At 43.1% G+C, this 71,871-nt stretch overlaps 1 protein-coding gene and 1 long non-coding RNA gene across 4 annotated transcripts; both read left to right on the forward strand.

The window, feature by feature from the left end:
* Nucleotides 1–3,831: 3,831 nt before the first annotated feature.
* Nucleotides 3,832–25,601, forward strand: LOC137676699 (protein fem-1 homolog C). 3 transcript variants are annotated; one of them, XM_068423684.1, is made up of 3 exons: nucleotides 3,832–3,921; nucleotides 4,542–5,271; nucleotides 19,905–25,601. In XM_068423684.1, the coding sequence occupies exons 2-3, from the start codon at nucleotides 4,728–4,730 to the stop codon at nucleotides 21,212–21,214; spliced, it is 1,854 nt and encodes a 617-aa protein (XP_068279785.1). In that variant the 5' UTR covers nucleotides 3,832–3,921; nucleotides 4,542–4,727; the 3' UTR covers nucleotides 21,215–25,601. The 3 variants fall into 3 exon arrangements, with proteins under 3 accessions (XP_068279785.1, XP_068279784.1, XP_068279786.1); XM_068423683.1 differs by having other exon boundaries at nucleotides 3,840–3,956; XM_068423685.1 differs by having other exon boundaries at nucleotides 3,855–3,911.
* A 16,300-nt stretch (nucleotides 25,602–41,901) lies between these two features.
* LOC137676741 (uncharacterized) lies at nucleotides 41,902–49,115 on the forward strand. The gene is made up of 3 exons (XR_011050127.1): nucleotides 41,902–41,952; nucleotides 44,198–44,383; nucleotides 47,972–49,115. It is a non-coding gene; the product is annotated as an uncharacterized lncRNA (long non-coding RNA).
* Nucleotides 49,116–71,871: the final 22,756 nt, after the last annotated feature.

Raw genomic sequence — 71,871 nt, forward strand, 5'->3', positions numbered from 1 at the left:
GAGAGAGAGAGGGATGTTTTGCGACGCAGCACGAGCAGACGTTGCTCAGGCTTAGGTAGGGTGAAGAGGTGCTGCGGGTGCCTTGAGCCCTCGCCTCAGCCTTGGGCGCAGGTTGCATCCCCTGGCTGGCTCACGTGGTGCAGGGGTCTCCCACTGCTGCAGAGGGTGTCGCAGTCCCTGGGTGCAGATGTTTCCAGGGCGGATGTCTCTGTCAGTCCTCGCGAAGCTCTTCTGCTTTGTATGAAAATATTCATGGATAGGAATGAGTGACAGCGACTGCATGTAGCACCACTGCTAGCATCTGTGCCACCACTGGGGCTGCCAGAGGTGTGGGCACCAGCAGCCAGGAAGGAGGCTTTACCAAGGTAAATTTGGCAGCAGGTGACAGGAGTTTGCCATCACCACCTCCTCAGCTGGTGGTCAGGGTGCCTCAGGGAAAACAGAGGATCCAGGCTGTGCTTCAACAGGTATTTCAGTTTATTGAATAATTTGGTCTCAGCTCAAATGCTGGCATTTGCTCACAGATGCCTTAGGCACCTCTAAGCTCAGCTCATCATCTGCTCCGGCTCCCCTTCCTGATCCTATACCCTATATTCCCTTCCTGACCTAACTCTCAGCCAGCTCTGCATCAGGGACTGAGTGCCAGCTTAGGTAAGACATGAGCTACGTACACCACATGGAGTAGATGGAGTGCATGTCCATCTTGCAAAATTCAACACATAGTTTTCTGAGTTAGCTCAGAGCCTAACAGAAGTATGGTCATGCTGGGGATACCACCTGGTGCATGATGAAAAGCAGGATAAAAAATTTGAGGAAATCACCATGTTAATGTAGATATATTGCTTCTAGTGCCAAAGCTAACAACTGAGATGTGGATGAGGTTTCTCTTTGCTATGTCGCTCTATATGGCCTGCCTCAAGGAGAAAGCAAGCTCTACACCATTCTCTTCTGTCCTTTGGGACATAGGGATAAAAAACTGAAGGGATGAAACTAAACAATACAGCACTTCACAACGAGATCTCTTGCTGAAAACAGAATTTGGCTCTCAAAATGCTATCAATGGCAGTCCTGAAAACCCTTCCACTGCTTCAGGTGAAGCACTCCATCAAGCATTGTCTGGTGATCTGTGAGTTTTTCCTTACAGTATTACCATTTGTAGACAAAATAAAGATCGCATCTTCAGTCTGGAACTGAGGTTGTGGATACAGCAGTAAAACACTGGTCTGTGAGACACGGTGCCATAGAGGTGTGACCCAGGCACCGAGGGGAGGACCACTCCACACCAAACCGTAGGTGTCTGCAAGGTGGGTAGCACATTAGTCCCTCATGCAGGTGACGATTCTCTTCTGCTGTCTCCTGTGAACAGCTGTGAGGACAAGAATACCCCAAGGTGAGAACTAAGTCATCGCAACACATATTATTATTCCACTTAACACTGTTCTCCATTCATAGCTTTCAAAACCAGAGACTATATTTTAGGGAAGAAAACTGCAAAATCATTCAGGCATCCAGGCTAACTGGTCTTTTCAATGGCATGGGCTGCATTTGGGGGCACCACCAAAAATCCCAGTCTGACAACAACACTCCTCTTCCCCATGGGCATGGGGCCGTTATTCCTACATCTAGCACAGGGCCACAAGAAAGGGGTAGGTAAGCCAGATGAAATTGTCCCTGGCACCATGTCCCCACAACTAGCAACCAGATTGACTGGCTATGAATGATTAAAGTTGAAGCCTTAATGAAGGAATTGGTATCTTGTTTTTCACAGCCCTTCAGGTACACAGGGTTAAAATATTTGCTCTTTGCCTCTGGGAAGCAGGGCTTAGATCCATTCTGGGAGTCAGAAAACAACTGCAGTGGGAAAGCGTTGGCTGGGGCCGCAGCCAGACCGGTGGCTCTTGGTGCCTCTCCGGAGCCAGGTACTGCCTCTGCGGGACAGTGTGGAAGTGTGAAACACGGACAACGGTCAGGATGCAGCTGCACTGTCAGACATCCCTAAGCTCACTCTTGTCCTGAGAATGGCCTTTATAAAATATAAATGTGATTTAATAATTGTTGAAGACATATGTATATCAAGGTATGAAATAAAAGGATGGCAGCAGGGCACTGGGAGAAGTGTAAGTCCTGTCAAATTCCCTTTAATAATTTATTTCTCTGCTTAATTCATAGATGCCTACACCTAGTGACTCTAGATTTCTGAAATATCAAGGCAGATCTATTATTTGCCACAGAAGACAGAAATTTTTATTTAAAGAAGTTGTCCAGTGGTCCAACAGGCTGTGTGCCTTGCAGCTGCATGCCAGGGTTCATCTTCGGCCACGGTCAAGGTGGGAGCTCTCTGCAGAAGCCATTCCCATTCCCCTCTGGCCTGCCTGCCCAGTTTTCCTCCTGTGCACCCTGTCCTGGGACCTTGGCCTAATTCAGGGCTGGGAGGGAGTGGGACATGCCCGTGTGCGACATCCGTAGAAGCACTGCTGCATCCTCTAGTTTACAAGCAACCATGAAGCCCTGTAGTTTGCAGGTCCATCAGTGCTGACTGCACTGCATGCCCACCCACCCTGGAAACTCCAGAGACTGAAGGGGGAAGGTCTGTCAGGTTATCATCTCCATGTTCCCTCCAGCACAGAACTGTTCCCTACAGTACCTCTTTTCTATGTGACAAGATTTGCACGGCCCAGTCGCAAATGACTGTTAATGAGCTCGACAACTTCTAAATGATTTTTCTGGCTTGACAGAGCTCTGTACCAGGATATTGCTTTTGATGTTAAGCATGCACTTTCCTCACTTCATTTTCTTCCCAACTGCTTTTGACTAAAGCTTGTAAAACTCTTCAAATAATTCTTCCGTTCCACTCACATCTCTTGAAAAAGTTCTCTATTCTTCTTACCCCTACTTACTTCTAATTTAGCATTTACACACAGTTACATCTTTTAATCTGTCTCCACAAATTAATACCACCAGCTCCTTAATAATTTTGATTGCTCTTTTCAAAAGCCCATCACTTTGTTTTCATCCTTCTGGTTTCAAGGTTTGCAGACAAAGCAATTGGCAGCCTTCTTGCCAGCGCAGGGTACAAAGGGACAAACAACAACCCAGGCAGAGATATATTGCTTCTGCACATAAAATTGCAAATTGCACCATTTTCTCTTTTTTTGTTGTTGTTTTTTTTTTTTTTGTCGGGGGGGAGGGTCTACTAGATTGCATTGCAAATTGACCTGCAGACCTTTTAACATGCACAGGTCTTCTCCAAGTTTGTTTCTGCATATGGTGCCCCTCCTTTCTGAGGCTTGCAGGTAATATACTTATTTGTGACAGAAGTTACATTCCCTTGCTCGGGTGCAGCTTTTTTAGGATTTCGCTCCCTTTTTATTACTATAGGAATAAACCAAACGTTACATGCTAAGCCCGTAGCAAGTCACTTGCAACGTCAGAAAAAGCAAATTTTACGCCAAACAGTGGCATTGTCCGGAGCCAGAGCATCCTCTGTGCTGCAAAAATCGGACTTTTCACCCCAAATTGATTAATTAATGAGGCATAGATATATGAGATGTTTGCCCCACGGGGTTGTGCTGCCCCCCAGCTCGACCCCCGGAATAAACCCCGACGCCCCTCGCCTCGCCACGCCTCCCACCCGCGCTATAGCGGGGGACGCGCCCTCGCCCACCCCCTAGCGGCCAGCCGCCGCGCTCTCAGCCGCCCTTGAAGCGGCGGCGTAGTCCCGCCCCTTATCCCCGCTGCGAGTGGCTGGCGGGCGCCCGCGCCCTTTTCTGATTGGTCCCGGCCGCGCCCAAGGAGGCTGCGCCGCGCCGCGCCGCGGCGCGCCCTGGGTTTAGGGCCGGTTCAGAGTGGTGGGAGTCGGCTGTCATGGAGGAGTTGGAGGGGGCGCGACGGGTGGCGGCAGGCGCTTCCCTGTGAGGCCGGGTGCGGCACGAAGGGGCTATTAGCTCTCCGGGAAGGTAACTCGCAGCCCGGTGGCCCTTTCTGGCCGGCTGCGGGCGGGCGGGGAGGCCGTAGGGGAGCTGGGAGCGGGTTTGGGGCCCTGAGGGGAGAGAAGGTGGGGGAGGGGGCTCGGTTTGATGGGGGCGGCGGGCCTGTGGGCAGGCTGAGGGTGGTCGTGAGGAGAAGGGCAGGTACAGGCTCTCCTTACCGCCTGAGACTCGGCCGAAGCACGGCGGCTGGGACGTGCGTCGCCTTCCCCGCTTGGCTTTCCCCCGTGGGGTGCGTGTCTGCCGAGCTCCTTGGGGGAGCGGGGAGGGGGCTCTTTCCTTAGGCTACCCCTCAAAACAAGTCGGGGGTACGGCGAGAAGAGGATTTTTCTGGGGCTGGTATGGGTAACATGCTGGTGGGATCAGCTCCCTCGTCTTCCACCAGCTTTCCTTAGGGGGTACCGCGCAGCCGGGGGCGGAGGGGGTGTTGCAAGGAAGGCAGCTGGATGTTGGTGCAGCACTGCAGTGAGTTGTTTGGGTATAGCTGTAGAAGAATACCGTTGCCGTTAGTTGTGAAGTAGGAGGTGAAAACATTCAGAATTCTTTCTCTTCCAGATTTATAACAAGCACAGCCTGTGCTTTCTCAGGAGTCTGTTGAGAATCTCCATGTTGTCCCATCTGGATGAAGCTGGTCTGAGAAAAAGCTGGGGACATTCTGTTTGGGCTGTGCGTTTTCAGTAAGCTTTTGACTCTGAAAAAGGCAGGCCTGTATCCTTCAAGAAACAGAGAGGTACAGACTAAATGGATCTAAAGACAGCAGTGTTCAATGCAGCTCGTGATGGCAAGCTGCGGCTCCTTTCCAAGTTACTGGCAAGCAAAACAAGAGAAGAGGTAGCCCTGCTGATGTCAGAGAAAACCAATGGTGCCACACCACTTCTGATGGCAGCCCGTTATGGTCACCTTGACATGGTGGAATATTTGTTGGACCATTGTTCAGCGTCGATAGAAGTTGGTGGTTCGGTGAATTTTGATGGTGAGACTATTGAGGGGGCCCCGCCACTATGGGCAGCATCAGCAGCTGGCCACTTGAAGGTGGTTCAGTGTCTGTTAGATCATGGTGCATCTGTCAACAACACAACTCTGACAAATTCAACGCCGCTTAGAGCTGCCTGTTTTGATGGTCACCTGGAAATAGTAAAATATCTTGTGGAGCACAAAGCAGACCTGGAAGTATCAAACCGTCATGGGCATACGTGCTTGATGATCTCATGTTACAAAGGCCACAAAGAAATTGCTCAGTATTTACTTGAAAAAGGAGCTGATGTTAACAGAAAAAGTGTTAAAGGTAAGTTAATTTTTTCACTTTCCTTGTTGTAAGTAGGGGTAAAATTACTCATGTAGCCTTCTTTAGGAGGCTGATATCCAAAAATATTCTTCTAGTCTCATAAAGTGGGTAAGTATGTGATAAAGTGTATTTAACTGTGTTTTTACTGTTTTTTTAACATACCCCTTTGTTAACATGGATTGTATAATTTCATTCTGAATCAATGCATTTTAACCTTAAACCCTTAATTCTTAAAAATACTGAGTCATATGATGTCACATTTTATGCATTGCTGAGAGTGCCTCTTTGTAGTAGGCTGCTGTAGCAACATGCTCAAATATATGAGCATATATTCTTGTTTTTCATACTGTTTCTTAGCAAACCAAATATGCTGTACATAAAACTGACCTGTGCCAATAAGGCTAGCAGAAGGAAAGATGCATAAAGGAGAAAATTTTTTTTCTACGTTGGAAATGAATAACCACTTTGCTCTTCACCCTCCTCTCCCTCCAAATTCTTGAATAATTTTGGACCTTTTTTCAGTGTTAGTAAACAAAACCATATATTAGCATTAAAGAAATGAAGCTGCAGGTGACTGTGATCCCAACAGAAGGGACTTCCAGTGGTGCACAGATCACAAAGGACATCTCATTACCCCTGTTTACAGTTACTCTGGTGTTATCGTTCAAAGTGAAGATTTGTGTCTGTTTTGCTGTGATCATAATTATGTGGACCTCTTGGTTTAACCACTGGGTTTTTTATTATATCTCAGACTTGTATGTGGGTGTGATATTTGCCTGAAAAGCATACCAGTTATTTCAGGTTATGGTTAATTTATAGCTCCCTGAGCCAGGATTGTGTTTCAGCAGCTTATTTTTTTAATATATATTACTAATCTGCTGATAAACCTTTTTGTAGCGTAATAACTTCCACTGCCTGTTTCTGGCTAAATAAATTTGTAACTATACTATACTATACTTTACAGTTATTTCTGTTAAAGTATACTCTGTGTCTGGATTATTGTCTGATACTGGTACATGGCAAATATGAGAGTAATCTTTGGAAAAGCTGTTCAGTTAAATATGCCTTTTTTCAGGAAATCCTGCAGATACGTGGGTTTAATGTAAAGAAAGCTACACTACAGATTTGTCACAGAGGTGGACGGAACAAAAATCTTTCTTTATACGGATTTAAGGTTGCTTATGAATCATCATGGACTTGATAGGATAAAATGTCATTTTTCTAGACAGGATTCTTGGAATAACAAGCTAAATATAAAGTGTTTTTTAGTTTTAAACCAATCCCACAGAGCAGCGCTGTTAAATACCTGATGTAACAGGGAAAAAGATGTATCTCTGCAGCTCTTTTTCCCCCTCATTTTGTGTTGGTGGAGTAGGCTTTACTTTACTGGTCCTTATTATTCACTTTACTAGTGCATTAGTGTTATCTGTCTTTGTTTAAATGACTGAGTGGCACCCAGGGACTCCTGAGGATTTTTTTCAGTGCTCTCAGTTTCTCTAGTATCTTAATTCTCTCCTCTCTCTACTTCCTTTAGTTTCTGTGTGGCTTGCAACTAGGCACATGAGTAAAGCTTCATAAGGTATAACTGATCCTTATTTAAATCATATTTTTAAAAAGTTGGATTGGATATGTCTTAGCTCGTTAAAATTAATTTTATACTTTGAACTGCCATGTGTACAAATGAATGTGTGCACATAATATCTATTGGTCAAGTATATGGAATATGTTTCTGTATGTGGAAGTCCCCACTGATATCACATAAGCGTACTTTTTGTCATCTTAAAGCAGTCTGATGTCTGAAGTTATTTAATAAGCGGTGGTGAGGTAAAGGAAGAGAGAAAGTAAGTACTATAAACCTCGAAAGTGAAAGTCAGCTGTGGAAAGGCAGAAGAACTGAGCAAAGCTGGGAGCCTTAAGTATTGCAACAGTATGGGTATTGCAGTTGCTGAGGCTCAACAACTAACCTTCTGAGCTTTGTTTTGCAAGAACGCTCAGTAGCTATCAATTTCAAAATCAGTATTTCCAACAGGATTTATTCTAAATTGTCATGTTCCACCTCAAAGTCTCTGTGTATAATTTTCAGTTTCTACTCCTCCCTGCTGTGTACTAAACAGTTGACAGTGTGTCCGTGCTTTTAGTAGGGAGATAGAGAGAACCTGAGTGCTATGCTCTCGAGTAGTAAAAGTTGTTGCTATCCATGTATCTGAACTCTTTTTAGATAGGCCCCTTCTTGGGCCTTGTATGGAGAAGCCTGCTGTTCTGTGAAAGATGTAAAAGCTTTGGCTACTCTTAATTTTGCTGCATTTAAAATTACAATGCTCCTTATGAGAACAAAACTATTTCAGTAGAGGTGGTATTGTGGGAGATTACCATAGATGCATTTCCCAATATTATTCCTAAAATCATGGTGGGCGGGGGGGGAGCAGAATTACTTGAACTATTCCATGTGGTTTTCCACTGGATTTTCGTACTGCAAGGTAGAACTTGATTAATAGTTCAGAAACCAGGAAAATCTAGAGCTGGGAAAGACAGGAACATGTTTTGAAGTATTGACAGTTCCAGGGAAAATTCCAAATACTTTGAGATGAGAAAATAGGTAAGTTCACAGGCATCTAAAAGTCAGGGTGACAACTGACGCAGGGCATGAAAAGAGCAGGTGAAAACATGTGGTGAAATCCTGCTTCTAAAATACAGGCAGAATCCCACAGCTGTGTTTTGGAGTACAGAAATTCAGAATGCAGAGGTTTGTGAAAGACAGTTGTGGAAGTACGCAAGTACAGCTAGGAAATCATTAAGATGTTCATAAAGGCTTCAGAGTCTGAGTCAGGTAAGATGCTGCACAGAGGTAAAGTGTAGGTCTGGCACTGTCTCACAGGACATGGTGGTGAAGAAGGAGGTAACAAGATGTTTGCGGCAGATAAGTGCTATACTGTGAAAAATGGCCAGTGGTTCTGAATTTAAAGTATGAGCCTTCAGTTGTCTTTGTTTCTGCTGCTTTGCAGATCTGAGCTTTCAGTTTCCCCAAACTTTTATGAAGCACATAGGCAACACAAATGTAAACAAAGGATTTTTTAAAAAATGTTTTACATTACATGAAGAGTGTTAGTGAGGGGTGAAAACTGATACCTGGGTTAAGAAGGGTGGAGTTTTTTTTCCTTTTAGACTTGTGGAAAACAGCTGAGATACCTGTAGATAGCTTTTTTTTTTTGCTTTTTTTTTTTTGGTAGAAAAGCAAAAAGCAGCCAAAGCAACACTTACAAAGTGAGTTAATTCACCACTGTCTTCCTAATTCAGAGGCTTCTCCAGTATATTACTCCTGGTTTAAGAAGCTGCAGATTAAAAATAACAAAGCTTAATAATTTCACTGGTATATAATAATATCTCAAATAGTAAGTTGGTTATTTTTTTTCAAAAACAAAACCAAAAACCCTCTTAAAACTTAAAGATCTTAAAGCTTTTATGCAACTCTTAAAAGGAGGAATGGTGTGGGTAATGCTAGAGTAGCAGAAACTGACTCTTTTCAGGAGGAGGTAGAACCCTAGAACTAAACCTCAAGTGAAGTGCAGACCTACCTTTGTGCTGGATGAGGAGGATGATATGTGTGTCAGCTGCATGCAGTTTTCTGTTCTGCTGCACTATGAAGCCTGCCAGTGATCGGTTGTTAAGAGTGGTGCTCCCTTACATTGTTCAGAATAGACCTCTGGACTGAATACAGTGTTTCACTGGTGGGTTTCTGTACATAGTCTTCATTTGGCTGCTATGTGTAGGGAGGGAAATCTTACTCTTGTAATTCAAGTGGTAGCAGTCTTTGGGCCTTCAAATCATAGATTTGGGCTTTCTTGGGGATATACCTGGGGCTGTGTTTGTTGGATTTTATATTTAAAGAAAAAATTTCGTATACTTGCCCCCATAAAATTGTTATGCATGCGGACCATTTTAAGGGGTTCTTATACTTCTGTTCTAACTCCAGATGGGACACTTAAGATCTTGCATTTTGAAAATTTGCAATGCACATTTTGATAATTTGTGTTATGCTTTATCTTCCTCCACCAGACATGCTGCAATAATGGAGATTCATTCCCTTCCTTTCTGCAATTAATGAGTTAAATTATAGATAAAGTACACAGGTGCCGATAGACAGGATGGTCTGAATGTAATGGCTCAAGGAATGAGATCTCTTTTCCAAAATGTCTGCTTGAAAGGCAGATGTTTTTTCTGAACATGGCTTTTAAGTCCATTGCTCAGCTGCTTGGTATGTGATCTCTTTCTCTTCAAGGTGGTATTTGTGGTTTTTAGTAGTGGTCTTCACTAATTCTGTCCCTCTTCTGTTGTTAGCAGACTCGTCTGCTAGCCGAAAGACTAATTTGTGAGTATTAGAAAATTTCATAAGAACTGCTGGACTAGGCGTTCCTTTAGGTGTCTCTTGAGATCTGCACAGGAATGTTTGTTTGCAAGCCATGCTGCTTTGTCGTTTATGATCCTCCGTACTACCATAGCAGTTAGAGGGACTTATGTGTTTTGAATGCAAAATAACACTATGATTCAAAATCTTGTTGTTCTTTTGATTCCACTTGGCACAGTATTTGATTAGAATAGCTTTGTAAAATAATATGGAGGACAAGGCTTGTTGACTTTGCTTCCTCATCTTGGAAAGTACAGAAGCATAGAGACCTTAGTCTCTATGGGTACTATATCAAGTTTATACGTATAGTGGTACTATATGGAGGGCTAGTGCTATTTCAGTATTGTCATTTATGTGGGGAACTGAAGAGAGCAACACTCAAACCCACTGGTAAAGCGAAAAAATCTTTTACAGACTTGGCACACCCAGAAATTGGGGGATTAGAGATTCACACTCTTTGCTGTATGATCAGTGTGGTCTAGTATGCATTAAAAATAATTTTCTCTTGCAGTAAACATTAAGGAGTCTGACAGGTTTGTTGTCTTCTGAGGTTTTTTTGTCTTGTCTGCTTGCTGAGATTTATTTTGGGTAGAGGAAACACCAGACAAAAAAAAAAAAAAAAAAAAAACAAAACAAAAAACCAACAAAACAAAGCTCCCTGCCCCCCCGCCCTCTTCTTTTTTCCACTTGTGGATAAACCCTTGCTCTAAAAGTGCTCTGCATCCTTCTTTTTGGTTTGGGGTTTTTTTTCCTTTTTTAGTTGGTATTACATGGCGCAGTGCACTGCATTTTGTAGCTATTTTGTGTGTGACACTATGTGGAAACTGAACTTCAGTAGGAATGTCTGTAAATAAAATAAGGAAGATACAGTTTAAAGGAATAAATTTTTGAATTTCAACTGAAAAGGAGTTTCTTGAAATTAAATTATTAAGAACGTGCTTTTTATTGCTAATCCTGATAATACAAGTTATTGTGAAGTACTTTGGTGAGCAAGAGAGCAGTTATTCTGTTACAGAATATGGAAACTAGATTAAAATAACTTGTTGAGATTAGCAGTTCTTTGCAGTTTTTACTTCATTTCTTTTTAAAGGGAAGACATACCTTTAGTTTTAATTTGTCATGCATGCTAAGCATAGGGATGTATTTTTCTGCAGTTTTCTTGTGCCCTGTCCATGTTTGCACATATGTAGCAATAATTTTTTTTTTAAAACAGTAAAACTCTTGGAAGACTTAATTACTTCAAGTACTCTGTTAGGAAAAAATCAATGTTACATGAACAACTTCACTTTATGATTGATTTCATCTGTCAGGCTGCAAAAATAAATACATGTGGTTGATTTTACATACTGGTCAGTCATTTAAATTAAATCTTTTTTCTCTAATGTTTAAAGATCTTGGATATGAAATCAGATTGATACTAAACTTTAATCTAAGTTTTACTACCCAGAAATTTGATCAAGCATTTGGAAGTGTTAGGAAGTGGATGTACTTAACTGATTGCAAATCCAGTCAAATCACTTTCTGTGTCATTGCTTCATTTTCTTTCATTCCCATGTCATAAGCTACCAGTCTATTTTGGGAATTACTTCTGACATAGAAAGAAGTGGCCTCATTATTAATTTGAGTGCCCAACCCCCACTCTGATAAGCTTTTGGTAACACTGAATAGCTAGAGAATTAGTTCTGTAAATGTGAAGTGTTTGTGTCATGTTCATACCACTTTTAATGGAGGACCGTAACAAAAGAATAAAACATGAAGCTATGGTGCCAACTGACCATACCTTTTTCCTTAAGTTTTTTTTTTTGCAAGATTTGGAAGGACTGGAGGTGGCGTTGTTCCATTTCTTTGTTGCTGATTTTAATTAGAGGAAGTTATTAGGTAATGTGACTAGTAAAGTTTTATGCAGATAGAAGCGATTTGTAAGCAGTATTAGCAATACAGTATAGTGGCACTCACTTTCTAGCAGAGAAGTACTGTGAGTACCAAAACGTTTCCAGTCCGATTTTCTTCCTGTGCAAGAACAATGAGCCTTTCATGTTGTTGTAATATTAACTATCTTCTATGTGTGATTAAATTCCTGCAGATCATTTTGGAATTAAAAATGGATTAAGAAAATTTAATTAAACCTATTTTGAAATAATCATTCACACCTTTAAAAATTACTTTGATTTGACCAACATCTTCATATGTATCCCTTGGAAAACCACTTATGAAAGAGAATAACTTTCAAATTACTTTTACTTATTTTCAGCCTTTTTCCTTTTTAATACAGCAGTAGATATAATGTTGAATTTTAGTTTGTTACTGAACAAACAAAAGTTACAAAAACTGAATTAATGGCTGAATTGTGTTCAGCCACTGTTTTATTCCTGTTACTGTAGACAATACAGTGTTTTTGAAACGGATGGTTGATTCACAGAACAATGGTTGATTTGCCATGCTTATTTAACTGTTCAGTTCCAGGCCAATATGTGGAACATAAGACTCTGAATTAGATATTAAGGCCACTGTCCTGTTTTCTTTCAAGTTCTTCTTCAAATTTAACACTTGATACTTGCTAGGTGTAGATGGCTGGGATTCTTGTTATTTCTTAAGGTTGGGGGTTTGTGGTTTTTGAAGTTGAAGCTTTCAGGTGTCTGTCTGCCTGTGCTCACTTCTAGTCTATGGAAACTTGTTTTTTTACAGTGTATCCTTCCCACTGCTGTACCTGTACCATCCAGTCAAACTTAAGTGAAGTACAGCCATTAAAAATTAGTGGTGATGGCCTTCCTTTGTTAGTTTGCACATGGCTTGAAACAACTGTGGTTATTTTAACTCTAAGGGCTACTGCAATAGAAGTAGTTAAATTATACTATTTCTGATATACTGTCAGAAACAGCTGTTAAAGCTTAAGTCAGTAATTGTAATATGAATAAAAAAACTTTTTTTTTTAAATGAAGGACATCCAGTTGGACAGAGTAGTGAAATTCCTTGGAGTCTTAAGCATATTTCCACATGTTCTGCATAGCTGTGTTGTGAATTAGTGACATGCAAACTGTTGGATTGGGCCTGAATTTACCCAGCCAATGGCCAAGCTTAATTTGTGTGGATTTTTTGAGTATTAATGCGTCATAGCCTATATGCCTGGCAGTTGATAAAAGTGAATCAAGAACAGCATTATATGGTAATGGATCTACAATGTATAATATGAATAGCTGCCATTGATAGTTTGTCATTGATATTTGTGAAGCAACAGTAAGAACTTTGGTGTTACTCATACATTTTGGTTTATTTGTCTGTAATATGCTTTTATGTTATAACTTTTTAAATATCTTAAAAATATTGACTTTAAGGTAGAAAATAGGTGCCAGTTCCTGTGTTTCAGAGCTCTGCTGTGAGAGATGGTATATGGACTTGAATACACCCTGAAATGGCTGTATTAACTTGTGGCTCAGCCAACACCCAGATGCATCTGGTTTTGCCTTCATCACTGAGTGCAGAAGTGCAGATGGTCTGAGGAACCAGCTAGTGTTTTGTTCTGGATTGACTGCTGTAGTTGCGTTTTAACTACACTTTCTCCAGCATAGCAAGAAGACTTATGATGTATGTGCATCAGCAAGTTTGTATATTTGTCTGGTTTTTACACCTTTCCATCTTAAGAATTTAAAGATCTCATGCTTCTCAATATTGAGGTATCAACAGTTTTCTGGTCTGTGATGTGTGATAAGGACAGAGGGAATTATAGTTGATAAACTATGCATGCCAAATTTGCCAAACTTCTGATCCACCTATATTTGGTTAAATCTATGTTCCTTTGATTGGAAATTTGTTCATCATGGTAGACTGTAGTGTAGCCAGACCTGTAACTGATTTAACCCTCTCTATTACTGATAAAAATTGCCTAAGGTGTTAAAGATTGAAAATCACTTGCCAATGTATGAACTGGATTTAGCTCTGTGAATTTTAATCTAACAGATAATTTCAGGTGCCACTTTGTTTTGAGTGTCTTCCTCAACTTACTTGTTAGTAAATGATAGTAAAATCACTGGCCACTATTCAGAAATGTTTCAGGAAAGGAATATTTTGCAAGTTAAGTTCATTGTGTGCTAGTGAAACAATCTGATATTTTCTGTGATATTTTTTTTTTCTAAAAATATTTGGAACTTGCACTTAAAATACTGGTGGGGGGACAAAAAATGTTCATAGCTGTGCTATGATTGCAAAAACCTGTTAAACTTGAGTCATAAGCTTTTGAAAATAACTTTTTACACATCTTTTGTATGAATTTGATTAGTGTGTCAGCTAAATTTTGGTATCTGGTGAGCCTGGATTGACACTCAGTTTGCCCTTAGTAACTGCTGTTCCTCCTTACCACTGTCCTTCTGGTTGCTGGAATTGAGAGCAACAAAGAGGCTGTGAAATGTGCTGTCAGTTCTTCTTCAGATGGTCCACAAACAAGTTTGAGGAAGAAAGAGCAGACCAATTTACATGTGAAGTTTTGAGAAGTAAAAGATTAGATGAGAAAGAGTGAGGAGGGGATGACTGGGATACTAGTGGGGAAACTAAGGCAAAATGCCCAGTGCCCAATAGAAAATTTTAATCTAAGCAGACCTTGAGTCTCCACATACTACTTTTTCTGCATACCAAAACTTGCAAAAGCGTTGCATGAACATTTTCGTGTCTTGATGCCTTGTCAACAGAAGATAAAAGCAAGCTGCTACATGATAATCTGCTAATTCAAAACACAGCAGAGATCTACGTTGTAGATCTAAGGTATCTGGTTCTGCTGGCGACAAGTGGGTATCAAATTTAGAGGACGGTCATTTTAGTTTGACCAGATATTTCTGAATTTTGCTTTTGTGTTTTTTCTTCAACTTTATATCTTCTTACTGTGTCTTGTTAGAAAGAAGGTAAGCGTGCTATGAAGTCACATATGTAAAAACTAGAAGATGTCAAAATTATTTGTATATACCTACATCAGGTTCGTATAATTGAAACGAAAATGGAAGAAATTTTCTATTTCTGAAGTGTATTTAATAAGTATGAATCTTTTTTTCCCTTATATACCTATACATGTACTAACTTCAAATGTTTTGCTTTTATATTTATCGTATTTAAGACAGCGTAAACAGTATGTTCTTGGCAGAAGTAATGTATTAGCAGGAAGACTTTACCTCCGTTTTAGTTTTAATTTTAATTTATTTCTATACAGTGTTCAGCTTTTAAGACAGATCTCAGGCACGCTTTTGATTTGAGTTTCATTAGCTAAATGCTGTAGTATAAAGAGTGAACTGCACATTCTAGAGATCACAGCCTGCGAAAAAAAATTGAAGTGTATGAAGATAAATAGAAGCAGTTTAGATCAGTAGTCTATATATATATCTACAAATACACACTTATCCCAAACACGAGCTGAAGATTTCAAGAGTACTGCTTTGTTTCCTAACCCACCATAGTTCTGTTAGAGACTAGAAATACAACAGCAAAGCGCACTGTAAATCGCTATCTTGTTGGCATGAAAAAAAAGCCTGACAAAAATGCTAATGTGGAAGTTTCAGGAAACTTCTCTGTCTTAACTTTTAAAAGCCAAATCTGATGACTATGAATGGGCAGAGAACCCTTAGAAACGAGGATCTTATTTGTGAATGTGGAAACTTGCTGACAATGTAATAGAAACTGATGATCTGATGGGCAGTTAACTGGAATTTGCAGGGCTAATGATGTAAGAATTCTTAATTTGGGGTGGGTGGATTTTTACATGAGCTTTCTGTTAATAATTTACATATTAATTTAGTAGGAGGCTGAAAAGTTACTATGCCTGAATATGTAGTGTGTATATGATAAAGAACAAGGTAAATTTAAATTGTGTAATTTTAAAAACAATCAACCACATAAGACACATTGTTATGTTGGGAGGGGACCAGGAAAGTTTGTCTCCATCTTTTTCCTTCTGTTCCAGTGAAGTGCTGATATTTCAAGCTAAGCAAAATTTTCATCTAGTTGAAGCCTAATAGTTAAATATTTGACTGTAGTGTCCAGTGCTTGCTTTCTAATTTTCTGTGAGTAGGGTTTTTAAACACATGGCACTAGTGCTTACTAGAAATTTTTCCACATGGTGTTAGAACTGGAGTGCCTTTAAATAAAGACTGTGCAGTGTCATCCTAATGAGAAATAATCTGCATGTAAATGATAAGACACTTATAAGATAGATGGCATTTTTTTTCTTCTTGGCTTTGGGAATCCTAACCAGAGGAGCAGAGGGATTAATGTGGGGCTTCTGGATAAAGACCTAAGAAAGCATTAAGAATAGTTTGTCTGGGTATATACACATGCTCGACAAAATATCCAGCTCCCTCAGAATATACTGGCAGTCTCAAAGGCCCTAGCTAAGATGAAGGGCCTGTTGTGATGGATTTTATTTTCCATTGTGTACAATTACTGCCTCAAAACATGCAAATCAGAAGGGTTAGCAGAAGGAGAGAGGAAGAGGTATAGTGTAGAGGCAAACAAAGACAATGTTGAGTTAGTCCAGCTTTAATTTTCATACAGATCTCATTAGTTTTTAATCATTGCTGGAGATAGAGGGGAATGGAAATTTGACAAGGGAAGAAGGGAAAAATGTAACAACATAGAGACAGTGAGCTTAAATTTCTGTTTCATACTTGAAGGCAGATACAAAATCCCTTACAGAATAGAGCAGAATAGAGTATTTCAGTTGGAATGGGCCTAAGATGATCATCTAGTCCAACTGCCTGACCACTTCAGGGCTCAGCAAAAGTTAGAGCAAATTATTAAGGGCATTGTCCAAAAGCCTCTTAAACACTGACAGGCTTGGGGCATAGACCACCTCTCTAGGAAGCCTGTTCCAGGGTTTGACCACCCCCTCGGTAAAGAAATGCTTCCTAATGTCCAGTCTGAACCTCCCCTGACACGACTTTGAACCATTCCTACGTGTCCTGTCACTGGACCCCAGGGAGAAGAGATCAGCACCTCCCTCTCCACTTCCCCTCCTCAAGAAGCTGGAGAGAGCAGTGAGGTCACCCCTCAGCCTCCTTTTCTCCAAACTAGACAAGCCCAAAGTCCTTGGCCACTCCTCACAGGACATGCCTGCCAGCCCTGCCACCAGCTTTATTGCCCTCCTCTGGATGCATTCAAGGACCTTAACATTCTTCTTAAATTGTGGGGCCCAGAACTGCACACAATAGTCAAGGTGAGGCTGCACCAATGCTGAACACAGCGGGATAATCACCTCTTTTGACTGGCTGGTTATGCTGTGTTTGATGCATCTGGGGGTGCGGTTTGTTGCCTTGGCTGCCAGGGCACACTACTGGCTCCTCCTGAGCCTGCTGTTGACCAGCACCCCCAGATCCCTTTCTGCAGGGCTGTTCTCCAGCCACTCGGCTCCCAGTTTATACTTGTGCCTGGAGTTACTCTATCTCAGGTGCAGAATCTGGCATTTGTTCTTGTTAAATTTCATGCCATTGATGATTGCCCAGTGCTCCAATCTATCTAGACCCCTCTGCAAAGCTTCTTGTCCCTTGAGAGTCAACAGCACTTCCCAGTTTGGTATCATCAGCAATCTTGCTAATGGTGCATTCAGACTCCTGCATCTAGATCATTGATAAATATATGGAACAGAACCGGCCCTAGAATTGAGCCCTGAGGAACACTGCTGGTGCCTGGTTGCCAGCAAGATGTAGCCCCATTCACTAGAATCCTTTGAGCTCTGCCCTTCAGCCAGTTCTTCACCCAGCGTGCCATGAACCTCCTCATCCCACAGCTGGACAACTTGTGCAGAAGGATGCTGTGAGGGACAGTATCAAAAGCCTTAGTAAAATCCAGACAAGCTACATCTACCACCTTCCCTTTACCCACTAGGCGAGTGACCCTGATCGTAGAAGGATATAAAATCAGTTAAAAAGGAATTTCCCTTTGTGAACCCATGTTGACGGTGCCTGATGATTGCATTGTTCTTTAAATGCCTTTTCATAGTACCCAGCATGATCTTCTACAAGAACTGAGGTTAGACTAACAGGTCTGTAGTTCCTGGGTCTTCCCTCCTTTCCTGGGTCCTGCCGTAACACCCACTAGCTCCTTCAGTGCCCTGGGATGAATCCCATCAGGCCCCATGGACTTGTGAACATTTGGCTGATACAGCTGGTCCCTTACAATTTCAGCGTCCACAAATCATTAGGGGGATCATTAGGGGCAGTCAACATGGCTTCACCAAGGGGAAGTCATGCTTAACCAACTTGATAGCCTTTTATGAGGACATAACCCAGTGGATACATGATGGTAAAGCTGTGGATGTGGTCTATCTTGATTTCAGTAAAGCGTTTGACACAGTCTCCCACAGCATCCTCGCAGCTAAACTGGGGAAGTGTGGTCTGGATGATCGGGTAGTGAGGTGGATTGTGAACTGGCTGAAGGAAAGAAGCCAGAGAGTGGTGGTCAATGGGACAGAGTCCAGTTGGAGGCCTGTGTCTAGTGGAGTCCCTCAAGGGTCGGTACTGGGACCAGTACTATTCAATATATTCATTAATGACTTGGATGAGGGAATAGAGTGCACTGTCAGCAAGTTCGCTGATGACACCAAACTGAGGGGAGTGGCTGACACACCGGAAGGCTGCGCAGCCATTCAGAGAGACCTAGACAGGCTGGAGAGTTGGGCGGGGAGAAATTTAATGAAATATAACAAGGGCAAGTGTAGAGTCCTGCACCTGGGCAAGAACAACCCCATGTACCAGTACAAGTTGGGGGCAGACCTGTTGGACAGCAGTGTAGGGGAAAGGGACCTGGGGGTCCTAGTGGACAGCAGGATGACCATGAGCCAGTAATGTGCCCTTGTGGCCAAGAAGGCCAATGGCATCCTGGGGTGTATTAGAAGGGGTGTGGTTAGCAGGTCAAGAGAGGTTCTCCTCCCCCTCTACTCTGCCCTGCTGAGGCTGCATCTGGAATATTGTGTCCAGTTCTGGGCCCCTCAGTTCAAGAAGGACAGGGAACTGCTAGAGAGAGTCCAGCGCAGAGCCACGAAGATGATTAAGGGGGTGGAACATCTCCCTTATGAGGAGAGGCTGAGGGAGCTGTGTTTCTTTAGCTTGGAGAAGAGAAGACTGAGGGGTGACCTCATTAATGTTTATAAATATGTAAAGGGCAAGTGTCATGAGGATGGAGCCAGGCTCTTCTCAGTGACATCCCTTGACAGGACAAGGGGCAATGGCTGCAAGCTGGAACACAGGAGGTTCCACATAAATATGAGGAAAAACTTCTTTACAGTGAGGGTAACTGAACACTGGAACAGGCTGCCCAGAGAGGTTGTGGAGTCTCCTTCTCTGGAGACGTTCAAAACCCACCTGGACGCGTTCCTGTGTGACATGATCTAGGTAATCCTGCTCCGGCAGGGGGATTGGACTAGATGATCTTTCGAGGTCCCTTCCAATCCCTAACATTCTGTGATTCTGTGAATGGAAGGTCACTGTTCCCACACTTATGGTCCTATAACTCAGTGGACCAGGCAGCCCAAGGTCTATCTGTATCATTAAAGACTGCGGAAAAAAAAAAGCATTGAATGCTTCCGCTTTTTCTTCATCCCTGTTAGTCAGGTGACCATCTTCAACAAGTATTTGTCCAATGTTTTCTTTAGCTCTTCTCTTGCTATTAATGTACTTAAAAAAGCCCTTCTTGTTGTCTGACACAACACTGGCCAGTTTCAACTCTAATTGAGCTTTGCCTTTTGTGTCTTCTCCCTGCATATACAAACCACAGCTCTGTAATCTTCCTGCGAAGCCTGACCTCACTTCCAGAATCGTACAATTTCTTTTACCTCTTGAGATCCACAAGGAGTTCCCTGTTCAGGCAAGCTGGTCTTCTGCCCCACTTGTTTGATGTTCGACACAATGGAATTGCCTGTTTCTGTGCTTCTGTGTAGTAGAGAATTCCATATTAATTCTGTCTTTTTGAATAATGAGACAAAAGGTCCTTAACACCTGTTTAATTATTTCAGGCAATAATATCAAGCATTTTGATTTCTATAACTGCCTGGCAGCCTTGATACTCAGTCAGGTCTTAAATATTTTGACTTGTCATCTAAGCCTTTCATAGTCCATAGATGTCAAAACAGCTATTTTTTTGAACTATTAATGTTTGGGTTTTTTTAAACTATTTTTAACTTTTTTTTTTTTACCTATTAGTGTGATGGGATTTGGACTATAATTTGATTACGATTTGTGTAATTGTGTTTCTTGTCTTGCAGGAAACACTGCGTTACATGACTGTGCAGAATCTGGTAGTTTGGAGATCATGAAGATGCTTCTCAAGTATTGTGCTAAAATGGAAAAGGATGGTTATGGAATGACTCCCCTTCTGTCAGCTAGTGTGACAGGCCACACAAATATCGTGGACTTTCTGACCCAGCATGTACAGACCAGTAAGGCTGAGCGCATAAATGCTCTGGAACTTCTAGGAGCAACATTTGTGGACAAAAAGAGAGATCTGCTTGGTGCTTTGAAATACTGGAAGCGAGCTATGGAAATGAGATACAGTGATAGGACTAATATCTTGAGCAAACCTGTGCCAGAAACACTAATTATGGCATATGATTATGCTAAAGAGGTGAACAGCTCAGAAGAGCTAGAAAATCTTATTGCAGACCCTGATGAAATGAGAATGCAAGCACTATTAATTAGAGAACGTATTCTTGGCCCTTCTCACCCAGATACATCCTACTATATTAGATACAGAGGTGCTGTCTATGCAGACTCTGGAAACTTCAAGCGTTGCATCAACTTATGGAAATATGCTTTGGACATGCAGCAGAGCAATCTGGATCCGCTGAGCCCTATGACAGCCAGCAGTTTGCTGTCATTTGCTGAACTTTACTCCTTCATGCTGCAGGATAGGGCAAAAGGCCTGCTGGGCACTACAGTCACATTTGATGATCTCATGGGTATACTGTGCAAAAGCGTTCTTGAAATAGAGCGGGCCATGAAACAAACCCAGTGTCCTCCTGATCCCATACAGCTGAACAAAGCCCTTTCCATCATTTTGCATTTAATTTGCTTGTTGGAGAAGGTACCTTGCAGCTCAGAACAGGAGCATTTTAAGAAACAGACTATTTACAAGTTTCTTAAGCTTCAGCCTAGAGGGAAGAATAATTTCAGTCCACTTCACCTTGCTGCTGACAATAATACTACATGTGTGGGTCGCTACCCAGTTTGTAAATTCCCTTCTCTACAAGTTACTGCTATCCTGGTGGAATGTGGTGCTGATGTAAATGTCAGAGACTCTGATAACAACAGTCCCTTACACATTGCTGCGCTGAACAACCATCCAGACATCATGAATCTTCTTATCAAGTCAGGTTCACACTTTGATGCCACAAACTCGCATAAACAAACTGCTACTGATTTGCTGGATGAGAAGGAAATAGCAAAAAATTTAATCCAGCCCATAAATCATACTACATTGCAGTGTCTTGCTGCTCGTGTAATAGTGAATCATAACATATACTATGCAGGGCACATCCCTGAAAAACTAGAGAACTTTGTTTTGCTCCATAGATGATAGCGTGGAGTCCCAGAGTACTGTTTTTGAAGCACGACTTGGTGACGATATTTTCCTTGAGCACTGTTGTGATACACCAGCGTTCCCTTAGCTTGCTCCATCTTGCTCTTATTGGCTGAAGCATTGTTAGCATCAGATCTGCAGAGTTGGTTACCTAGTATTTAATATGAATATGCCATATAATATATTTTGTGGATTATTTAGAAATGTAATGTTGTATTTAGACTCTTAAAATTGTCTGCCAAAGGCTTGTCTATTCTGGTCTTATTTGCCTGTTGGGTGTTTGGGACTGAGTTGAGTTTTTTCCACTAATGTCTTTTTACTATAACTATTAACGTGGGTTTTATACAGTTGGAAGGTCATCTTTTTTTGGTTTTGCTTGAGCATTTCTACTCTTACTCTGTTTTTTTTTTCTATGGACTCATTGCTAAACTGTACAGGTTGTGTGGACTTGTTAACATTTGCAACTACCATAAGTGCTTTTATGTTCCCTATGCACTGGCTTAAACATGACTGTTGTTATGTGAGCATATTTCTATGCAGCACTTGGCCAATTCCAACTTAAATGCCAATTTTGTTTTTGCAATTTGTTTGGAACTCTTTTGAAAATGCCATCTTCATAGCATGATGAATTTTGGAGTTACTTACCAGCTCTCCAAACTTGGGTTTGACCTTTTTGACTGCTGTAACGGAGGTTGCTTTCCTTTTGATCCTCTGGAAATTTGTCCTAAATTTGAGAGAAGAAAATTTCGCTTTTTCTCATCGTAGTCCACTTGAACTTTAAAACTGAAAATTTTTTTATTGCATCGTGCAGTTAGGGGAAGAGTCCTCATTATGTACAACTGACACCTTCCCCTTTGCACTAATGTCTTGCTTGTGCTGGTTATGTGACTAGGTGTGAAGTTTGCTTGAAGTTTAACCTCAAACTTAATGATGATACACTCTAATGAGAAATAGATCAAATGTATGCTGTAGTTTAAAACTTACAAATCAACTTTAGCTACAAAAGAAACTAAAGCATGTTGGTGGCATGATGCTTATCAGTCCAGATCTAGATGTCATCTTATATAGTAAGTGGCTGTATGCCAGAGTGTTGGAAGTTCTATAGCAGTGTCCTTTTTTTACATTTTAATTATCTTTATAAATACTTGCATGGATTTTTCATCTCTACTATGTCAGCTGTACTTAACAAAAAGGGGAAGTTCTGTTGTGTATATAGCTCCTAATTAAAGTACCTATTTTTATAATATTTGCACAACAGCTTAGCTTTTACAACAGAAAGGGCTCTTTTGACTTGATAAGAAATCTATAAATGAAGATCATAAATGTGAGTGCGATTCAGGTAATTAATATAATTCAGCACTTTACTGTTGATAAATAGGAGAATTTATTATGGCACATTAGCCCTGCGAATGTCTTCAAGTGAAAGTAATTTATGTTGTATAGAATACAGTTTACTTGCAAGTTTAGTGGTCTAGCATATTGGATATTTTTGACCTGATGTTTCATTTCAGTGGTGGGCAGTAAGTGTACCTATGGGGTTCTTGCTCCAGAAATTCAACAAGTTGATTTAGGCCTTTGTCAGTGATAGAGATATTTAGAAGCCAAATTAATTAGGTAAAGGTAAAGTTGTTTTAGGAGAGTCTTTCTTAATATTTTGATTTTTATGTTTTAAGTGTCGGAACATTTTTGTCATTTGTGAATTAAATTGAGGAAGAATGTATCTTAGGAGCACATAAGAATAGATCTTCCTTGCTTTTCCTCTGTTTTGGGGTTCCTGTTAGTGTACAGCGTGGCACCTACTAGCTTAGCCATTCTTGGGAAAAATACAGGGATGTTTTTCAACAAAGGTATGTTTAAAGCAGTGCTGCTGTTTGTCTATTGCCACTTTCAGACTCTGTATTTTGAAGCAACTTTCACCTGTTTGTCCCATGCCACCTCTACATTGTATGAAATTATGAGAATGAGGAAACCTTGTTAGTTTCTCTTGCAAATACACAGGAGTAAAATTCTATTCAATTGGCTGAATTTCTCTGATTTGTAGTGATTAAAACACATGCCACCCAAGTTCTCATTTGTGAGAACATGTAGTTTGATTTTTGAAAATTTTTCAATTATTATTTTTTATTTTTATGCTTTTCTACTACTCAGTAAGTAGGGATAATCAACAAATAACACCATGGTAGAAATGATCCACATTATACTTTAAGTCATAAAAATAATTCTTTTTCTATAGATGACAGAGAAAGGGGTTTTTAGATTTTTAGAATTTTATACTCTGGAATCTGTACTGCTCTTTAGTGGATTTAGTTTAAATCTTTAACTGTCAAATTTCCTGTTTAAAATTAGTTGGACATTATTAGTCCAGACATACAATCTAAAAATTGTTAGCAAATTTTTGAATGGAAAACATTCCCAAAAGAGAAGGCATATCACAATTAAATACATGTAAATCTAGCGAAAATTGCTACAAAGAAGGCTTATTCTGTTAGCTGCTCTTTAAAAACAAAACAGTTTAATGGGACGTACTGATTTATTGTATATAGTTCTGTCTAAATATCTACTGATGTGCATCAGTCCTAAAGACTATCACCTCCATGCAGAATTTAATTTTTCATGGGGATGAGGCTATCTTCTGAACTCTGACCTTGCCAGATATTTGGACTTGGGTGTCCAGGTGGATGAGTTCATGCATTTAATACCACTTTCCATTGGCCCTGTATGTTTGCATTACCCTGTTGTAATTTTTCTTAATTTTAAAGCAAATTGGTACAGAGCCTGTGCTGGGTAATGTGTTAGGGATTAATTCAGGATTTGCTGATTGGGAGGGAGGGATGGGACAGCAGACCCTGTCTGAGATGCATGTGCCACTAAGGCCAGTGCTAATGGATAGTAGCAGTTTTGCCCCCTCAGCCCCTGATTCAAACCAGTTTTGTCTCCACTTCAGTATAGATACCAACTTTCTGGACCAGAATTTGGTTTTTGTTCTTACTCTTGTTACTCATTCAGAGGTGGGAATAAGTTTATTTTAGTGAAACATGTTGATGCTAAATGCAGTACTGTTGCTAGCTGGACTCAAACTGTGGTAAGGACAAGGAACTAAAGAGCATTCAGAACACAAAGAATTGGTTTATTTTTGTCATATTTTTAACTCATTCTTTTTCCTGTTCTTCTCTTTTTTTCCTATTTGGGCTTTTTTTTTCTGATTAAATGTACTGCTTCTGAGCTACCAATGCAGAAAAATGTTGAGAACACTGCGGAATAAATTGTGTGCCCTGCAGAGGTGAAACAGGTTTTAAAATTGATTAAGCATTTTACATGTATGCCTCCCTAGAGACAAAGACACTGATACCTCCTTGCTTGTTGAGACCTCTGAAGTTGTATTTTTTGGGGATAAAATGCTCAAAGCAGTTTTTCTTCTAATCATCTTGAGTTTCAACTGAAATACTTCAACCAGGAAGACGCAGAGTATTCTTGTAAAAAAAAAATGAAATGCTTTTCTTACCAAATTAAAAAATTGTATTCCTATTTTTGTATCACTTGTGCTGGTAAAAAGATTCCAGCTGTCTGTAGTGTCTCTGTTCTGTTTGTTAAATGCAGTGTAAAGACACTTTCTGGAATGCAAGGCAATGGTGTGGTTAGGTTTCCATATATACTTTACAATAGTCTGTGGATAGGAAGTAATTTTGTATATTTCCTAAGTCCCCAAAGAGCTCTCTGTTAACAACTGTTTGCAACTGGTTAAAATTAACCTCTTTCCATTTTTACAAAACACTATTTTAAAAAATGAATAGAGTGCTGTAGCCAAATCCTTACAGGAGGATTTATAAAAAGATAAAAACCTTACGAGGAAAAAAATGTGCCTGTCCTCAGTTTTATATCAACTGCAAGGTGACAGTGGTGGGATATGACTGGTCTTGAAATAGCTTCCTCATGCTTTGAAATGTAGAGTGGAATGCCTGTTATACTCTAAAATGTTGACAAACTTGAGCAAGAGACGAAACACTAATTTCTGTCTTCTGTGAATACAATGAAGTCAACTGGTATTTAACGCTTCAAAGTAATTTTGGGGAAATTGATGGGAGACATATGAGACTGCTCCTATCTCTTGGCTTTGAGTGTGAAAGTAATTGTTGACCTCTCAGTGAGGGCAGAATGAAAAGCTATGATTGGTTTGGTTTGAACTGACATTGTATTTGTGTTCAATTCTGTCACAAAGACTTCCTATGCAGCGCTAGCTCCGTGTATGGAAATATTGCAGTTTCTTTTTTACGTGAAGTAATTTAGCTTTAACAGTAATGTAAAAAAGGAATAACAAGCATATTTCTTTGCTCTTACTCTCTCTAGGCTTCAAATGCAGATTACATTAAAAATATGTTTTGGAGAACACCTGTCTGAGTTTATATATCTGTTTCCTTTAGGGTTACCGCAATACTGGTTGGTAAGCTGCTTTGTTGAGTATAAATAGTTAAATGTGAATGCTGCAGCTTTGTACTTCAATCTTCATCTCATTAAGAATTGTACCTTAAACAAAGTGTCATATTTCATTCTCTTTCTTTCTGTGAAATTGTGGTCCAGCCAAGCCTTTAAATTCTGGTAGCGGGTAATAGTAAAGAAAAGGCTTAAACTGGATGATACAGGAGACATTATTTTCCCAGTTTCTAGAAAATGCAGTTAGTGGTGCTGTTAACTCTGTGACAAAGTAGTAGTTTTAATTTATAGCATAAAAGTAGTTAGCAAGACCTTGTAAGAAGTAAGCAACAGACACTTTTTCAAGAAAGTTGCACAAATTAATCTTCTCCTGAAAGCTTTTGAACTGTCTTCCCTATTGCCTGGACAATTTAAAAAAATAGAGGAATAGATACTCCAGGGGTGAGAGAAGTATGAGAAGATCCTTATCAAAGGCAGCTAGAGAATGGAAGACTTTGAAGAACATTGCCATTGTAATTTCAAGAGATCTTTATAGTTAGGCACAGTAGTCACAATCCTATACTTAAAGGCAGCGTACACTCCAGAGAGCTGAAATTTTAGATTTAGGCCTAATCAGTAACAGCATCAAAAAAGATGAGGCTCTGGATGAGGAGAACTGATCCAGAGCTTTCACAGTAAGATAATTGTCACACAGATGGCTTTAAGGAATTGAATATAGATTCTCTTAATTAGGAAAGGGAAGAACCGGGAAGGATCATTTACATCGTTATTCATCCCTCTGCAGTTGCAGATGATGAAAGACGTTTTCATCTGGAAGTGGCTGCTGGTTACCTAAGCTGTATACCCATGCAAAAATGCTTCTTGGCAGTCGCTAATGCTGGCTGGCAGTTGAAAACCAAAACTTGCCATACAAAGTAGCACAGGAAGAGGGCAAAAGAGGCCACATGTGTGGTATGTTACTCTGGCAAAGGCAATAGATTTATTTCCCATATAATATTCAGAGGGCCATATACTATCCACAGTGAAAAACAGAAAGCCCTTCACGCTCCCACCAAATCAAAGCCTTACCTTGCAAGTTGATCTTCAACATTCAGAAAGTTGAGGAGAGAGTTTCTATACTCAGAAGTTATGGACAGTGATGTTGAATTATGCACGGAGGAAAAATAATTGCTCTCTGATCCTGCAAGTGCCCGTCCAGTGAGTGTGAGGCTATGATGTAAATGGCAACCACGTGTCCCATCAGATTGTAAGACGTGTGGGTTCCTATCTGAAGTTCAAAGGGTGCTTCTATCATATCTCCTGAAGATTTATCAAGTCATAAGTTGCTTGCCAAATTTATCTTTTGAAGGCTATTTGGAAGTCCAGTCCTTCAATAATTAGAAACTTAATTCCCATTTGATATTTATTTTTTCACAGTTTTGTATGTTTGATCTTTTCATAGTTTCAGCACTTGTCTGTCCTTCAGAGTTATCCTTTCTCAACCTTCCTGTGGTTAGGCTAAACCAACCAAACAAAAAAAAACCCAGGCTGTAAGGATGAGCAAAGAACAGAGAATAATCCAGAGTCGAGTAAGCTAAACTAATGGTTCAGTTCTCCCTTTTTCCATCCCTTGCTTGTATGTTACCAAAAAAAAAAAAAAAAAATAATCACTGATTCACTAAACATTTTTTGCTGCTGAACCTGCAATTTAACTTGCCAATTCTTTCCTTGTTACAATGGGAGGGTTTTTTTACAGTGAACAGTCAATTGTTTTCTCTTCAGATAACTTCAGCTTATATTGTCTTAATTTTGTTAGATGCCATTTTGTTCTATTCACACACAGCATTATCCTAACTGGACAGTGACGCAAAATGTTCAGTGGATGAGCCAGACTTGGATTATTTTTTATTTCTATCCCATAGTTTCAGAATAGTAAACTTGATTTTTCTCATTTTCTTTCTTTTTGCATGTGTGGCTACCAGGCTCCTACTGTACTTTTATTTGCTAGCCTGTAAGACAGAGTCCTCCTAAGCTGCCTATGCTCTTTCTCTCTTTTTCTCGCTTTGCTTGTTGAGGGAAATGCATCACCTTCTTCATCATGCTTTTTTTTCCCCTTGCATATAAAGTGGAAACTCCAGGGAGTTGCAAAAAAACCCCCCCCAAAAGAAGCAAAAAAAGCACCACCACAAAAAAAACCCCACAAAACTAAAAAAACCACAAAAAACAACAAAAAACAGGGCCTACTGTAAAATAACAAAGTATGCTCTGTGAGGGGGATGCCCGGTGAGTTGCTAAAAGAGGAGTGCACATGGCTTACTTTCAGTCCCACCTTGTGTTAACCTTAGAGCGAAACAGCAGATAGTCTTGTGACAAGGCACCCATGCAGGGTGCACCCACCCCAGTGTTTTAGTTTAGATCAGGAGTGTGCTTTCGAAGTGGGTCTCCTGGTTTTCCTCACTTTGCGTGTTTGTTTTCATGTCACAGAGTTGTTTTAGTCCCCGACCTATATTCATTTTGAATGAAACTGTGCTCCAGAAGCTCACCTAACAGGCTCTGACCACTAATGGGTGTTCATGGGAGCAAACTATAAGTTGTTCTGAAATAACCCCTTTTTCCTCCCCTGTTCCCTCCACCCCCCACAAAGTGTCACAGACTTTTGATCCTTGGCACCAGCTCCTCCATGCTACAGATCTGGCTACAGGTGTAGCCATAGTTTTCTGTTTCTCTACCTATGTTAAACATAAGTTGACACACTGTTTTTTTTTCCTCTTGCTTGTGAGTAGTTACTGCCTATCCAATGTAACATCCCATAATCTGTGTTACACTTTGAGCTGGAAAATCAAAATGAGATAGTGTAGTCGATTGCTAAGGTGGATCTACCACATCATTAGCTGTTGGAAAATGAATCAGCCGTGCTGTACGTGTCGCTGATACTTCCTCCTGACAGCATGACTGACCTTAGTACAAAATGCTGTCAGTGTGGTGTAAAGAAATATTTGCTCCATGATGCAAATGCAGAAACTAAGGCACAGACTTAGTGACCTCTTAAAATGACCATAGGAAGTTTGTGCTGTAGCAAGGAACAAGGTTCAGGTCATCCTGTTCCAGGAACTTTCATTTTCAGACTCTGCTCTAGGTATGGTTTCACATTAGTAATTTCATACGTGAGAGTCTGCTCTAAAAAAAAAAACAAACACCACCAAGAATTTCATAGGGAAGTTAGGCTGATGTCATTGCACAGTCTTACTGCATGTGTCTATCGCTCCTCTCCCTCAGTCATTTTTAAACATGTTTGGCCAGTTCAATAAATTCAACAGAAATAGAGCAGCCTTTAAGATAGGCATGTCTGTACCTTCCTTGAGAACATCAGACTGGGCAGAATGCAGAGTCCCTACTAACAGTTCCCACTGAAGAAGAGGATTTGGTATGAGCTTGACTCTTTCTAGGTATGAGAGAATCCACACAGGGGTTAAAATACTTAGGACCATGGAAAAGGCTTTGATCACAGCCCAGGCTTTACTAGAGAGCAACAGATCCAGTCACTGGATCTGGATGGACATGTCATACATTCATTACATTGTGTATCATACAGTTACTGCATCTGCTCATCAAGGTGGTACCATCGGACCAACGGATTATCCTGGTTTGCACAGTCTTAATCTCCATCATTAGTAACTCAATGTCCTGAGTTGTAGTTAGCTATAATGGAACAGAATGTAAGTGAAAATTGACTAAGCTGCACAAAACAAGAAACTCTAGGACCTTCTATGGCTGTATACTGACTATTGTACTAAATTAAATCCATTTAGTATACATGCCAAAATTGTTCACAGTTAATTTTGTTGAGAAGTTATGATTGCCTGCTAAGAGGGTTGGGGGAAACAGTGACTCTCGTTTCAGCTGTAAGGGTTCTGACCTTGTTTTCATCCTGGTTTCTGTCAACCTCAGTGCAAGTTATGAGCAAGACCAGACTCCAGATCACCCTCTTGCAAAATCCTGCATTTCAGTTCTCCAAGATGGTAACTGTTGTATTAAAAAGTTTGAAGTGATGTGAAATGAATTCTGGAAAAGTAAACACCCATCTGGTGGAAAACAGGTCTATGGGAAAAGTTTATCTGGCACTTCTGAAAATCTGCCCAGTGAGGTCTGCTCTCTCATGAGTCTCCAGCAGGAATTTTCCTGAGATCCCCACCTCTGTTCATGCCCGGGTTTAATTTTCCAGCTCTCTCAGGTTCTCTTTGTGCAGCAGCGTTTCTCCATCTGCGATTCCTTGCCCTCATGCCCCGCTGAACGTGGCTGTGCACTCTGCCTGGCCTTAGCTGCCCTTGCCCTGCACTGCTACTGGGAGCCAGCTGCCAAACCAGTCAGGCTCTCTCTGACAGTGATGTCTGGGCAAGTCTGGTGCAGAGGATGAGCTATGGTGACTATTCAAAAATTAAAAAAAAACCCTAAAAGCTCAGATTTTCCTTCATCCTTTATGACCCTTTTCTAGCCATGCCATCATTGCTTCTCATTGTGTTCTCTGTCTCCTCTCTTTACTGTTCCCAGTTGCTCTGGGGGGTTTCCTGTTTCCCACTCTTCCCCTGCTGCCATTGTGGCTGATTCAAGCCTGTGTTAAAATGGGAAGTGCTTCGAGACATTTAGCCCTTGCCATGCCTTAAGCAGCTTGTGCTGTTTCTAAGCTATGTCAATTGGGAAGTGGGAGGGCTGGAAGAAATGCAGGATTCAGCTTGTGTGTCTTTTCTTCATCTGCCTAGTTCTTAAGCAAGGTAAGGGTGCTTAGTCTCCTCATTAATGTGAAATGTGGGCTCCATTAATTGCTCTGCACAATGTATTTTGTCTCATGTAAGGTTACAGATGCACTCCGTGCAGTTATTGCTCGTGTAAGCTATTACAATTCCATACGGAAATCTCATCCTGAAATCAGTAATACTGGGTTTACTCCCATGCAGAAGGTAATTAAAAAGCTTTGCTCCTATTTAAACACCTAGTCCTATGTTTTCAAACTTGCTGATTTTGCAGTTTGTGCCTTCTGAAAATCTGCCTTAAAAATGTGTCATTCTCTCTGTGTCTTTCCAAGACCCACTAGTTCATGCACCAGGTTGCTGCTTCATGACCCCATTTTGCCCTTCTGTGCTGTGGAAATATGTGCTAATATTAGGAATGTGACATTTCATGTTTCTTCTCAAAATGTTTGTTGACACCACAAAGATGGGAAGTGCATTAAAATTGCCTCTTACTGTCTGTACTGCCTGACTCTGTCTTGCCATTAATGAGGCAAGGGTGACCTACCTCAGAGGATAAAATCTAGTAGGCTAAAAAACCTATTTTAAAATAGGTGATAAGGAAAAATTGTAAATGACTACTGTAGAAGCATAGTTTAATAACCTGAATTGAATGTGGAACTATTTTCTTAAATCCAAAAAGGAGAAAATAAAAGGAAGCTCGACATACTTCTAGAAAGTGAAACACCAAGCATGCTATGGTTGTACCTTGGGACAAGGTACAGGCATCTACTGGTGGCACTGGAGAAGCAAGTAAATTCACTTATGACCCTGTTTGCACCCAGGATACTGCTAAGTTCACCATGGCTGGATAATTAGACTTCTGTGGACTTAACAGAAACAACGCTAACTGCACAGAGCTGGCCAGAGCCTTCTTGGCAAAGCAGGCAAAAGCAAATCTAATCTTGCACTGGCAGGGCATTGTGTTTTGGAACAGAAGAGGGAAGAAAGGCCAGAAAGGGTCTTATGGAAGGAGGAAGATGTGAGGGTCAGTTGGACTTTAACAGGCTATAGGTGACTTAGGGGTGCCATGGATGGATGTCTGTCATCAGCCCCTGCATTCACCAGCTCCTCATAGCAGTCTCTCCTGACCACCTTGCATCTTTCATGCTGTTGGGCAAAGGTCTGAGCTCATTCCTGCTGCAGCAAGTGCATGGGACGAGGCTGAAAAGCACACCTTCCACTCCTGCTGTTGCGGCTGGCAGCGACAGGGATAGCAATGGCTGTTGCTAGAAGACCCCCTCCTCTGTCCTCTGTGCGCAGCAGCCATCATCCTCCTGTTCTCCAGAAAGGGACTGCGTAAGCAGTGTGTTGATCTAGGCAGCTCCCTACTTTGAGTTGCACCATGATCTGGAGCTAGGATGAAATACCAGTCAAGGTATCTGAACATATTGCTCTGACTGCAAGCGGTAAGGAGACGAGCTAGTGAGGTGCCACTCTTTCCTAATAAACCCTCAAACCCTGCTCTGTTTGGTCTTCAGCTGTGTGATGTTGGTCTTTCTTACACTGGCAGAAAACAGCCAAGAGGAAAAGTGAAAGAAGTGAAAAGCAGGCAATAGTAAATTTTATTTGGGAGGTGAGAAGATGCTGGAAGAACACTCAGTGGGAAAATGAAGTATCATTACCCTACTATCGACAAAAGCAGTGCAAGGCAGCCGCTATAGATAGATCAGAGTCTGTACTCACATATTGTGAACTGCCAGGCTGGAAAAGAAATGTGAAATAGCACCTTAGTAATTGTAGCAAGCTTTGATCCCAGAAAAAGAAACATAAGTAGAAATGTAGCTTTGTGTCTTTTCTAAGCAGCTAAGATTTTATGCGTAGTCATCAAACCATTCTCTAACATGGTGCTAAAAATTCCTGAAGTCTCCACCATGATTGATGCAAAGTCACTGCAGTGTCTTCTGTAAAGGGCCTCTCAGCACAAACTTTGTGCCTTCTAGGCAGAGTTCATCTACATAGTCAACTCTTCAGCAATCTACTCAGGTAATAGAGCACTCTTGAAATGAGGAGAATACTCCAGGGACAGAGACAAAAATGTTCTAGGCATTGTGCAACAACATCAGAACACTAAAAAGCAACTCAGTCCTGAATAAGTTCTTGTTCAGAAGAGAAATTTCAGAAGGTGGGGAGGAGTGTACATCCTTTCATTAATTTAGGAGATCTGTCTGTTGACAGCCGGGACAACCCATTTTCTTTATTTGTAAAAATGGGATAAAGACCTATAGAAGAAAAAGGTTAAGTGGTGTTGTCCAGATCTTTTATTATTTGTTATCTGGAAGATGACTGATGATCCTTCTTCCAAGACAGCACTTCTTATCTCACAGTGGGAGACAATTCAGTAATTGTTCAGTCAGACGGCAGAGTTCTGGGAAGGTTGCCATTATTCAAATCAGGGAAATCATCTGTTTGTGTACAGAGGTGTGATTTTTACTTAATCAGGGGTATCAGAAAGACTTACAAATCAAAAACCTTCCTAGAATTTGTAGTCTCTCTCTCCAGCCTGAGTGTTTAAACCATGCAGACTGTTGAAAGGTGTCCTGAAGCTCCTGAACTAAACACCTGGGATTGAGCACATGCGGGTGCTGAACAACAACTTGGAAGAGGCTTAAGACATCCATCGCCATTAACCAGGCAGGGCCCAGCAGGCGCACCTGTATTACATCAAAATATGTGTGTATAGCTCATGGCATAAATATGCACGTGCACATGTAGCAGAACACTGTGTGCACATAGTTATAAATAGGGAAGCAAGCTCTTTTTGCTGTAAGAGCTGTGAACCTTCCTGAGTAATTAACTGTGCTTTTAACTTGTCTCTTCTCCTTTCATTTGCCTCAAGTAGCAAAGGCAAAGCAAAGTGACTTAAAGTCATTGAGGCAACTGCAGAGATACTAGATAGCTAAACTGAGGCACTAAGCAAAGCAGAAGTGTTAATCATCATTGTTTTATGACTTGTGAGGCTGTTTGATACTGGCCACAGCGAAAAACGTGCACTTGGACAAAGATAGTCACCGAGCAGAAAACTAATTTTCATAGAGATTACTGGATTTGGTGTATTTAATGGCATATGATGCAACTGCACATGTGGATAAGTAGACTTTATTTTCTGGTCTGACATGGTTAGAAAAATGTGTGACAACCAAGTGTAGAAGGGAAAAGAAATCCAAAACTGCCTTCATTTCCTTTCCTGCTGTGAGCATCTTACAGTCGATTGCAAGCCACCACATGTACTTTTGCCCTGCTGCCCCTGCAGATGTCTCTTGGATGAAATCTGGCAGGTATTCACAGAACATCTCCATTGAGGCTGCTCGTTGAATGGAAGGAGGAAGAAGACTTTTTTCCAATATTGATAAAGATACGACATTTTTGAGAGGAACACCTACAGACTCAAGTTCTGTACGATTTTTTTTTCTTACAAGCTTTTATGGGTTGGCTTTTTTTTTCCCCAAATAGAATAACTGTATATAAAAGAGAACTGCAAAAAAAATGACTGTGTTTTACCTCAAAATGATCATACTGTCTGTAAAGTGGGAGTGCAAGTTGCTTAAATAGCTCACTTGGAAAATACTAAACTGAGAACTTGTGTTAATTCTTCACAGACATAAAGACCAGAAAACTCTTTGGCTTATCTCCAGCGTCTGAGAGAGTTTAAAGCAGAGTAATTCTCTGTCATGCCCAGTGAAATCCAGCAGTAGAAAGAGTGTGGCTTAATTGGTGTGCACCTCAGTGTGCAATTACTATTACCAAAATATGTCCCTAGCCATGGTTTGTGCTGCAGAACATGTACTGGTAAGAAACACCTCGGATATAGGGCAAATTGCAAGTGTGAGTATCAACAACAGGAAAAAATGGACACAGCACGTTGCAGAGCTAACATCTATTCCCTTTGCCTGCTCCCCAATTTCAGACTTGTGGGGTTTTTAATAAAACGAAGACATTAGTGTTTGTGGCTGTGACATTAACATTCAGGAGTGAACCAGTGGTAGAGATCTCATGTTTGTAACAGCCTGAAGCTTTGGCATTCAGAAGTACATTGTTTCCCAGCCATCTCTTGAGGATGACAATGGTGAAAGCTCACAATGATACAGCAGCATTATTAACCATGCAAATGTCAGCTAAAGTTTCTAGGAAAGGCAAAGAAATGCCAGGATTATTAATAGTGTTGCACTGGCTTCCAAGACTTAGTGAAGATTAGGAGGGTGCCATCACATTCCTTGTTTTTCCTGATTCCCGCTGTCTCCCACCTGGTGCTGTGGGCATGCCCAGATGTGGTTCCCCCAGGAATCTGCAAGTGGCTTACATGCCTCTCCCTCTGTAGTGCTCCTGGGGACTTCCTTCCGCTTGCACCCTTGAAGATGAGCTGTGAAAGTAACACCTCCCTGGAAGGGTACCTGTGCTGCTTTCTTCTTCCCTGGTACAGAAATCAGCGATTCACTGGTGGCAATGTGTTCTGCCAGCTGAAATAGCCATTTCACTGTCCTCTGAGGTCAAGACTCTTCTTTGGGAGGAAGTCTATGTTGCATAAGGGCTTGCTGACACAGGGAAGTTTGTGCCATCAAAATATTCATGCAAACGCAGTGCTGTAATGGCAGGCTGCTGGGATTCTCCCTGTCCTCCAGGAATTCAAGGTATTTCTTAATGTTTCAGAGCTCTCTGGGGTCAAATTCGCTAGATTTTGCCAACTAGAGTACGGACAGCATGCAAGACTGTAATGATGCAGCCAAACGGGTGGAGGGCAGAGGGAGGAAAGAGATGCAATGACTCAGCAGCAGGGAATCCGTCTGCCTTCCATCAGTGGGGTTAAGGCTTCATAAATCAGGGAGGGACCCTTGTGCCAGCAGCCTGGCACAGCTCCCCTGGAAACAAGAAATTTCTCAAGTTAAGAGAGGTGGAAGCAGCTGAATTGCTTTTTTTCTGATTATACCCTTGCACCTTGTGTCTGAGGAAGCAGCTGCACAGCAAAATGGGGACAGCCAGTAACAGCATCACCATGGACATGGGGGAAATGTTTCTGAGGAGGGCTGCCTCCCGTGGCAGCTCACGTGGTCCTCGGCCTCAAAGGGTGTTCTTGTAAAATGCGCAGGGGTGAGGCTGTTTGGTTACCTTGCTCCTCTCTTGCTCCTTGGGGGGATTTTGCAGCATCAATGTTCTGAATTATTGGTGTGCTCACTTCTTATCAAGCCACAATATGTTACAATAGGAATAAATTTTTCATACGGAGATAGGAATACACTGCTGTGCAAAGTGGAATTTTTCCAGGCCTGTTAAGCCATTGAATAATATAAAATCTAGGTTGTCAGAGAGTACAGGGAACTTCTGATTAAGCTGACTGCAGTTGTGTTTTCAAACACATAAAAACCTTTTAAAAATGTATTTGCAACATGCCTTGGCAAATTCCTGTTTTTGATGGTCTCATGCTTTTCAGCCATCTTTCATTCTTGTTATGCTGTTGGAAACTTGCAGATTACAGTGGTTTTGGAACAGTATGTTTTACAGTATCACAGCCCATCAAATCAGGCTGATAACTTAAGAACGTGCTTTTGCTCAACTTCTCCCTGTGAGTAGCTCCATTGCTGTCAAGGAGAATGGAAACGTACTTTATGTGTGACTCTCAGCCAAATGCTAAGTCCACAGAAGACACTGCATGTTTTCTAGCTGTTGGTGCCATTACTTAGCCTTTTACAGGATAATCTAGGTTGGATGGGAGCTCAGGGTGTCTCCTGTCCAACTTCCAGCTGAAAGCATGGCCAGCTATGAAGCCAGGCCAGGTTGCCTCATGGCTTTATCCAGTTGAGTCTTGAAAATCTCGATGGTAAATGTTTCTTACAGAATCATCTGGCCTCTCTGCTGGATATTTGGAGAGGAAGACTTCTCATTTATGGTCTTCAGTGTAGAACTATGTGTGTGTTTTACCAGAGTCAGACCAAGGTACGGGGTATTTCTGCTTTTTGTCCTGGATGGCTCAACGCACTAGCCTCTGGAGAGTAAGCTCCATGAACACATCATCTGTAAGTTGCATGCATTGTTTGAAATGTATTTGTCTATTTCGATTTGTGCTTTTCTTCCCCTAATATTAATTTAATAGATCAGCAAACTGCAAGTTTCCTTCCTCAGCATTTTCTGATTGTCCATAGTTGTCTTATTTCTCCTTTATGCTTCCTCATCTCTGATTATTCTTCAGCCACTAGATGCACTCCAAGTTCCCAGTGCTCTCACCTCTCTGATGCCACACTTCTTCCAGCATCACTCTGAACAGCTTCTTCATGTGGATAGACATGTGGGCATATAATTATGCAGAAGAGCAAAGTTAAAGGGAAAACATGATGACAAAGTCAAACAATTGAAAATTCAGTGAGGACTGCCAGCAGTCTCATTTTGTATTCCCACATGCACATGGCTGATCAAGCTGCTGATATTTACATGATCAAGTTATTTTATTCACAAAACCTTTCCTCGTTCCTTGGACAGGATGTGATTCTGGGTGTGAGTCAGGGCTGTGTATTGAAGGAAGCTGCTTGCTCTTGCAGGAGCTGAAGGTTTTGTAGCAAAAGGGCCTGACAATTGCAGGAAAAGCAAAAGGATAGCTTTGTGGTTAAGGGGACTGACCACTGCCCTGCCCAGTCAAATGCCAGTCGTCTCTGGTACGGGATTTTGGTGGTGCACACAGCAAGCAGTTTCCACCTAAATTCTCACGGGTGGTTACACTGGGCGTTTTGCACTTCCCAGGCGCTTAAGAGTTGATACCTGACTTTGGAAACTCTGTATCTTCTCAGATGTAACTGAAGTCGATAGGAAAGATTTTCTCTAAATGCATAAATAAATATGAAAAAGCTGACTTTTTCTCTATTCTTACAAAATCAGCTCCTTCATGTTTCAAACAGGACATTAAAAACTTAAAAGTAAAGGAGGCACAGCTTTTAAGACAGCACTAGGAATGTTTCTCAAGCTCTAAAATGAAAAGAAGGCCACAATCAGATGTGGTGGATGTGCTGAGAGGACTCAATTCATTTGTGTGTTTGAAGCATTCACGGTGGGAGCTCCATGAACACGCTCAAAAGGAAACCTCTCTGACAGCTGATACCGGACTTAGAGATGTCGGTTAAAGGCCATGCTCTGAAAGAAGGCAATAAAAGGAAATTGTGATTAATAAGAGCTTTGTTCAAAGCAGAGAGTGTTAAGCAGGGAGGCTGGGGATTACCTGCACTAGTTACAGAGGGATGGGGTGTGCATGTGGGGCAAAGGGTGCCTGGCTGGCACCAAGCCTTTGGAGAAAGCAAACACTGTGTGTTGTTCATGAGGCTGGTCCTTGATGTCCTGTATGTCCCGCAGGCATACCACCCCATGCACTGCTCTGAAATGAGCCAGGCAAAAGACCTGGCGTTACCATGACGAGAAGCGATGACTGCTGTTTTGCACGGGAGCTGGTAACTCTGTGCATCCCCAGGCACTCCTCTCCCAGGGACATGCCTCCTTTCTGCCCTCCCACCTTCTTGCTTTCAACAGCTGGACCAGAAATTGGTTTTGTAGCCCCAGTCCTGTGGCAAAGGCAGTCGTCAGCTGTGCCAGCATCAAGCATGCAAACAGGAGGGCTGAAGTAAAGTTCCCTGTGAAACCTTTGGGTTTGGAATTTTCTGAGTGAAGTGTCTGTCTTCACAAATATATTGCATTTTGTCAGGCTTGGGACTTTTTTGGTTTTGTGGGTGACAGGCTGAGGCGAGAAGGATGAGATGTGAGCGTGTATATCAGTGACTCTTAAGTTGCCATCCTTCTGGTGTCATTCACTCTGCTATTATAGATACTTAAAGCCTTATTACATAAATCTGTTACTCACTATTTACTGAGACTTCTGCTAACTTTGGAGAAACAAGCCGGTATACCTGGACGCTTCTTCCACCAGAGCCTGCACTGGCTGCCGTGCACCTCCAACCTCCCAACATATCCCTTGAGTCTATCGCTTAACCTCCAGCCATGAAATACGATGTGTGACCTTTATAGGGCACAGCCCTTCCAGCGCTTCAGGGGGACTTCAGCACTCAACTCTGTCGTGGGTGCGTGGGGTGATCTGAAGTTGCAGGACAACTTGTGTCGAAACTGCTAGGAAACCCTCACCCTCAGATACAGCCCTGTGTCCTTGCTCGCATGCGACTGAATGGTGTATTTTGATAGGAAGCATGCCGTTTACCTTCAGTTTCTGCCAAGGATAGAGAAATAGGAAACGAATGTATAAACTGCCATGTGTCTGGAAAAAGGTAGCACTTTATTGACTCTTGCTGCTCTGGATGGTCTGACAACGAGCACGTTGAAGTGTGATTTAAGTGATGCTGGTGTGAGATGAGTCAGAGAGGATTGCACACATATTGCACAACTTCCTTATAAAAAGTGTTAACCAGCTTGAATACAACATCAAGCCTGTCATTTCAGGACAGAAATTTCAAGCATGCAAGTAACAGGTGTCCCTGCAAAATGCTGGACCCTTTGGGAGAAACTGCTCTTTAAATACCCAAGTGACTGCATTTGTTTTGGTGACAGGTCACTAAGCAACCTGCACACTGCACCGAGAAAATACAGTCTCAGCAGTGCTTCTCGGTACGGTCGGCATCTTTGGTGTTGAATCACTGTACCGTGAATTAGCACTGGCGGGAGCTGTGGCACTTTGTCCCCAGCAAAATGCGGGTGGCAGATACCCAGCTACACCAGTGGTTTCGAGTATTCATTAAAAAGCAGGTATGCAGGTTTAGAGTAAAGTTGTTGTTTTTAAAATCATACACAGTATTGTCAGTTTTGCTTGTTAGCATGAAAATGGATTAATAGTTACAAAAGTCCATATCCAAATGTGGGGATTTGAGCATAAAAATAACTCTTATCTGAACACTGCTAGAAAGCGTATTTTTGTTGCAAAAACTGGAGGCAACCAAGCTGGCTGAAAAAGTGTTGGAGAGGAAAAAAGGCACAGTACCTTTTAGAGGTTGGGTACATGTGGAATACAATAGTGCACACCTCTATGACTGAAACCCAAACAAACTAGGTGGCCTCACCTAGTTGTTCCTCAATGACCTCAACCTCAGCGTATGTCATACCTAACCACTGCAGTCAGTCATATGAAATTTAGTTCAGTGAAGCAAACAAGTGGGTCATTTGTCATTGAGAACATACATCTTTTTTTCAACGTGTAGAGTGTTATGGGATGTCTCCCCTAAAATAAATATCTCCATGACCTCTGCCCAAGACGTTGGAGAGGTCTGTCTGTAGATGGGGGAGGACACAAAGGCTGTAACAGCTTTGCGTGGATCCTACAAATACCTTCATGATCAATAAAACTTGTAGCTAGCTAACGAGCAGCACAGCTCAGTGCCAGACCACAGGAGGAGGCACAGGAGCGCTCTTCTGCCCTTCGCTGTCCATGAAGGAGCCACCTCCTCGGGAAACCAGCGGCTGAAGGGCGCTGTGGCATGCTGTAACCCAGACAAGGGCGTGCCCTTCCTTTTGTTGATACAAGACTTGTCGATGCTTCTAGCAAGCAAACCAGCTGAGAAGTGTGAGATCTGCACAATACGAATTTCTATCTCTCCTTTGCTGATAGGAGCGAGCTGCCTCAGGGTATCATCTGGCCCTAGGCTATATGAATAACAGGAGGGAGTAAACCATAACATCAAAAATTATCCTAGGAAACCAGGGGAAAAAACATTACAGAGCCACTAAATAGCACTTATGTAGTAAAATGAATTGGCATGAGTGGGAAGGCTGGGTGTTGGGACTGAGGGTATGCCTGGTCACGGCCCTGTGGTTTTCTTCGTAACACGAGGAGCGGCCGGTGTGTAATCCTCCACACTGAATTTTCTGCTTCACTTCCTCTATGTCACAACCTCAGTGTTGCCATAGCATGTTTTAGCGTGTCTGCATTTGCTAAAATATAAGTTCCTTGAGCGTGGAGACATTTGAATGGGAAAGATTTACTTGATGCTCCCTGCTCGCCCTTAACAATGGCAGGATTTGTGCCCCCAGCGAAGTGTGTGACTGATGTGAAATGAGTGTGATGCTAATCATGGCCAAAAGCTTGCGAGGAAGCAATGCCTGTTTCATTTCCAAGGAACACTGGTTTCAAAGGAGATTAAAATCAGATATTAATTGGAACTGACACAGCAGTTTTATAAGAAAACTTAAGAAGGATTAATTTGTTAGACAGACAACTGTTTATCTTGCATTCACTGCATTTCCGTATTGTTTTAAGACCAGTTCCTAAAATGTGTTTCTTACAGCACACCCCATGTCCCAGCAGCACAGTCACTACTTAGTGAGAGGGACTAACGTTCATGGGACCGTATAGGGGATCAAAGATTAAGTTAAACTTTTGGCAGTGCAGCTGCTTGGTTACGTCGCCTGCCTCTCCCACCTACCATGATGATGTTTATACCAGCTCTCTGGTTTATGGGTCTATACATTTGTTAATACCAAATATCTTTGTACTGCCAGCAGCCAGCTCAGCTCTAATCTCTGCAGGTCGTGTTGCAGTTAATTTGTCTGGTCACGAATGAACTGATGCCCACAAAATCCTCAGGGGGAAAGTAATGCAACCAACTGCAACAAACACAGAACATATAGATGTTTTTCCTCTGTCCCCTTCTCTTTTCACTCTCTCTCCCCTTTTCAAATTTCGTTAGTTTTACAAGCCTTTGGGAACAAGGGTGCACCATGGCTAGGGAAAGAGCAAATGTCCTTTTTGCTCTGGGACAGGCATATGCTGCTGATGGCATGACAAGCTCCAGAGCACAGGTGTGTGTCTGTGCATAGTTGACGTTGTTCAGGAAGACCCTCAGCAGCCTTGCTCTGTAGTGGGGTGAGGAGGGTCTGTAAGGGGAATTTATCTCCCAGGCCATCTGGCCCTATAGACTGGTGGCCAAGCAGCAGCAGTGACTGAAATGAGTTGGTGGATGGTCTGGATGCCTGCTGCCTGCCAATTTCTCAGCAGAAGAGTCTAGTGGACCAGACTGCTCAGCTGGGGCTTTTTTTTGGCAGCTTGTTTGTTTTGGGGAGATATGGATGGAAGCAAGTGCTGGTATGCTTCTGTGGCGGCTGACCTGTGGTGGGAGATGCTGACTGGCAGCAGGACCACCACCCATGAGTCCCTGTCGGTGCCTGCTGAAGTGACTAGTGGGGTGTCGGGGCTCCTCCACTGCCAGGTGATAGAGAGGAACGAAATGCAAACAGAAATGGCACCTTAGTAGCTGTGCCAGTTCAGCTGGGAGAGTACGGCCAAGCAATAGGCATATCAGCAATGTGTGTACGGGTACTGCAGCATCTGTGCAGCGCACAGTCTCTTTCCTCTAGAAGCAAAAGTGGGAGCTGGTACTCACAGCTGCCCTCTTGGCCATCTCTCATAGGGTTGCGATCTGAGAACTGCTGATTTAGTGCAACATGAACTGCGGAGGCCATGGGAGGGAACCACCCACCTTCTGAAAATATCATTTATGTTTACGATTATCTTTACTGAAATACCCAAGAGGCAGAGTCGGTTATCTTGCTAGCACCAGGATGTGCCAACTTCTAGTAAGTTACTCAAGTCCATTAATTTCAAATGTGTCTACTTATTTTGTGTGTCTCAGTTTATACATCCCCAGTTTGGAAAAGTGAAACACTTACGAGGCAGCAGTGGGAACTCAGGTTCTTTGACAGCTGTGCAAATATAGCCTCGGGCACTACAAGCTGGACAGAGGAAAAAAGGAGATCCCTGAGAATGGTGAACTGAGTTGATGCCTTGCAAAAACTTGAAGATTTTAGCGGTTAAAAAATTCTAGGGTTCACTTTGCTTATTCTTGATGTTATTCTTTATTTGTTTAATAGTGCTGAGGGGTTAATAATCCTTGGGATCACCATTCTTCATCAACAGAGATAAAATAGCAGACTTTTAAAATAAATATAGTTCAATGTTCATTGCAGAAGGAATCAAAATAGTGCTGGACTTGTATCTTTTTTATTTGACATGATCTTTTCTTGATCTCTTCTTGCAAACCTGTTTGCGGTTTTCTAGTAGAAGTGTTTGTTAGATGATCTTGCAAGGAATAATGCTGAGAACCAGGTAAGAAAATGTGATTTCTTCATCTCATAAAAGCTTTCCTTTAAAGGAAAAATCGTGCCATTAATGTGCATATGATGTTATTCTAAGCGTAGCAATGAAGCCAAGATTGGTGTGTGAAATGTTGCAAAGGCTTGGGAGCACACCTGTATCTGTGTGGCTTTAACAGCTTACGTAGAGGTGCCATCACCTATTTGTAGCAGGTGCTGGACTCTATGGGATAAGATACACATAGGCAAAAGATGACAAACACTCAACACTCTACTGTTTCCCTAGGTCTGCCCCTCTTACACTTTCTGCCAAGCAAGCACTGGCGTGAGAAAGTTGATGGCTTTCCCCCATGCCTCGCTTCGCCGCTGCGTGCTCTGCAAAGGGCAGCAGCTGGAGCTCACATGGGCTGGGGGACCCGGTGGGATGCCTGTGGGCCCTTTGCTGCAGCCAGGGGTTTAGGTTTGAAGGACCCAGCTGCAGCCTCCAGGAGAGCCGAGAGACCAGGCAATCAATTACCCTGCCCTGCCAGGGATGCTTGCAGCTGCTGGTATGTTGGGTGTCTTGAATCAGGTCTGGACTCCCTCAACCGCGGCAGCGTCTGCTCCGTACGCTGTGCCTGTGCTGGGGGAGGCAAGGCTCGGGGTGGCAGCGCCGGGGGGGCTACACTGCGGCGCATGTGCCAGCGGCAAGTGCCCCCTGCAAGGCATGGCAGGTGCAGCCGTGCTCTGCTGTGGGGTAGTCAGGGTGTGGGGGTCCGTGACTGCCTCCCAAAGCCAGCTGAGGTGCCTTTGTGCAGCACCAGATGTGATCACCAGTAGACAGAGGAGACATTAATATAATTCTGACTATCGGGTACCAGTTGTTTTAAGTGCGGTGCCTCGCTGGGAAGGGAAGCTGGTTACTGCTCCTGTGTAATGTGTGTGCCAGGGTGTTACAGAAAAGGAAGCTGAAAGTAAAACAGAAAGAAACTAATGCGTACTTGGGGTCAGTCCTTCTCTTTTCTCTGTGTCTCTGCAATGTAGAGGATTTTCCACTTGTGGATTCACTTCTGAGGGGTCCAATTCATTTTCCTACAGAAGTATTGTAGGGAATTACTTGATAAATTTATTGTTTGATTGGATAAAACATTGTATTGTAAAACATTTCCTGAAGCATTTCTTAAACTTTAAGCAAGGTGAGATCTCATAGAAAGTAAAGGCTTGCTTTTCAGGTTGAAATTTTCCACTCAGATGGAAATGAGTGGTGTGGACCCGTTTTAACCCAGAGGAAGGTGGCCTTGCTGGCAGCACTCTTGGTTTTGGACTAGGCACAAAAAACAACTGATCTATGAAGAGTTGAAATATCTCAGAGGTGTGTTGTTACACTTCTGCCAACAAAGCTTCTGAATACAGCCATTGCAGTGTGAAACAAGAACAGCCCAGCACACACTAGTAGAAAGTATAGCACTTCTTTGTCACCTTTTAGAAATTAATTTAACATCTTGGTTAAAAGAAAACAAACAAACAAATGAACAAACCAAGAATCCTAAAAGGACCGTTAGTTGGATTTTTTTTTTCTATTTAACACCAACTGGCTGTAAACCAAAAGTATTACCTCAAACTAAATTAAGCAATTTATGTGTTTAGGGGCTTCAGAATGAACAAACTAAACTGAATCTGAGGGCTACGTTATTGAAAGGTGTTTGTATAAATACACCATCTGAGTATGAAAAACTATCATCTATTTCAGAAGAGTTGCGAGTTGGAAACTCTCCAGGAAAATATATTCTTCTGCTGTATAATGTGTTGAAGAGCAGAATTTCCTTGCGGACACTCAGATCGAGGCAACTGGAGCCCCTGCACAGGCTGGACAGGGGATGCTAAAGCTGTTGCTGAAGCTGCACCGTTGCTAGAAACCAACCAGTAAGACCCCACTGTAAGCAGCACTGGTGCTCTCTGTCAGTGCTACCTGTACTACTTTGCCTGCAGTTTGCACTGTTAATTGCAACTTTGCTGCAAGATTGAGGTGGCTAAAAGTACCAGTAGGTCCAGAAAGGGATTAGGCACGTTAAATCGACATTTCAAGGAAACACTCCATGGTCTGCATGCACCTGAGCCCCTAAACTGTTGATTTCTAGAGTGCATGCTAGGGAAAGAATTGCTTCATACTTGCGTTGTGCTTTATGCTTTTGCCTTGAGCATTTTTTGCTGGTTGGTGTCTGACTGAAATATGGGACTAGACTGGACTAATGGTAGCAAGCTGTTTCTCTGTTTTGCTTCATCTTGTCTTGCGCTGCTGAGTGCATGCTGTCATCTCTGCAGCTCTGCCTTCTGCATCAAGGATCCCAAACCCACCACTTGTGAGTCCTTCTGCCAGACAGCAGGGATCTGGCAGGGGTCTGGCAGGGTCTGACCCGTGTCACTCTACGCAGTGCTTGCTTAAATGCCTAAGAATGAGCTTTTTCCCCTCTACGTTTCTTTTTGTAAAACCAGGACCAGGAAAATCCCTGTGCTCATCCTCCCTAGGCCTTCACAATTTCTTCCTGCTGCAACTCCTGGCAAATAGTTTGCAGCTGTCTGGGTTGGCTCTGAAAGGTGTTGATAACATCTGTGGATAACGAGCCCCAAGAAGAGCAGTTAATGAAGTTCTTGTTTCAGTGGTTGTGCTCTTCTCATCCCTAGAATAGCCAGAGTCATGCAGTACATGAGCATGATGTTCATTGCACAGTGCTGTTTTAGTCTCTTTCCCCTTCTCACCAGCTTTCAACAGCTCGCTGTGTGGATCCTTCCTCTGTGTTGGGCTGGTAGCTTACAAGAGTGGTGTCAGAAGTCAGGGGGCGTGCATCCCAGGCACTGTTCAAGAGAACCCATTCGGGTGCAGAAAGAAAATATTTTTGTACCATTAATAAACAAGATAAAAATATATTTTAAAAATAATGTTTATTTCATCTTTACATCATTTTTTTAATTTCTATTTTTGTGTGTGGTTTACAATGTACCTAATACATTAGTACAGTAGTATATTATAAATAAATAAATAAATAAAGGGTGTGTATGCTCAAAATTTTTTTACTGATAGGGATGCACATTCAAAAAAATTTGGAGGCCACTGTCTTAAGAGACATCTTGGAAAGAAGACTTCTGCAAACTCTTCTGCTCCTTGAAGAATCTGGTGTGAATCAGTCCGCCGCACTGGGGCTGTGGTCTCCCTGATTGTCATCTACACGGGTATTTCGAGACTGCCTGCTATGTGATTTTTCAGACCCGCCTGAGGTCTATACAAACGGTGGTGTCGTCACCAGTTTTGCTGGGGCGAACTGGTTGTGTGTCACAGACAGAGCAGGAAGTTAAACGAATTAATCTGTCAAATTTCTGAGGGGCACTGCAAAAGCCTGAATATAAAGATATGTAATTGTTCTGCAGACAAAGAGCAAACAAGTTTCAAGTACCAATCTGCTGGCTGGGTATTTGGCTGGGAAATTAAAATCTGTGTTAGAAAATGGTACTCACAACTGCGTAGTAAAACTAATACAGTGCCTGAGCAGACCTGGTGTACTGTCCATCCTCCGCCACAGGCTTGGGATGGATGTATCCTCTCTTATTGCCTCATTTTCACATTTGTGCGATGAGGATCACCTTTCTTTTACTTGCTGTTTGTGTCAACTTCAAGGCCCTTGTGACAGTCACTGTAGCTTGCTGCAAGGTCAATGAGATAGGCCTCACCACCCTTACGTTGATGGTGATTTCAGGTAGAAGGTTTAGGTCCTACAGTGGTCCTCCCCTGGCGAGTGCAGCTCAGTGTAGCTACAGACATGTAACGAGGTTGGGTTTATACAAAAGGAGGGCAGTGACTAAATTCAGAATGACCTACATAGACCATGTGTATTGAGTTAGTAGGTACTAACGAAATTCATTGTAAAGAGCTACGAGGCAGTAACAAAAGGAAACTGCAGTGACTGGTGGAGGGTCACCTTCTGCTGTCGCCTTTTTGAGCAAGCCTTTCCCTTTCCAAACTTAATGGGGAAAGGTTTGGAAATTGACGTAACTGAAACAGTAAATAAACCTTTTGTGTGAAATTTCAAATCAATACATGGAAGCATGATGCCTGCCTTTAAAAATCTGACAGTAAAAGTGGTGAATAAAGGGCAGGGGAAAACTATCCTCACCTGGTTCAATGAAAGAGCTCTCCCCCTGCCCCATTTCAAGGTGTCCATCTCTGCCAGCTGAAGTACCACTGTGAATTGTGAAGGAGGAGTCCGTGAAGAAACGGAGGGGTTTTAATGTGTTCCTCCTTAGTAAGACATACCTGGATCTGTATGTGGATTTTTCTGAGTATCATTTGGCCTTACTGAAGGGGCACGTGATTCCCTTTGATGTGATGCCAGTCGCACTGGGACACAAGCAGGTCTTCCTTGGAAGGAAATCCAAAGTTTGGGTTCTGTTCTCGGGAGAGTTTCTTCTCTAGCCCTTTAAGAACAGAAATTTGGTTGTCTGTGGGTGTTCAGTACCTGAACTATGGCTGGCAAGGGCTGCTGTGAAGAGATGAGCTGGGCCTCAAGTAGTAAACTCTGTCTTAAGCCCCTGAGAGCTTTGCAGATGAGGATCTTGATTCATTTTATGAAGTGAATATGTAGGTGATGGGTCCCTGCAGACCAGAGGTGATTTACCATGGTGGGAGGGTCTTCCCATGTGAAACCTGGCATATGTAGGGTCCTGGAGCTGCCAGAAGGTTGGCTGCTGTAAAAACGTCCTTACTACAAGATGGAAGTATGAAAACTGGGCAGTAGCATGGTGACATGGATGATCATGAAGGGTTTTTATGCAGCAGGTCTGATCAGCTTGTTGATTCAGGTTAATTAATTTAAAGAGGAAAAAACCCTACTATTAATATCTTTGTTTCCAAGATTGAAAACAACAGCTCCTGGGGTGGATGGAGCCTGCCTCTCGGTAAAGGAGGTTCTTGGCCCTACACACATCCTCGCACCCTTGAACCAGCGGTACACGCTGCACAGGGCACTGCGGAGTCTGTGGCCTGCTGTAAATATTTAGGACTTCCCAAAGAAAGCCAAGAGTCTCATCAAAATAAATTAAACAATCATTAATAGGCAGGGATTGATTTATAATCAAAGGTTTGCATGTGCCCTAGCAGTCTACTTCCAGCAGCCTGGTTATTATCTGTAACATCTAAGCTAACTAGCAGGACCTCTCAAAGTGAAACATGGCTGTCTCCTGGCTACGTGCCTTTGCTTCTCTTCAAAGACATTTTTTTTTCAGAGAATATAACCGACCATTCTTTTTATGTAAGCCAGCACTCAGTAGGGCTATCTTTGAAGGGAGGTCACTACAGGGATTTTCGATCACTTCTCCCTAATCTGAGACACCATCGTCTCTGAAGGGGGGACGCACGGAGAGCAGCAGGCAGCCCGCACACGGCGGCTGTTGTGAGCCTCGCGGGCTGCATAACCTGTATGTCTGTGGTGGGAGCGTAACTTCTGATCTCGACCCTGTTTTGTTTGTTTTTCAGCCCTGCACCAACAAGTACAATGGCGAACCTGTTAAATGTCAGATGAGTCATTGTGCCCGTGGGCTTACCGTGAGCCGAAAGGAGCTCCTTGCCCCCACATCAGCGCCAGGCAGAGCGGCGTGTATGTTGTACGTCACTGGATGCGGGGCACAGCTTTGCCCTGCACTGTGACCAGCGCTGCACCTTACCACGGTCTTCTCAGTTATAATTCTATAGCAACTCATACGGAACAACACATTTAAGAGAATTTTTTTAAAGGAAGGGGTGTAGACACATCTTCCCATGTGATTTGTGCTGAATAACAAGTTGATGATGATGTCTATCCCAGAGTAAACATAATTATTTTTTTTTTGTTTGTGCCAATATCTATTGTATAAGGCCATGGGTCTGAAGAAAATGATTCATACAGCTGGTAAGATAAGTGCTTGTCTGGATTTCTTTCCAACGGGATGCAAGAGAAGACTGAAAGCTGAAGAAAACTTCCCAGGAGCACAAAATCCTGAAAAGTTATTGACAGGGAAATTTTGAAAGGAGTACAAAGCACATCCGTCAGCGTCTGGTTTACATTTCCTCTTTCCCTAAATAATTGGAGAACTTTAATTAAATTGCAATCTTGGCTGTATTTATCACTGGACTTTTATGGAGCCTTTCATCCTAGGGTCTTAAAGCAAACAATTTAAGTCACAAAGCATCCCCTAGAGACTCACTGTCATTTTGCTGGTAGGCAAAGAAACAGAGAACTCAGAAATAGTCCCCTGGCAAGACGACACAGGAAACTTATAGCAGAGGGAGGAAGGAAACCTGGGGTCGCTTGAGGTCTCAGGCGGTGTGCTGTCAGCTGCAGCTTCTTTATGGAAACCAAGCTTGACTATAAGATACCATATCTGCTTTCTATTACTTCAACGCACTTTTACAGGAAAAGATGATTTCTAATATTGGAAATAATGGCTAAAATATGCGTGTACCTTTCCAAGGGCAAAAATGCTTTCCTAAGCTTCTGCAAATGTGGTGCTTGTGCGAGGCAAGGTCACTGAACAGTTCCTTTTGCTCTGTTTAAAAATATCTCACTGTTATAACCAAAGTAAACCTATTGCCAGCTCCCAGGATGGGCTTCTTGAGTGTTCAACTTGACATTGCAAATAAAGTTCCCTCTAATAAATAATAAAGTCATGTTGACCCTTCTGAATAATGAAATCTTGCATTTTCCCTGTCCCTTTCATGGAAATTACCATAATTTTATTTCAGCAGTTTTCAGAGAGCTGTGGTCTGTGTAAGACCTCGTCTAACATAGCCCCTAATGAAGTTATCTGCATGAAAAACTGTAAAAATCATCCTAGACTTCTTCTGAGCCTCCCTGCAATGCTGTCTGCACTAACCTTCTCAGCTCCACTGAACTCTCCAATTGCTTCCTTTTATGACTAACATTTTCCTGCCTTAGAGTTACTTCACGCAGATACACTGCTGCCCTTCAAATGGTATGACTGTACTATTACTTTGCCAACAGAACATCTATGTTTGATTAAGTTTGGGGTGGAATTTAATGGAGGTGGTGCTTAAAGCAGGCTAGTTCTTACCCAAAGTGAAACTTTATCAAAATGGAAGGTCAACGTCTTCATCAGATCCACCTCCAAAATGTTTTTCTTAATGAAAGGGAAAAAAAAATGCCCCCTTCCTACCTAGAACTTGATTATACTTTAGTTTAAAGAAAAGCGTCATTCCTCACCTGCATGCACAATGAAGCATGCTAAGATTAATAATCCATCTAGCATGCAAAATACTCCTGACCATAGATTTGCATCTGCTATTGAGCCTCATGTATCATTTCATGACTAGCATGAGTATACTTGCAGGGAGGTGGTCAAGTATAGTTAATGCACCCACCTGGAGGGGCTATTCCAGCCTGTACTGCAGGGACTTGCTATGCACTTCTGACTAACTTAGCTCTCCCCTATCTGCTGCTCCCTCTCGCAGGAGCCTGTTAAAAGTCATAAAACAATGGCTTTAAACTAATCAATCAGAGAAAAAAAACAGCTGGAGAAATGTCATACTTTTGTCCTTCAAAATGCTGTACTTTTGCATATTTGTTGTGGTACCTCAGCTACCAGTAAGAGCCCTCCCAAGTGATATCACCTCTGGGCTACAGCTGGAGAAGTGGTGTGGTCACTGTGACAGTTCTGTCACCTGTAGAGCACTGGTGATGGCAGCAGTGGTACCTCCTTGGGAGACGAGAGTCTGGGCCCTCTGTGAGGATCAAAACTTTCTCCAGCCATGGTCGATGATGTTGTCGTGTCATCCTGTGCCCAAGAAAGCCCTTTAAAAGTCCTCTTGTCCCTTTTAAACTCCAACTTTAAAATCAAGGGATACAAGTCTGAAAGTATGTCTTCTTTCCTCCCCGCCTTCCCCCAAGGACTCAGGTACATTTCTATACCTGTTGTTGCTTTATGGTTGACTTTTCCCTCTGGTTTCTCATCATCTGAAGCCGATTTAGGCTGTATGTGTTTCAGTAGTTTTTCCTGGGGGAGGAATTAATGGCCAGAGGACAGCTAATGTGGAGTGCATGCAGACTTTTCTTCTCTTCAGGGTCTGAACAAAGCGATTATCTCAAACGTATGGAATGGGAAATCTGAGCTGTAGTACACTTGTACTAAGTGTACACGGGTATAACACAGAACCTATCTAGACGGATAGATGTGCACACATCTGTACATGCAGCACGTTATCTATATGAAAGAAAAAAACCTTTAGCTTTAGGGAAGTCACTGAACGTAGAAAAGGTGAACTCACTTTTGTGTCTAACATCAGTTATGCTAGGACATGCAGCTCAGAAATGTTGTGTACACTGCTGTGAAACTCACACAGAGCGTTTTACCTCAAGGAAGAGACTTATTTCCTACAAAGGGGTTTGTAGGCAATGAGGCAAAAAAAAAAAAGCACTAGAAAGGTTCACATTTTGTTCTGTAGTTTTGCCTAATAGCATGGCAAGAGGTTTTTCACGGCAAGCAACAGTAAAGGACTTCAATAAAAAAAACCTCACAGCACGACTGATGAAATGTAGCGTTTCTGTTCACAAATTAATGCCTCCCAAATAAGAAAACTGTGCATGCGTTAGAGAGGAAAAAGCAATGGAATAATAGGAGGATGGAGAAAAGGGACTGGCATTGTTAACCTGACATCAAACGTGCTTCTTTTCTGTTCTCTTTGACACGCTGAGCCAGTGTCAAAAACCTAAGTAATCAAAACTGAGAACAATTTCAGTAATAGGCTCCATATCTGAATCAGTATAACTTGCACTGCAGCTGTCCCAGGATTACTTAACGTATCTTGGCGAACAGATATTAAAGAGCAGCAGTGAGAAGCACGAACATGAAATGGCTCTGTCAGCTGTGGGGGACATGGGGGCGGTGGCAATGCCAGACCACGACTTCCACCTCTGTGTCACTACCTGAGTCCTGCCACAATTAACATTAATCAGCACTTTATCCCTTTCAAAGTATAGCCAGGGACTTCAGTGAAATCACTTTGTTGCTGATGAGGAATAATTTAATGATGGGTCAATTTAAGCCCCAACAGAGCATTGCATTTCATTTCACAAGCTGCCACCACTGGCTGGTGGCCTCAGCAGAAAGGCTGCTCTCTGAGCAGAGGATTGTTGACCCATACTCGAAGCCCGTCTCCATCAGCACTGCTTGGCGTAGAGCTAGGAGGAGCTGGGGCTGACCCTCCTATGTTATTGCTCCTGTCTTCCCCTCCTGTAATGGAGCAGGAGGAAGCAGTCCCCTCCGGTGAGCTCCAGGCATTGCTTCTCCAAGCCCCTTCTGAGCGGTCACCTCTCCCACAGCACCTGTCCGGGTAGTCCAGCTCCACCAGGTGTGGATGTGGCAGGGCAGCAGCAGCCAGTCCTGCAGGCTGGTGTCTGCCGGAGCCCATCGGTGACGTGCAAGGAGACAAAGCTGGCTCTGTTCCCCTCTTGGGAGCCTGCCACGCTCTGCGTGGAGCTGTCACCAGCAGCTGGGTGCCAGAGAGTGTCTGTGAAGCCAGAGAGGGGACGACGCATCCCAGGATGAAGTGGGGTGCCAGGCTTGCAGAGCTGGCTCTGAGGACCAGCTCTTTTCTCACGTGAGCTGCTGGGGTTTAAAACCTCACCGGTACAGAAACAAATGCAGAACCAGCTCTCTATTCACACCCATATTAACAAGAAAGTATCATCCAGAAGGACCTTGGCAAGCTTGAGGAGTGTGCACATATGAACATCATGAAGTTCAACAAGGCCAAGTGCAAGGTCCTGCACTTGAGTCAGGTATCAGTACAGGCTGGGGGATGAAGGGATTGACAGCAGAGAAGGAGAAGGACTTGGGAATGATGGTGGATGAAAAATTGGACATGAGCCAGCAATGTGCGCTCGCAGCCCAGAAAGCCAACCATATCCTGGGCTGCATCAAAAGCAGTGTCGCGAGCAGGACAGCAGCTTTTGTGAGACCCCACCTGCAGTACTGCATCCAGCTTTGGAATCCCCAGCACAAGACAGGCATGGACCTGTTGGAGTGGGTCCAGAGGAGGGCCATGAAAATGGTAAGGCTGGAACACCTCTGCTATGAAAAAAGGCTGAGAGAGCTGGCGTTTTTCAGCCTGGAGAAGAGAAAGCTGCAAGGAGACTTTATTGCGGCCTTTCAATATATAAAGTGGACTTATTAGAAAGATGGAGAGAGACCTTTTACCAGAGCCTGTAGTGACAGTGCAAGAGGCAATGGTTTTAAACTGAAAGAGGGTAGATTTACATTAGATATCAGGAAGAAATTCTTTACTGTGAGGGTGGCGAGACACTGGAACAGTTGCCCAGAGAAGCTGTGGATGCCCCATCCCTGGAAGTGTTCAAGGTCAGGTTGGACGGGGCTTTGAGCAACCTGATTGAGTTGAAGATGTCCCTGCCCATGGTAGGGGGGTTGGACTAGATGCCCTTTAAAGGTCCTTTCCAACCCAAACCATTCTGTGATTCTGTGATTCAGAATGGAGACTGCCCTAAGCATTATTGCCTCCTTGGCTGTATACAGTGCATGGTTTTGAGTTGCATGAGTTGACTTGTTCGTTTCTCCTGCCAGTGCCTATCGTGGCAGCTTCCTTCTGCTAATGCATGTAGTACCCTGATATGGGTGCTACGGAGGTCCCCTGTCTAAGTTGCACAAGCTCACACAGGCTTTGCTTCAGGTTGATGCTGACTTGTTCATGGCCAGCAGCAGATCTGTACTGACTTCTCATGAGCACAGTGTACTGACAGGACAGGCTGGGGATGTCTGGTCTGACACAGCCCGTGCAAAATCCCAGCCAGCAGCAAACCTCCACCTGAGCTGGTGATAATCCCATTTCTTTGGTGGTCCTTAATGCAAGTTAAAGCATTAAAAACAAATTTACTTTGCAAAAAACAACAACAGAAAAGGTAGCTTCTCTTAAGATACTCAGTTGCTATGGTAAGACAGCCAGAACAGGTTGTAACGGTTATTTCAGTAAGCGATGAAAGCATCTGTGAGAGTGTGTTGACTGTTAAGAGCTCAGCTGAACTCCTGGTCAGATTCAGGACAGTGTGTTCTCCTCCGTTGCTGCAGATGATTTCAGCTTTCCTAAACTGCTGGCTGCTGGTGTAGAGCATATGCTGGTACAGTGCTTTTCACTAACTGTGCTAGCAGAGGCCATGTTCTGCATGGAAACACAGCAAGCACGCAGGAAAGACACGACAGCAGCGCATAGCACTCTTGTTCGCAGCAGCGACCCAGCACTTGCTCACTCTTCTCCCCTTGGGTGAGCGTTTGTGAACTTGTGTTTACAGAGAGTAAACCAGTGCTCGTCGGGGAAGGAGAGTGCCTAGGGCTCATGCGGGTGGATGTCAGGGCCTGAGATGCCCCTTCGGCTGGGTAGATAATGCTGGCACAGAGAGGGACAGCAACTAATGCTGCTCTTGTTTACTGCATCCACACTGCTATTTCCAACTGCATGACTCCGTCTGTGTTCCTGAGGGAGATTAAGGCTGCCCTTCTTTCTGCGAATCCTTAGCTGAGATCATCCGCAGCTTTAGTATCTGCACTTCAGCAGGGCCAAATCCCATCTTGCAAATAGGTTTATGATCAATGCTGCCATGATGGCTGCCATCTACGGCAAGTGTGCCCACGGATGTGCTGGGGACCCCTGCAGCCAAAAATGTGGTTCTTCCCCTACCACATTGCAAAGCAGAAGAATGCACTGGACAGTTGTCTCCTCCCCAGGCGGGCACCAAAGGGACATCTGCCCATGGTCCCCAGAGGACTCACACAGGTGTGGTAGCCCTCCTCTCTGCCAGCAGCCCCGACTAAATCAGGGATAGCTGGAGCTTTTAGCCAAGGCTGCCTGGCGTGGTGGGATCACACATGCAAAAGTCTTGGTGGCCTCCTTAGTGGTGCTGTCACTGGGGTGACATGTGACATGGAAACGGCTAGTGTTGATCCAGCTGGAAAGTTAAATATAAAAAAATCTAGATATGTTTGTAAGCATAGAGGATGACCTTCAAGATGCTTCAGTAAATGGGACTGCAACGTGCAAGTCTGTGCGTGAGCAGCTGCTCAGCACGTGATGGCCATGTCAGCCCATGGAGCTGCCTGCGTCAGATTGTCAGTGCCTCCTGGGGTGCTCGGAGCAGAGTGTCTGCCTGGGCTGCCTGAGACCTCTCAGCTGGGCACATGTGGCAAGAGACGCTGTGGGAAGAGCTGCAGATCTTCCTTGGTTTACACTCCTGCTGAGCAAAAACATAAAGGCAGCACGTGTCTATGCTGTTTCTGCTGAGCCTTCATAGGGCATCTTGTTTGTACTTTCAAAACCATGCTATGCAATACTCTGAGAAAAATACCGTCCTCCTCTACTTGTTAATATATGCATTTCTAGAAGTTATAAAGTGGTTATAGTCCATGCTTTTTTGTCTAGTTGTATTATGCCTTTATTTTTTTTTTCAGTGAAAAACCCTAAAACCTTGTATTTAGGTCTCTCAATGTTAAAAGCAGGTACTTATCCTGATCCAGGGTGATAGCTCTTGTGCCACTCAGTCATGTGTTATGGTGGGAGAAGAGGCTGAAACCAAACTGAAACACACATCTGTGCTTTCTTGTCTTTCCCCAAGTGTGACTTTTTCTTTTTTTCCCCATAGAATAAAAAATTTAGGATGTACACTTTTGACTTGAAAAGCCAACCTTGGCAGTTTTAGTAGCACGCTCTGGCCGGCCTCCTGTGCCTTTTGCAAGGTAGCAAAACCAACATCACTTTCTGTGATCTGAGACGTACGCTTGCTAACCCAGACTGAGTTTGACCTGGATGGCAAGCTCCTGCCCACCCGTCTGGCTTGGCTTCTACTAAGGCGGGCTCCTGTTGTTTGGGCAGCTGCCCTAACCCTCTTTCTCCAGGAGGACCTCAGGCATTTATGTGGAAGATAGGTCAGCCGAATCTGAGAGAAAATAATCAAAACTTCTGTCTGAGTAAAAATGTGGAAACACTGCATTTTAAAATGAAATTTCTCTGTTTAAGAAGTGTCTGTCCTGACACTTCTGTTAAGGCAGGCTGAAATGACTTCCCAAATTTGCAGGTTGTTTGAATTTCCCTGTCTGTCTTTGCTGAGAATTGACGAAGCAGTTTTACTTCATCACCAGATCCAAATGTATGCCACCCAGAGATGGTAAGTGTTGCTTCTGCCTATAAAACTTTTATTTTCCTGGTGCTTTGCTTTCACATTTCCAGTGGGTCACAGTCCGAGATTTCGAAAACACAAGTAGTTTGTGGAGAGTCCTTCAAAAAGGAAATGCACAAGGTGCTCTTTCAGAGACTTGACTTTTGGGATTATTTTTATTTTTAATTGCCTTACATAGACCATGCAAAAATCATTTGCCATTAATGTTTTCTCTTTTTGGCTAGTATAGAAAAATAGCACCATCAGCTCTTCACGTGGGACATGTTTGCTTGTTGCTCTGAGTGTTGTTTTGTAAATAATAATGCTGCTTTTATAAAACTGCAGGACAAGTCTTCTGTCCAATGGGTACATTCCAGTGCTGCTAAAACAGAAAACAATGAGGATTTCAGTGGACTCACTGTCCCAGCCTCTTAACATAATTTAACCAACAGGATATGATAAGAAGATGCAGCTGGCTTCTTCCAGTGTGTAACATCTTTAAGCCTGCAGCTGATTTGTGTAAACAGTTATTTTCTCAATAATCTCTTATTCGAGGAGACTTCCTGTGACCTGCGTAATTTGATGCAGAAAAAAGAGTGAGCAAAAATATCACTGGGAAAGCCTAGAGCATGAAAGGAAAACAATAGGTGCTTTTCTCTCCTCTGATTGCCAGCAGCGACCTGTGTTGAGATCATGCATCACCCAGGTCTGTTCTCCCAAGGCAATGGCTGCAAATTCAATTGCTTCCCCACTGCTGCCTCTGAGCTTATTGTCTCCTCTCACCACTAGTTCAACGTGAGGTGTGCACAGAAACTGGGACAGGTGATTGGGAAAAGCAACAGTGACAAGTGGCAGGGATGGAGCTGTTAACTTTGCCCATTTCTAAGCAGTGGAGAAAGAGCTTGAAAGTGAAGGGGGTAGGGGGGTAGGGAGGAAAGGTGGAAGCAGAAACAAGAAACAGCAGAAGTGGCAGAAAAATAAAACCGGTTGAGGAGTCAATAGCAAAGATTGATGAGGTAGGGAGCATGGCACCCCAGTAAGGGGTAAAACAGCTGGTTACAGGGAAATGAGGTGTGTTGTCTCCTTAATCTGGAAGTGCATACACTCAGCTGATATCAGATATCAGGGGATAAAGAGGTTTCTCTGTCTTACTATGACCCAAATCCTGTCATTTCTATAGAGGCAATGACTCAGAATATATATATTGATAATTTGTAGCATCACTACTACATTTCCCGCAACGTAAGCATTAGTTTTCACATTAGTTTTCACAGTACCCTAGTCATATAGAAACAACTTACCTCCAATCTTGAGTAGAGCTACCAGCTGGGAAACAAAAAGCCCACAGGTAAACCCACCAACTGACAGGATGCAGGGAAGGCTCTCCACCTCTCTGCCTGGATGTTGCTGTCAGAAGGGCTGGGGCTGGGGCCCCCATACCTGCCACCCCACCACAGCACCACAAGCAGGAGTGTTCCCAGGTGACAGAGCAAGTCTCATGTCCCTTAGAAAGACAGGGCAATCACTTAAAAGGTATGTTAGTGCAGAATGGCTGCAGGTTTCGTATCAATCTGTAATTCAGATTTACCAGCTCAGTAAGGGGATGCTGTCTGCCTCTGCTCCAAAGCCTTGCAGCATGGTGCAGCATGCTGTACTCCTGTGACACCTAGCACACCTGTACGCGGGACGTACTGCAAACAGCCCAGAGTAACAGCAGCTGAGGTGGCTTTCCAGGTTCTCAACGCTGTCTCAAACAGAGCTGAGGCAGTGATTTTTCTCTTAGGAGTTGTGTGCCTGTTTCCAGTGAGCAGGCCCCTGCTCTCCGCCTGCAGCCCTCCCTCCTACAAGCGCGTGCTCTACAGAATGCAGTGGTTTTGGCCCAGATACAACACGGTGGGAGAAGTGGCCTGACTGCGTTTATCCTATTTCTACTCTTTTTTTTTTTTTTTTTTTTTAGTTTTCTACTCCTACCCACTTCCTGTACGCTTGCTCCCAGCTTTCTAAACCTTCATACTGGGTGCACAGTCGCAAAGAGCTTCATATGCTGAGAGGATCCATGTTTCTTCACACTCCTCCTACACGACTGCAAAGATGAACTTGTTATGGGGCATTCCAAATAATAAGAAATCCCCACATTGACTGTATGGACTGGCTTCTATTTTTGAGCTGTGCTATCAAAATCATCCTAGCTACAGGTCAGCACAAGCAGAGCCATGTATTTGTTGGACTGGTAAGTCAGGCTGTGGTTAAGAGGAAGGCATGCTGTGTGTTTTGACAATAGAATATTCTGGTTTCCTCCTGAGAGGAAAGCAGGCTGATAACTGTTCTCTCCAATAAGCCCATACAGACACTCCATACAGACACTTAAGGATGTGTCCTTATCCCACTTTGGTTTCTCTTGCATGCCCTTATGGGAAATTATGTACATAGATGGCTCGCACTGCAGTCCAGCTTATATCCACCTCTAAAGTGATGAGATTTAATTGAATCAAAGATGAACTGGTATAGAAAAGTGTGGGTGAAATAGAAAAAGAAGGCAGCATATAGATGTTCATGGAACAAATACGTAGAGTCAGCAATTGTCTTCTTGTGAATGTCACAGTGAGGAAGTAAAAAAGGTTTCATCACACTAATGCTGTGGGAAGCTCTGTGTGTAGCTCAAGCATGTGTCACGGTTTAAAGCTGAGCCGGCTATTAAACCTGAGGCAGGTTTAGAAAAGAATAAGAGGAAGCTATTAGTGCATTGGTGACTTTTAAGGACTGCCTGGATGATTTTGTCTGTATTAAGCCCCTGTCCATCTCATTTATTTTATACACCCAAATTTCAAAATGATGATCTTCTGATGAGAGTGGTAGATAAGCAATTAGCAGATACCCTGCACAGAACAAGCTACTTGTTCTGTAGTAGTGCTCAGAGGCAGAGTCTATTATAATTTTTCCAGAGAGTCAGTGTGCTTAATTGATATCCTCTAAAGATAACAAACTCTTGTGGTTGCCTTTTCCTTCTTGTTCACCCTTTTCTCCCATTCTTTGATATTTCCATAAAGCCCAATAATGCCCCAGAATTGCTAAAAAGGAAGCAGCATCCTCTGTCCACAGCTTGCCTGTCTCTGCAGCAAGTCTCTTGGATTTAATCAAACGTGTGATGAGGGATGACACTATGATTCTCATAAATGGATACTGTCTTATGTCAGAAGTATCCTAAGTTACAAAAAGAGGTCATTTTTATGGAAACTATCATCACCTTTTAGATTTCTTCCTGAAGAATATCTGAATTCCACCTTTCAACTCTGCTCCATGTTAGGAGAGATGCTTGTGCATGTTGGCAAGGCAGTGAACATAGATCCATTGCATTGCAGAGGGTCAAATATTAGCAGCATGTTTCCCTGATCAGATTCTGTTTCACCATAGTGTTGGGAATTATTTTGTGATGCTCAACATCTCTCTAACTCTACCTGATAATTGCTGGGGGAGCAAGAACAGTTCCCATGCTGCACCAGTGCACAAAACAAGCTCAATTAGGCAACCTACTTCCAGCTACTGGCTCCAAACCTCTGCTATGGGGCAGGTTATTTCTGTGCCTGAAAGGGGCAGCTGTGTCACGGTGCCTTTGGCCTGCTTCTGACTGGGGCAGATGGATTGCCAGCCATGTTTTGGAGACAACTGCAGGGAGGACAGAGTCCTGCTTCAGACTCAGAAATCTCTTCTCTGCACCACAGGGAGTGCAGAGAGCTGCCAGGTTCCCTACGAAGGAAAAACGGGTGGGTGAGAGGAAAAATAATTTCAGATCCTTGTTCTGTCTCAGCCGTCCCCGTTTTACAAAATCTTCTGCTTTAAAATGGGATGCCTCACAATCCAAGCTCTGTTTCTTTGCCTCCTGATACAAGGTTCAGGTGAGACAGACCAAGTGCCACAGACTACTTTGATTTTCATGGAAGCTCATGTCAAACACAGAATGCCTGTGTCCAAATTACCCCACCTCATTCTAGTTTGGGGCTGGGATGTGTGAGTTACGTCTTGCACTTTTCAGCAGTTGTGTACATTATCCTGCATTTTGTTTGAATTGGCCTGGAAAAAAATAACTCTTATAAATATTTTGACCTGCTGCTGGGCTATAGAAATCTATTCTTAGCAGCAAATGGTGCTATGGCAACTGTCCCTGCAATATGACACAGTAGCAAGAATTCTGTCTTCTTTTAATCCATAATTCCCAAAATACCTGCTGCACATCCCAAGCCACCTGGCTTTCCCCACCCTCTTCAGAGCTGGGGAAGCAGCTCCTTCCCAATTTATTTTTCTAGTTCAGTCTGAGGCAAAGCTATCTTGAGCCAATTTAAGTAGATCTGAAATAAAATAGTCCCAGCTGTCATAACCTATATTGTAGGATATTCACCTTGCTTTCCTGTGACACTTTCAGAGTAGCTCATATGATCTCTTTTCCTCTCAGGACTTGCTAAATAATTCTTTGACATGGGCTCTATCATACACTATATTCTTCTTCGTATATCCTACCAAAGGTGAGTTGTCAATTTGAACTCTTCCACTTACACATTTCTTAATCAATACAACATACTATTTATTCAGATGCTAACATTTCTATACAAAGCCTCCTCTGACAAGGCAACCTTGTGTTTTATGAATTAATTTATGTCCGTTACAATATCTAGACTTTTGGGAGCCCATATGTATCAGGAGCTTGCTTTGGTTGGGACCTATCTACACGCATCGTAAGAGATGGGCTCTGCCTTAAAGAGCTGAAGACCTGGTATTATAAACATGCTCAGAACTAGCCCTTACACATTCAGATCTGTTAGCTATAGACCTATAGAAAAATCTGAAATGTTTCAACTCTCACGATCCAAGCTAATTATCTACTAATTTCTCAAGTACACTGTGGGCTTGTACATGGCATTCTGCTAGTAACTGGGAGCTGCAACTGCTGTTTGCTTGAGTACTGAGCCACCTACAAGTTTCACAGCATTTGGTGAGTAATTGAAGGATTTGTGTGTTCAGTACATCCCATATGCCATTAATGTCTTCAAGTGGCAATACAGTGGTAGCAACAACACGGCTACTGAAAAGTTAAGCAGATAACAGCTAAATTCATCCCTGATGTAACCCACTGGCTTTAGCACGCTGACAACCACCTTGCAGGTGGAAAAGCAATGCACAAGGCTGTAGGATGTAAAGTGGCTCCTCCTGCTATCCTGCTCGAGCTCTCTTTGTGCTGCTGCCCTGACAGCATGCCACTTGTGTATGTGCAGTACCGATTTGCTGAGGCACGGCTGATAATATCATTTACAGCTCTTCAGCGGGGTCCCACAGGCATTAGAAAAGTAAATTGTCATTGCCAGAACGTGGGCATGAATAAAAATACTTGCCCTGAATTCTCTGCCATAATAATCATAATTTCTAATATAAATTATGTTAACCTTCTTCCTCTCATGAAAGGTGTTTTAACCCTTCAGTGAGAAAGGCCGGTGACAGACTAAATATAATGATGTATTGTGTTTTAAAGTTAAGCACTGCTCCTCAAATTCTTTCTTCTTACTTAATTTTACTGATCCTGAAAAGCATTTTAAGGAGTTTCTCTTCCTTTTTTGAAATGCAATTTACTGGGACTTTTCTATCTTATCTAAGTTTTCCCTACTGGAACATAAATCCTCTAAAATAGGTGCTGTTCACATTCTGTGCATTTCTTCCAGCTTTCTGGTCATCTTCCCGCTCTGCAGGAGGATGGACCATTGAAATGTTAAAGCTTATCAGGGAAAAGGGAAGGAAAGGTGCAGAGGGATCATAGCATCATAGAATGGTTTGGGTTGGAAGAGACCTTAAAGATCATCTAGTTCCGACCCCCATGACATTGGAGGGACACATTTCCACTAGATCAGGTTGCTCAAAGGCCCATCCAATCTGGCCTTAAACACTGCCAGGGAGGGAGCATCCACAGCTTCTCCGGCCAACCTGTGCCAGTGTCTCACCACCCTCACAGTAAAGAATTCCTTCCTAATATCTAATCTAAATCTACCCTCTTTCAGTTTAAAACCATTCCCCCTCATCCTGTCACTACATGCCCTTGTAAAAGGCCCCTTTCCAGCTTTCCTGTAGGCCCCCTTCAGGTACTGGAAGGCTGCTAGAAAGTCTCCCTGGAGCTTTCTTCGGTCTGAACAACCCCAACTCTCTCAGCCTGTCTTCATAGGAGAGGTGCTCCAGCCCTCTCATCATCTTTGTGGCCCTCCTCTGGACTCGATCCAACAGCTACATGTCCTTCTTATGTTGGGGGCCCCAGAGCTGGACGCAGTAGTCCAGGTGGGGTCTCATGAGAGCAGAGCAGAGGGGCAGAATCACCTCCCTCTACCTGTTGGCCACGCTGCTTTTGATGCAGCCCAGGATATGGTTGGCCTTATGGGCTGCAAGCACACACTGCCAGCTCATGTTAAGCTTCTCATCAACCATCACCCCCAAGTCCTTCTCCTCAGGGCTGCTCTCAATCCATTCTCCAGATCACAGAGCAGAGCCTTCCTCTACCCCAGCTGCGGGGTGAGGGACCTGAGCTTCACTCTCATCCTCTGGAGCAGGGCAGTTTCACTCTGTGTCGGTACCTGTTAATTGGGGTGCAGGTTTGAACTCAATGCTTGTGCCTCAGGTGAACATGCTGAGCCATCCATCTACCCAGCCTGCCATGATGCCATCCAGCAGGTACTGAATCATCTGCACAGTGAGGAGCATCTTCAGGAAGAAAGAAAGTGATAGCCTAACATGCTCAGAGCTAGAATTTGGACCCTCAGTCCCCAAGGCCAGTGGTGTGTCTGCTACGGTCTGGGGCAAGCCTCTTCGCCTGGACAGCTTTAAAGTTAATCAAGCTATATGATTGATCAATCAACCTTCATTTATCTCTCAAAAAGAGAAAGCTACTTCCCTGGCAGAAAATGCCCTCCCACTTTATGGCACCCCAGGCCTGTGTTTTTGGCAAAAAACCCACAGGCAGGCTGCATCCCCCATGGACATGACAGGGATGTTCCCCAGCGGCTCTTGCTCTGACAACAGCACTCACGTCCTTGCAAAAACTCCCTCCCACTGCGCCTTCATAAATAACTCTTTGTTGTGCATGTGCATTTACTTAGTCAATCTGAGTTTTCTGAAGTTTCTGGGTGTGCGGGAGGGGGAAGAAGCATAAACCCCGCTGGGATTAATGCTGTCTGGCTGTGTACAGCTCTGCCTTCATGTGTTTTCCCAATCCACTCCTCCTCTGCCTCCTCTCAAGCTTTCCTCTTTTCTCCCTCTCACACGCACCGGCAGAGATGAGCTGTTGCGGCAGTGACTAATTGTGTCAGCTCAGTGGCAGGACAGTGGTTCCCTCCTCTCCCCAGGCGCCTTCTGGGGGGGGCACTCATAGGTGCATTTTAAAAATTTTTTTTAGTTTGGGCTCATGAATGCCTACCGGAGATGCTGGGAGCCAGCTACTCATGCACTGGGCACCAATGGCCAGCGGTGTCCAAGCTCTCTGTGGCACCCAGGTATTGATAAATGAGGTGAGAGCCATGGAGGCAGTCCACATCACCACCTCCCCAAGACTTATGTTTAGTCAATATCTTACGCTTTGCATCATGCCTTTTGGTTGTTACCGCCTATCATGCATTTAGCACGTGTTTTTAACTGGGTAATTATTTTATCCTTATGCCAAGCATGTACTCCAGCACTCATCATTATCATCACCGTGTGTTCAGTTCATGCCATACATCTTCGAGTACTATATTTGGATGTCTTTGTCATAAAATACCACAGGTGTCTTGTGGCGGCCTCAGATAGTCCTTTAATGGACTCCCGACACCCTCCTCATTGGCCCATTATCTAGTTGTTTACTAGTTGCACTCTCAGTCACCCTATTATATTAATTGCAATGTTCCAGCAATTAGGTTTCCTGTTTTTCAGGCATGTATGCTGGTATTTCAGCCTGCAACTACACACAGACCAAGAGTGAGCACTGCCAATTTGCATCGCATACCAACTGAAGGCAAACAGAGCAAACTTCCAGAGAGAGCAAGGGAGGACATCGATGTCCGCGAGGACATAGGGCACTGCAGCGCAGTGCAAAGTCGTAACTTCACTTTCCCTGCACAGACTTCCCCACTGAAGGGAAAATTTGACCCCCAGTTCCACTTTAACCTTCAAGAATTGAGATTTCCCAAGCCATTAGCCAACTGTATCGTGAATACCAGCAGTACTGGTTTCATCTCGCCTTTAGCATTTTTAGCATTTATTTTCCAAATGTAAGAAGATAGTCTTTCTCACACAAGATCTCCTGGAAATGTCTTCATCTTTATTTTATTTTCCTTCAGTAAATCATGCCATTCATAATCAATTACTCTGTATGAGTCTTCCCACAGGAATTACTTGTAATATCATTTTATTCCTATAGTAATGCATTTATTTTCTATAGCAATCATTTGCAATAAACACATTTTATTCTGCTGCATTTGCCACATTGAAAAGACTGCCTCAGGCTTAGGCATTTTCCTGTCCTTCTGTGAAAATACATGATCTTGTTCAGGTTCTGAAAATATTGAAGGATCTGCTTGATACTAAATTAAGGCTGTTTACTTCCAGATCGCCCCCCACAACCTCACCCTGCTGCCCCACCATCCTCACCCTCTCCATTACAAGGCTTCCTACACCTTGAGTATTTATGCCAGTGAAGTCGGTGGAGGAATCCTTTCTGCCAAATGAAGCCTTACTCATTAAGCAGCAATTTCTTGTTATATTTAGCACTGGTTTCCTCACTGAGCAGACTCTACAATGTATCCCAGAAATTACCTGTGGTTTCTGTGGGAGCTTCACGTCAGTTGCTCATGAAATTCTACCTGTGCGCATGTTCTCCACTTAGGACTGAGCTGGAGTGGATGACAAGTAAATAGCAGCATGGTAAGCACTATGGGAGCTCCAACGTATTTGGCACAAGAAAACACCAACCCCTAAAACTGGAAAGGACACTGCAATGGGGGCAGGAGCTGGGGGATGCTGAGCACTCACTGGGCACACTGGGGGTAATGGCGTGGAATGGTCTGCACAGGACTGCAAGGGCCAAAGACATGGCCAGCACCCTCCAAACCTAGGCAGTTCAGCTGGGGCTAATCATCACCCTGTCCAGAAAAATCCTTTTTCTGGCCTGGTCTATGCTAATGTCTCAATGGGGTGCTGTGTTTTGGCATAAGAAGGAAGGTGTGCACAACGCATGCTGCGGGGGTCGGAGGGCTGGGGTTAGCATGGAGCAGCAGTTCGTGAAGGAGAGGTAGAAGAGGCTGTGCTTACACATTGAAATCACTCCTCATAGGAGATGCCAATTTTATGGTTACTTCACAGTGTTTAGAAATATATATCTACTCAGTGCTAACAGGAGTTCAAAAAAAATGATTAAAATAATAGTGCCTGCTTTAGTTCTTGTTCAGGGAAAATAAAAGATTGGATGGGGGGTTAGGTTGAGTACACTCCCTGTTCTTATCAAATATGCAGCACATTACCTACTCCCCATATCTTCTGCAGCATTTTTAATTTCCTTTTAAAATACTTCTACCGCTGAAAGTGCAGAGAGATGCATCTGATTAATTATATCATGGTAACATTCCTCAGTGGCTACACAAATAGTTCCTTCTTCTCCTTCTTCTCCTCCTTCTCCTCCTTCTCCTTCTCCTTCTCCTTCTCCTTCTCCTTCTCCTTCTCCTTCTCCTTCTCCTTCTCCTTCTCCTTCTCCTTCTCCTTCTCCTCTCCTTCTCTTCCTCCTCCTCCTCCTCCTCCTTCTCCCCCTCCTCCTCGTCCTCCTTCTTCTCCTTCTCCTTTACTTTCCCAGCTTAAGTGACATTTATTTTTATGCATTGCTGGATTTGAGGCCCAAGTACCACTGAGGGCTCAACTGAGACCTAATGCCACATTTGCACTGTTTTAAGGAACTGGGAGCAACAATTTCATGTTTCTCCTTTGTTCCACAATGGACCACACTGTAAATGGTGGGGTCGTCACTTTCCTGGGAGCTACTGACCATAAAACACTCCTTCTTGGCTGCAATGTGAGTCACGTTCCTGAAGTTTTTTTTGCCTGGAAAAAGATGATAAAGCAAATCTTCTATGTCAGTAGAAAATCCCATGCATTTCCATTCTTATTAACCAGAGCAACTACTTATCTTTTTCCTGCAGTGCAGCTTGGACACAATATAGTCACACTGTTGAGAGAAGACTCGACTGGTGGAATGATAGAAAGGTCACAGGAAAAAACAGAAAATGATCACAGCTCCTTGGGAACCAGTTACTAAATCCTTTTCTAAAAAAATTATGTACATCTGCACTGAGCACAGAGAACAGAGCAATTCCTTATTTCAAAAAGGCATTAACATCCAGAGTAGCAGAATAAGCATTTTATTAGCGCATTGCTTTTTAGTGTAACAATTTTACAGCCTAAATGCACTTCAGAAGCAATTATGTCTTGTAATATGAGCTCTGGATACAACAGAGACAGAAAAAATGTCTCTGTAATTAATGACAACTTAAAATCTTCTGCATCAAAAGCCCTTTGCCTGCAAGTCTTTTCACATGCAGCTGTCTGTGAGGCTAATGCCTTCTTCATGTTTTCACATGCCGCAGTGCAGGTTTGGCAAACAGGGTGCGTGGCTGCCAGCTGCCAGGGCAGAATTCCAGGACCACCGCAGCAGGGGCTAGTGGCTAGGGCATCTCCCCTTCCTTTTCAGCTCGGGTGCTTTGCAAATCGCAGCAATACTGCATGCTTTTCCATCAGAATCTGGATGCTGGCACGAAGCCACTGATGCCTTCATTCCCAGCAATGCTCTTGACCAGGAAAGCCCTGTTATCAAGCCCCACTCCTGCCCTTCCAGGACAGAAAGGCAGCAAAACTATGTTTTTGTCAACATGACCTTATTATTGAACCCTTGTCCAACAGAGCTCTAAAACTGCTATATAATTGCACATTATGTTTCAATCACCACATAACCACATCCTTTACATACTTTTTCTTTTAGAGAAGAGGCCCTGTCTCTGCTGGGATAGAGGGCTGGTGGGTATAAGTTTCTGTGCTTGTCTGGAGACTCAGATGTGTATAGGCACTCTGATTTAAGATATGCTTAGCTATGCAAGGTAAAGCATATGGGGAAATATAGGCCCTTTAAGGTCAACTAACCTGGTGTCAAGGAAGATAGCTGCATAACAAGCTTGTTAATAAGGATTAGGACTGCTTCTGTCATAACTTCACAGAGCTAATGCGGATGGAAAAACACACCCTTTTTGGCCATTATGGAAAGATGTCTAGGGAAGCTGAGAAGCTACTTGGATCAACTAAAACATATTGTTTTAAAGACTGTGGCTCCACCTGTGCTAAAAGGGTTAACTCCTATCCCTACACACCAGCTTAGAAATGCTGAATTTTTCTTCTCTGCGGACCAGACAAAAGGTATGAACTTTCCTTAGGTGACATAAGTAGGGCTCCTAAATTTGCTGATCACCACTAACACCTTGCTAGCTAACACACTTGTACATTCCAGTTTGGAAACACCATCTGTGTCTACTGTTCAGTACACAGGTCCACCAGAGGTCAAAGCCAGAGAGCCTGTTTGGTCACTCCACACAACCTCTGAGTAAGTCAGGTCCAGGAATTACACCCAGCCACCCTTGCACTGAGTTCAGTATTTCTTGTTTGCATAGAGCATATCTAGCACAAACTGGTGTGGTAAACCTTGGGGCTGTGCAGACGCTAAGGCTCCCACACACTGCATAGTTGGACAGCTGCACGTACATATACATCCCTGTCACACAAGGTGTGCAAAGAGCTATCAGCTAATTTTGAGGAATTTTACATAGCCATATACAAACTTTCTCTTCAGAAGGGTATAAGTGGAACTGATAATTATGGTTTTTGTCTTACTAAAGCTGTTGATTGATTGGGAAGTTATTTTACACAAAACAGTGCATCGAGTCCTTTTGCATAAGCAAAACGTTATTCTTCAGGCTATTTTATGGCTGAGCATTTCTTGTTAACCAAATTAGTGGTTGCAAGCACAAGGGAGGAATGCAATGGGCCTCTGACGTAACAGAAATCCACTGGAGTTGGAACAATCTGTTTTGATCTATAAAATTCCTACAGGGAAGATGTAAAATTCGCAGAGCTACTTACTGAGGTAAATACGGGGTCACCATGTATTTAGCAATGATAACACAAACTGCAGAAAAATACAGAGCAGGAAAAAATCTTTCTCCAAGTTGCTATAGAGGGGGAAATAGAAACGGGTTTGCCTGAATGGTGGACAACAAGTTCACCATGAGCCAGTTATGTGCCCTTGTGGCCAGGAAGGCCAATGGTATCCTGGGGTGCATTAGGAAGAGTGTGGCCAGCAGGTCGAGTGAGGTTATCCTGCCCCTCTACACGGCCCTGGTGAGGCCACATCTGGAGTACTGTGTCCAGTTCTGGGCCCCTCAGTTCAAGAAAGATAAGGAATTACTGGAGAGAGTCCAGCGGAGGGCTACAAAGATGATTAGAGGACTGGAGCATCTCTCCTACAAGGAGAGGCTGAGAGAGCTGGGTCTGTTCAGCTTGGAGAAGAGAAGACTGAGAGGGGATCTTGTCAACACTTACAAATACCTCAAGAGGATGGGGCCAGACTCTTCTCAGTGGTGCCCAGTGACAGGACAAGGGGCAATGGGCACAAGCTGAAACATGGGAAGTTCCATCTGAATATGAGGAGGAACTTCTTTACTTTGAGGGTGACAGAGCACTGGAACAGGCTGCCCAGGGAGGTTGTGGAGTCTCCTTCTCTGGACATATTCAAAACCCGCCTGGACGTGACCCTGTGCAACATGCTCTAAGGGAACCTGCTTTGGCAGGGGATCAGACTAGATGATCTCCAGAGGTCCCTTCCAACCCTTAACCATTCTGTGATTCTGTGAATGTATTCCCATTTGCTTCTCTTCATACAGATAAGTCAGTGAATGCTCTGTTGTATTTTCTGTGCTCTATGAGGTCAGAGTGGTCAGAGGAGGTCTGTAATTATTTCGCTCAGAGTCTTCCCTCTACAGAGGAAGCTGAAAAACAACCACAGCAATCACATTGAAAAGTTGGACTTTGGGGAGAGAAAAAAATCTGTCCTCTTCCGTCTTCTTCTGCCACCTGGTTGGTGCAATAATATTGTGTGGCTTACAGGCATCTGCAATGTGGTACCCTAAAATTAGATCAACTGGGCATTTACCTCATATAGAGGTGGATCATACTGTAATGATGAGGTAAAATCAGAACAGATGCCTGTTTGAGATTTTCTAAGGGCTTCTTTGATCAGTCTCGCTTTTGCCATGGAGCAAAAAAGGTCGAGGCCAGGCACTTCCTGAAGGCAAACAAATGGCACTGACTGCCAGAGGATGCTACCCTGCCTGTTTCATAACAAACAGATGAGGAGCCTCGTTACACATAGCTGTTCACAGCTGATGTCTCTGTAAATGTTTTCTGATGGTGAACTCCAAGTCCTCAGGTAGTCCAAGGGTCAAAAGCTTCAGTCATTTCCATTATGTGCTTTCATATTTGGGGATGATTTCTAGCAGCTTGTCAGGTTGCCTTCTGGGTGCTTTAGAAAGGCCTTTTTTATAAAAAGGTGCCTGCCACACACAGTGTCTAGACTATGCAGTTTTCTAATACGATTACCATAGTGCAGCACCATAGCAGAGCTTGTCTGACAGGTGGGGCGTTCTTTTTCCAGTCAAGCTTTTTCCTTCTGGCATGCAAGACCTCATGAAACCCAGCTGGTAGTAGTACTGCAGCCAGTAATGACAAGAACATCACAGGTAAATAATAAATGCGCAGAAACCTACAGATTTTGCTGAGCATCATGGTATAAGCACGAATACCAGGTAGAGCTCACCTAAAATCTCCAGTCAGGAGGTGGCTCACCAAAACTGAGGGACAACCAGTGAGTTCACATGAAACGTGCAGATCTCATGCGTCTTGATGGGCCTCTTGACAGCGGAAGCACTGGCATGTCTCTGTGTCCTGAGTCCCTGCTGGACAGAGAGGAGGAGGTCTGAGCAAAGGTAGGTGTTTCCATATTGTGCTGGTTTAAGCTGGGATAGAGTTAAATGTCTTCATAGTAGCTGGTATGGGGCTGTGTTTTGGATTTGTGATGAAAACAGTGTTAATAACGCAGAGATGTTTAGTTACTGCTGAGCAGTACTTACACAGAGTCAAGGCCTTTTCTGCTTCCCACCCCACACCACCGGTGAGCAGGGTGGGGGTGCACAAGAAGCTGGGAGGGGACACAGCTGGGACAGCTGAACCCAACTGACCACAGGGTTATTCCATACCATATGGCGTCACGCTCAGCAGGTAAAGCTGGGGGAAGAAGAAGGAAGGGGGGGATGCTCGGAGTGATGGTGTTTGTCTTCCCAGGTAATCGTTACATGTGATGGAGCCCTGCTTTCCTGGAGAAGGCTGAACACCTGCCTGCCCGTGGGAAGCAGTGAAGGAATTTCTTGTGTTGCTTTGATTGTGTGCGCAGCTTTTGCTTTACCTATTAAACTGTCTTTATCTCAGCCCATGAGTTTTCTCACTTTTACGCTTCCAGTTCTCTCCCCCATCCCATCAGGGGGGAGTGAGCAAGCGGCTGTGTGGGGCTGAGCTGATGGCTGGAGTTAAACCACGACACATACTTCTGGATGGTGTATTTCCATTTCTCTTTTAAATATCTGGCCTTTCTTAACTATGTCACACTGTTAGAATTGCAATGCTCAAACTTTTCTTATATCTCTCAGCTACTTACCAGCTTCTCTGACCTGTGCATAGTGTAGATTTATTCTTAGAATCATAGAATCGTTTTGGTTGGAAAGGACCTTTAAGATCATTGAGTCCAACCGTTAACCTAGCACTGCCCAGTCCACCACTAAACCATATCCCTAAGCATCACATCTACATGTCTTTTAAACACCTCCAGGGATGGTGACTCAACCACTTCCCTGGGCAAGGGACTTGTGCTCTAGACACTTCACCAGCTTCGTTGACCTTCTTTGGACTCGCTCCAGCACCTCAATGTCTTTCTTGTAGTGAGGGGCCCAAAACTGAACACAGTATATGAGGTGCAGCCTCACCAGTGCCCAGTACAGGGGGACAATCTCTTCCCTAGTCCTGCTGGCCACACTATTTCTGATACAAGCTAGGATGCTGTTGGCCTCATGCTGTTGGCCAAGATGCAGGAAGCTGTTGGCCTCAGGCTTCTCTGACTCTCCTCAGTTCCTCTAATTATTGTATTTTTTTTTGGTGACATGGCACTACTCTCTGCTACAGAGTCCTCCACACAGCATCCCCATGGGGTTTCTTCCTTCAGAAGCTCTAGCACCTTTCTCTCACTGTTTTGGTACATCAGCTCTATTCTTGTTCAGTCTGGTTGGTTGGCTGTTAATACTGACAAGCATGGCAGTGCAGCAATGAAAGCTCTTCCAGGTCTCACATTCTTCTCAGTTGTGACACTTACTGTTTGAGTTTTAAATATCTGCTGTTGTCTTTATCCCATTGCACTGAGCTTATTAAATTGATCCTCTGTCTGTCGCTGTTGTGTCAAAACCTGTCCTAAAGCTCATACAATGGAAATCTCTTAGTTCTTTCTTTTTGAAGTAGTTGTTTCTTTTTTAAACTAATTCATTAGAATAATATTTCTGCTTAGTGTATCTATGTTAACTTAACTTCAGCATTCCTCCCTCTTTCTCTGATCAGTGATTTCACTACCTTCTGCACCACCGAAGGCATACTCTGCAGAAAGCAGGAGGTAATGCTTCCTGTCCTGCCATCCACTCTCATGCTCAAAACTACATCTGATGACTAACTGTGCCAGCACTCTAACTTTTTGTGCTATTCCCTTAGTCTAGTTTTATAATTAAACTCCAGTGAGTAAACATCTCCTATAAACATCCCTTTGTATCTCGAGGAAAATATTGCAGTCCTTACTGACTTTGCACAGTTTGCACCAGTGTGCAGAGTTTCATCCAACCAGCGCTAATATACAAGCATCCAGTAAGATCTGGAAGTTTCCTGTTACACAGATCCTCCCCTGAGCACAACGATGACTTGCAAGAAATGGGATGAAATAAGGGTGAAGAGTCCTTCCACCTGGCAAGACACCCTCTCCAGCTGTCAGGTTCTGGTTCAGCCTGGCTGTGATGCTCATGCGGGGCACTTCTCAGGTGGTCTTTTAATG

This window comes from Nyctibius grandis, chromosome Z (assembly GCF_013368605.1).
Source record: "Nyctibius grandis isolate bNycGra1 chromosome Z, bNycGra1.pri, whole genome shotgun sequence".
In the NCBI taxonomy this organism is placed as follows: domain Eukaryota; kingdom Metazoa; phylum Chordata; class Aves; order Nyctibiiformes; family Nyctibiidae; genus Nyctibius; species Nyctibius grandis.

Excerpts from the sequence above, each read along its gene's own strand:
- LOC137676699 (XM_068423684.1), top strand. The coding sequence starts at position 4,728 with ATGGATCTAAAGACAGCAGTGTTCAATGCAGCTCGTGATGGCAAGCTG. Across the intron at positions 5,272-19,904 it reads TAACAGAAAAAGTGTTAAAG|GAAACACTGCGTTACATGAC; the intron begins GTAAGTTAATTT and ends CTTGTCTTGCAG.